We start from the raw sequence: 70,478 nt of genomic DNA, 5'->3' as shown, positions 1-70,478 counted from the left end.
CTCTGCTGATGTAAAGCAGGACAGAAATTGCATGGGAATAATATTTTCTCCGTTAACAATAGAAATCGCTATACAATTTCACGGACTTCTCTTTTTTCAGCTGGAGCTTAAAAAGACTCTTCTGGACAGAATGGTTCACTTATTGAGCCGTGGCTACGTCCTGCCAGTGGTGAGCTATATCCGGAAATGCCTGGAGAAGTTGGACACAGATATATCTCTGATCAGATATTTTGTGACTGAGGTCAGTCGATATTTGGATAGTTAGAGTTTTAAAATGCTGTTTAGATGGATTGATTTGCACTGGTGTGGTGAAATGTAATCCAGATTCCCAGGAGGGAGGGGCTGCATCCCAGAGGACCAAGAGACAGTTGCGAAGTTTAGATATGTTTGGTTGGATATGTTTGTATATCTTTAATGATGCAAGCAATTGCTTTTGTTTGGCAAGATTTCTGTTTATAAGTGAGGAAAACTACCTAAGAACAGGGGTGTCCAACCTTGGGAACTTTAAGACTTGTGGACTTCAACTCCTGGAATTTCCCAATCAACCATGCTTGCTGGGGAATTCTGGGAGTTGAAGTTACAGGTCTTAAAAGTTGCCAAGGTTGGATATCACTGTCTTAAAAGAACTTCAGACTGTCTTTCTTGGGTTTTGGTATTGCAATAACACTGCCACAAACTGCTTGTGATGTAATTCCTGTACCCTTTGGGCTTGTTGCCATTCTTAAATTTTTCCTCCCCCTTGGGGAATGGGGAGTGAGGGGGGGGTTTTATTGTGCGTTTTGACTTTATTGTGGGAATGTGTGGGCAGCCATATAAGTTCTCCAAATAAGTAAATCAAATGAATTCGGCAAGATGGATGACAGAATCCAAAAACCAAGAAACACACTTATAAAACTAAGAAACACAATGTTATGACCATTGTAAATTTTATTTACTAGTTTGTTCTCCATTCACTGTTCCTTTTTGAAATATCTTCTTGCTTTCTTTTGTGTAGCAATTTATTTTCAAAATGTTTAAAATAAAATTACTTAGACCCACTCCCAAAAAACAATGGGAGCTCACAATGAAGCTCACAATCTTTTGTGCTACCTGATTTCGTAGGTACTGGATGTGATTGCTCCTCCCTACACCTCTGACTTCGTGCAGCTTTTTCTTCCAATTTTGGAAAATGACAGCATTGCAGGAACCATTAAGACAGAAGGTGAACATGACCCAGTGACAGAGTTCATAGGTAAATTTTTCTGGCACTGTATTTTTATTTCAAGTTTGCAACATGTTTACATCCTTAAACACACACATATCTGAAAGAATTTACCTCAAGAACATCTGAGCAGAATCCCTTCTCAGATGCTTTTTCAGCACTAAAAAGGCCAGGTGTTTCTATGACTCTCATGTTTTCAGGGTGTTTGGACTGCACAGAACACGTTTCCACAGTAAAAAGAAAAGTCCAAGATGGGAGCCATGATGCTACAATTAAACTCTGCACATTAAAAAGGGAAGGAGCTTCCATCAAACCTTTGTGGCTTCCATCTTGACTTTTGATTGTGGATATTCCTGAAGATATGTAAGCATCTTGAATTAAGGCTGAGCTGGTAGGAAGAGAAGTGTGTTAGTTTATAGCAATAGCACTTAGACTTATATACCACTTTATAGTGCTTTACAGCCCCCTCTAAGTGGTTTACAGAGTCAGCATATTGCCCCCAACAATCTGGGTCTTCATTTTACCCACCTTGGAAGGATGGAAGGCTGAGTTAACCTGAGCCTGGTGGGATTTGAACTACCAAATTGTAGGCAGCTGGCTGCAGAAGTAGCTTGCAGTACTGTACTCTAACCACTGTGCCACAGAGGCTCCCTATGGTCTTGAGATACCATTTTTAATAGTGTGGTCCTACCACCCCTGGGAATCACCCAAGACTGTCAGGAATCCTGGAAATCAGAATCATTTGCCAGCCTACAATACTTAAATCTCATCAAGAGACACAATAGCAACCGTGAATGCATCCATTTTAATTTTGCAGTATATTTATTATAGCTGCCCACTCTAGCAGACATTGGGATATATTATACTGTATGTGACTGTGGACAACTGTGGAATATTTTACAGGAATAGATTAAAGTGTTGAAGAATGCATGCAATCAGACCCTGCTTTCTGCTTGAATCAAAAGATTTCGGCACATAAAATTTTGTTCCAAGTCAACTTGTCTTGTTTGTCTTCTTTAAAGCTCACTGCAAATCGAATTTCATCATGGTCAGCTGAAGAAAGGGGGAAACTCCACATCCAGAAGTCATGGTGACCAGGCCCATTTTGTGTCACATAAAGAAATTTCAAATGGTTTGCTGATAGTTTTCAGGTTAAGTAGGAACTCAACGCTGAACAATTTTACTTGCGTAGAAAGCAATTACTGGCACAGATTGCATCAATACTTCAAACCTTGGTCCTCTTGAAGAACTCAAAAGTCGGTGTAGTTTACGTGCTCCATGTATATGACCCAGTGAAGTATGATAGCCATGATATTCTTAAGAAATTCATTGTTTAGTATATGACTGGTTACTTCTAGAAAGTAGAGCTGACATCTTTCTGTGTTCCAGTCAGTTTTGTAGACTGAAAAAACAGTGTAATAATCTCTCAGACTTGGTCTCATTCTTGACAATCCTATAAACATGTGGTGAAAATATTTATCAGATATGGCCCATCGGAAAACACCCTTTCGCAAACCTTCAACCTGGCCATCCTTACATATGTTGGGTCTACAGAGCCCATCCTTTGGTGGATCCCCAGCCTGGATAAATCTCCTTACGTCTTTATAAAATTGTAGCTCGTAAATCAACCATCACGGATGATTGTTGAGAAACAGACCTCTGTTTAGCATCTGTTACATTCGAGTTCTGAATTAATTTTTAAAAAAAGAAAATAATTTGTGCATCACAAATATTTATGTTTGTGAACCTTAGCAAAGAAATATAGGTAGTGTGTCAGGATGTTCTTTTAGGAGAAAATATTACAATATTAACCATTATCAGTAAGTTTCATTACTTTGACAGAAATACATATATTTGTTGTTACATTTCTCTAAATGCATAGCATATACAGTAATGTATAACTTTTTCAGATCTGTCTTCTTGTTACATATCAGATGAGTGAAAAGTATGACAGCTTGTAATTTTTAATAAATTTTCTTTTGGGTAAAAAATGTTGCGCCTGTGGAATGTAGTCTTCACTGTTTCAATTTGCAAAGCAAACAATGACACTGGGAAAAATAACTGAAAAGATTCCGTACGGTTTTTAATAAGTTGATTAGAGAAATAGACATCAGTTTTCTTCTTACTTATTGGCTGACAAAATGTTGAACTATCATGTTACTGAATTTACTGGGTCTTGTGAACCTAACCAAATGGAAATTATCAGTCATCCAGGTCATAACTGTCTCAGAGGTGTTTTTTTCCAAAACCAACTGGACTGGACTTTTTCTTTTCCTTGAGGAAGAAGACGACGCTTCACTTTTCATCCAAGAAGTTTCATCTTTTGGGCTGGATGGTGGGGGCAGGGGATGGAAGGATTCATTCTGACCATTAGTCCTATTTTAGGTATCAAAGGTGGCTGGATAACTGTGCCTGTCCCTCTCAGCTCCAGGAAGAAGATGAAATGCATGTGAGAAATCTCCAGAATAGAGTAGAACAGGAATAGAAGCAGAATAGAGCTGGAAGGGACCTTGGAGGTCTTCTAGTCTCAACACCTTGCTCAGGCAGGAAGACCTATACCATTTCACACAAATGGTTGTCCAATCTCTTCTTAAAAACTTCCAGTGTTGGAGCATTTACAACTTCCAGTGTTGGAGCATTTACAACTTCTGGAGGCAAGCCATTCCATTGATTGTTCTCCCCGTTCTTCTTAGTTCTAGGTTGCTTCTCTCCTTGATTAGTTTCCATCCATTGCTTCTTGTCTTGCCCTCTACCCTTTGAGTAGAGTAGCCAGCTTTTAGGGAGGTATCTAGCGTACCTTGGTGAGAGAAGCAAGTGCTCCATGCTCCTTGGGTGTTATAATTGTGCATGGAAATATTCGGCCAAAATTTGATTGCACTGAAGGATATAGGTAGTCCTCAAGTTACAACAATAATGGAGCCTGCCTACTACAGTTCTAAATTGTAACAATTGTGAAATGGGTTAGTCATGTGACTGATCCAATTTTACAAAAAAAATTTGCAGTAGTCATTAAGCAAACCAATCATTCATCATTGGTGTGCTTTTGCTGAAAACTGGAAGAAACTCCTTGTTTGTTTGTTTTTTTTACAAAATTATTGTAAAACACAAGACATATGAACATGGGACATTGCAAATGGCCATAAATGTTCTGGAATTTTGAATCTGGGTCATAAGTGCACTTTTTCAGGTTGGTGGTAAGCCAAGCTCTATATAATATCTGGCCATTATCACTTGGCCTCTAGATGCTGCTATATTTGATATATAGGCCATGAGGTATTGTTAGAATCTTGAAATATCAGCACTTTTGTGTTATATAGATTTATTAAGGCTGCTCAGTAGCTTATAAAAAGGTGACTGGAAGTCTTTGTTTAGATTAGAATAAAATCAATATGATTAATCATTTTTTATTTTATAGAACAACTTTATTGCAAGGATCTCAGGAAGGTTTGTCTATCAAGGACAATGTGCAAGCAACCTAGCCTACACTTCCTTACCTGTCAGCCTAGGGTTTAGTCTATCCATTCACCACAAAGAGTAGGAAATTTGACATCCATATTATTTTCAGATAATAATTTACGAACTCTGCTCCCCAATTGTTACATTTTTCAAAAGAATTAAACATGATTATTTGTATTTATATATTTACTTATTTGATTTTATTTCTATAGCTGTCCATCTCAAGTGAGTCTGGGTAGCGTACATAATAAAACATTAAAATAATTTAAAAGTACAAAATATATATTGCATCAAGTAAAACTGCTACTATGGATGTTAGCATAGCCAGGAATGGAGTCATTAACACATTTGGTCTCCAAGACTGGACACACAATTTCACAGTTGTGTGAAGGCCCAACAGTAATGAAAGACCAACAGGGTTGGGGTCATCCTGATACCTGAAGGGAGAATCTTCCGGATGGCCCTAGAAGGCTCTTCTCATGGTTTCTGCTAGGTGACATTCCTTGGCTAACGGGACCTGCAACATGTCCAACCTGTCTGACTGAGTTGGATGGGTAAAAATGATTGTGAGAAAATGGTCCCGAAGGTAACCCTGCCTCAAACCGTGTCGGGCAGGGATGTCACCCTGGAAATAGCGAAGGACCGGCCCGCGGTCCTTCTGCCAGCATAAATGGAGTTCGCGAGGGCCACATCTGCCCCCTGAGCTCCATTTTCGCTGGCAGAGCTTTGAGGAGGCCATCACAACCAAAAACGGAGCTCACAAGCCTGTTTTCACAGGCAAAGCACTCAGGCCACCACAGGTACTCCCTGACACTGTTGTCATGCTGGCCACACCCCCTCCTCCTGAAGTCAAATATAACTCTGATGCGGCCCTCAATGAAATCGAGTTTGGTTTGAGACCCCTGATGTAGGGCTTCAAAGTGCTTGAATTGCACTTGGGAATATACTGGTAAACAATGCTACTCACAAAGCAGTGGTGCTATATGTGTTGAATATCTTGACACCCTTTACTCCCCATGGAGCTGCATTCTCTACCAGTTGGGAGTTTCAGAATGCTCTTCGAGGGAAGCCCCATTTAGAGCTCATTGCCATAGTCCAGAAGAGAAGTCATGAGGGCATGAGTGACTGTGAGCAAAGCCTCCCAATCCAGACACAGGCACAACAGGGACATCACCCTAAGGTGTGCAAAGGCCCTCCTGGCCATGGCTGCCACCTGCTTTTCTAGCAGAAGCCGTGAATCCGAATGCCACCAAATTAAGGACTCCTGGTGAAAAACCTTATCAGAGGAAGAAAGGCCCAAAGACCCAAAGCCACTCTGTCGTGTTTGGCCCATTGTGCCCCATAGGGACTCTTACATTCTCCCAGCACTGAGACATGAAATCCATGGCATCTTTCAGGCATTCCAGAAGGGAGATAGAAAGTTTGTATTCTGATACCTTACCACAAACTGTTGGATTACCTCATCCTGCAAGGCCTCATTCATGTGTCAACTGGGAGAGGAAAGAGAACTGAGCCCTGGGGCACCCACAGAGTAAGGGCTGTGGGCTACATCTTCCCCCTCCCCACAAAATCAACTGGAACTGACCCCAGAGGAATGAAGAGACCAAGACAGTGTCATTCACCAGTCCGGAAGGATGCCATAACCGATGGTATTGAAGGGTGGTGAGATGTGATTTTGCTTCCATGCCCTGGGAGTAGGAAGCCCATCCTGCTCCCAGCAGAGATAATCTAAGGAGCACATAGATGCAGTTTCACTCCCATATCCCGGCCCGAACCCCGACTAAAAAGGATAAAAGCTTAAACCGCAGCTCACTTCCATTTGAAAAACAGTGCCAGGTTTCCTCAGCAGAATCAGTGCATTCATCTTGATAATTTATGAAAAATCTTTAATAGAAAAAAGAGGTTGAAAACTCAGTTTAATTACATGTCCATAGGTTGCCAGCCAACCCTGCAGAAAGTAATTTTCCCTTTCAAAAGCTTAAAAAAAAAAGCCTAGTTGAAAAAGTTCTTGCGCAAGAATTCAAGGTATAATGGGGTCTCCGTATGTGCACTGCTCTTCAACCGCCAGGTTGTAGTCTGCTCCTTTCCCACCTTTATACGTACTTGTCACAATGCGCAGCCAGCCCTTTTCACCCTGGAATTACAAACACGGGCACATCACAAAAGAATTCTGGCCCAACCCTCATTCTCATCTTACAGCTTTGTTCAAAAATGCCGCTTAAACCTTGATTATGCCTAGACTTGCGAAAAAGGTGCCAACAATGCAAGCAGCCACTTTTGATGGTGAGCTGGAATAATCAGATGCACTGGGTATCAAGACCTCACCTCCTCCTTGTACCTTCCCTGCTTTTGTGATGGAATGCAGAAAGGAAGGGGGTCCCCAGAAGGGAGGGGTTGCGTTCCAGAGGAGTAAGAGGCAACACAGTCCAGATCTTATGGTGTGAGAGAAAGAGAATGTAGACAGTCCCTCCCTAATAGTTCATAAAGAAGATTCTGGTAGATTCTTCAGTCTGGCAGGAATTTGTCTCTAGGTGTGAAACAATAAAGAACTCAGCTTGGAATAATCCCCACGTGCAATTCTGAGTATTGGGCCCGACAGCATTGCTGAATCTGAATTGCACAGCTCTCCCTGGCCACGACTCCACCAGCATATTTGTGAGAAAGTCTGGTGTCCATGAGGATGGGGACATCATTCTGAAGATCCTCTTTAAGCAACACAGAGGATAAAGTAGTTCCTGCTATCTCTCATGGTGGCTTCTTTTGGTTTCAGGGCTTAACATACAGTAATAATAAAGAGCCCTGAGACTTGGTTGCCATTCAAGAGCAGTGGTGGTATTCTACCAGTTCAATGCCGAGCCAATAGCAGCGATGAGCAGTGGAGACAGAACCGTTCTCTCTGCTGGCTCTGCTGTTGGGCCCACCCATCCGCCCGGGCTCCCATACTCACCTTTATCCTCTGAATTTGAAGCGCAGCTGCTTTGCACGGCACAGAATAGCGCTGATTGTGCAGGCTTGCAGGTGAGTTAGAACGCCACTGCGCCTGGGCAAAGTGTGCAATTGGCGCATGCACGCAAAGTGTGTGCACGTGCGCAAAGTGCGCCCACCAAGCCACGCCCACCAAACTGGCCGCTATACTGGCTGGAGAATTCTGGGAGTTGAAGTTCACAAGTCTTAAAGTTGCCAAGTTTGGAGACCTTTGGCCTAAACACACCTATCCTCTGGCTCCACAAAAGTTCCTATATTCCAGCACAGCCCAGTAATCGCCAGTTCCTCATCTTATATTTTCCATCCTCTTTTCCAGGGGTGGGATTCAATTTTTTTAACAACTGGTTCTGTGGGCATGGCTTAAGTGGTAGGCGTGGCTTGGTGGTGATGTGATTTGGGTGGACATGGCTTGGTGGTCATGTGACTGGCTGGGTGTGGCCAACTCAATATCACTCACATCGAGGCACGCATCTCCTTGCCTGGCCTCTCATGACTATGGAGATGCTGCAATAGTCATAAGTGTGAAAAATGGTCATAAGTCACTTTTTTCAGTGCCATTGTAACTTTGAATGGTCCCTCCACACAAGCAAAGTACCAGCAAAGGAGGGGAAAAAAACTCCAGAGAAGTTCCTGAGACAGGAAGTCTGCCAAGAATGTAATAAGGGTTAATGGAGAGGCAGTTTCTGTAAGCAACACCAGAATGTTTCCTTCCTGCCTTCCTTACAGGATTAGGCCAGTCATTTCTTCTAACAGTTGGTTCTCCGAACTGCTTAGAATGTTAACAACCGGTTCTAGCGAATAGGTGCGAATCTGTAGAATCCCACCTCTGCTCTTTTCATCAAAAGGCCCTTGTGAGATTCCGAAGAACATCTTTGTTACTTAAGGAATCATTTAATGCAACTAACATGAAGAGTCCTGGAGGATTTATCTCTTTGGTTTCATGGGCAGCCCTGGGAATTAATTAAAGCAGATCTGACGTAATGATTTTGTGGTCACAACTGCCATCTTCAGTTTTTGCACACTCATAATGCAAACACATACACACACACTCCCATGCTTGTGGACACCCTGCTCCTCACCTATCTATAGTGCCACTGCTGGTTTCTATGCCATTTCTTATTCAGGAGGCAAAAGCTGGAATTTTAGTGATCTAATCAAGATCACATACCAACATGCCCTGATAGAGACCAGATCAAATACTACAACTGATTTAATTTCATTTAAATTTGCTGTATCTGGACTTTCTTGGCATGTATTTAAGCATTTCCTTCTTTTGTCACACTCAGAATTACTACTTGCTGAAAATTTTTGCAGATTTCCATAGGTGGCAACCAAGAGCTTGGTATAGTTCAGGGGTAGGGAAACTTGGCTCTTTCATCACTTATGGACTTCAACTCCCAGAATTCCTGAGTGAGCCATAAAAGGTTCTCTATCCCTGGCCTACTGGTTTTTCAGTTGTGGGGGAAATCCATTTTTGACTTGAATGGGACTGTTTAATATACAAATGTCCTACATTTTGACTTGAATGGGACTACAAACGTCCTACATTTTGACTTGAATGGGACTGTTTAATATACAAATGTCCTACATTTTGACTTGAATGGGACTACAAACGTCCTACATTTTGACTTGAATGGAACTGTTTAATATACAAATGTCCTACATTTGTATATTAAATAGTCCCATTCAAGTCAAAAATGGATTTCCCCCACAACTGAAAAACCAGTAGGCCAGGGATGGGGAACCTTTTATGTCTCACTCAGGAATTCTGGGAGTTGAAGTCGATAAGTGATAAAAGAGCCAAGTTTCCCTACCCCTGGTATAGTTTATGAAGAGTAAAAATAATCTCTGCCCTGAAGTGAAACATACCACTCTAACCATCCTCAAAGCTTTTTTTCCTTAAAAGAAAGATCTGCTTACCCATGGCTCGCCCCATGAGTTGCGGACAATCCAATATTCAGTTCCATCTTCCACACCCCAACCAGCAACAGAGATAATGTGGTTGATGAAAGATGAAGAGTGATATTCAGTATAAATTCCTCCGGTATAGTTTTCCAGGCCTGAGGTAGCCATGATCCCACAACTGTTTAAATTACATGAAATTAGAAGGTTAGCAAAGTAAACAAGGCTGAAATGTGTGCAGTTATCACAGAAGTGAAGGGTTCCCAACTAGTTTCCAAATTAGCTAGGTGGCCTCAAGTAATATATCATGCACAATGATACTTGCTGTGAGCCAATCATGGATTTGAATAGACCTAGGAGAGAAATCGAACTTGTACATTTCTAGTGAGATACATATAAGTTATAACCTTAACCTGTTACCAAAGGACTACCTAGTCCTTCACATATATTCTCCAAGAACTCCCTCAAAGTACTAATGCTGGAGGGAGGGGAGACAAAATAGGTCAAATTCCCCCTCTCCAAGCCCCCACTAAACTTTAATTTCAGACTCCACCTTTAGGGAGTTAAATAAATAAAATAATGGGGGAGGATTTTTCCAGCTGGTGGCAGAGGAATTCTGGGAGTTGAAATCCACACATCTTAAAGTTGCCCTGGGTGGGAAACTTGGCTTTAAACAATTTTTTCTCCTCCAGTGAACCAACATTGCTATCCACACCTACTTCAATCACATCACTTCAACTTGCCACATGAATCTTTCTGAGCCATTAAAACTTATGTTCACTCCGGTACCTGATGGGTCCATTTGCATAGATTTCCACCATCATTTTCTCTCGACCGCTCACAGATCCATAATCTCCCACTTTCCAGAGGGTGTAATTTTTTATCACGTGGCATTCCCCAAAGGTGGTACACGTTCCGCATTGGTTAAATTTCTTGCAGTCTTCAAAAATAATTGCACAAGATAAATGGAAACAGCAGTTTATTTTCTCAGGCTAGCCTACTACAGGCCCTCGAATTATGACCCCCCCAATAGAGCCCAAAATTTCAGTGGCTAAGGAAGACAGCTGTTAAGTGAATTTTGCCCCATTTTACAACCTTTCTTGCTACCGTTGTTAAGTGAATCACTGCAGTTGTTAAGTTTGTAATACGACTGTTCAGTGAATGTGGCTTCCTCCTTGACTTTGCTTGTCAAAGGATCACAAAATGTGATCAAATATCTTTGGGACACTGCAACTGTCATTAGGACATGCCAGTTGCTAAGCATCTGAATTATGATCACATGACCATGAGATACAACAGTCCTAAGTGTAAAAACCAATCGTAAGCAACTTCTTTCAGTGCCGCTGTAACTTTGAATAATCACTAAACAAATGGTTGTAAGTCAAAGACTGCATTTATCTGCCATCTCAAATTATGAAATGAAGATTCCTTGCAGGGCACCTCATTATTCTTATTCCACTTCCCATATATTTCCACTGAATAATGAAATGTGGGAATTATAAAACAAAATACAAAACTGGCAAGCGTAAAATGATATTATAAACAAATCAATTCCCCCCAATTTTTTTTAAAAAAGCCAGGAGGTTTGTGTCATATGATTTTGTGTCATAATAATTTTCAAAGTAAATCCATCATCAAATTTCTTTCCAAAAGAGGAGACATAGAATCAGGCTTCACACTATGTGGGAAGAGAACTGCACAACTGGGAAGTGGTGGGAGGGATCAGAGGTGGCATTCAGCAGATTCTGACCAGTTCTGGAGAACCGGTAGCGGAAATTTTGAATAGTTCAGAGATCCGGCAAATCCCACCTCTGACTGGCCCCGCCCCCATCTATTCTCTGCCTCCTGAGTCCCAGCTGATTGGCTGGGTCTTCTTTTGTTGCCCTGCAAAGGAGAACGGAGCTGGAAAGCAGGTTAGTGGGATGGGGAGGGAATGGAGATTTTGCAGTATCCTTCCCCCAGGAGTGAGGAGGGAATGGAAATTTTACAGTATCCTTCCCCTGCCACGCCCACCAAGCCACACCACGCCCACCAAGCCCCGCCCACGGAACTGTGAGGGAAGGTCCTATGATCCACTGATTGGACTTTAGGTAAAGGTGGAAAAGAGAGCTGGGTCTTCAATGCGAATCTGAAGTCCTAGGCCAGGGCTGTCAAACTCCCGGCCCATGGGCCATATGCATCATGCGCTGGCCACACCCTCGCCCGGTTTAGCGAAAGGGGAAAATGTCCCAATATGTCACATGATGCTGCAGTGACAACGTAAGTTTGGCACCCCTGGCCTAGGCACATTCTGCTAAACAAGGCTAATGTGGATTAGAGTCCATTTTTTAGTGCAAACTATGTGAATTGAAAAATGATGAATACATCTTGTCTCAGCAATAAAAGAATTGCTGGTTTAAAGCTGGCTACTCTCCTTTTAGCCATAGTCAAATTTGGAAGTAACATATTTATAAAGGCAATTATAATTTGGAATTTGGAAGTAACATATTTATAAAGGCAATTATAAGCTTTTAATGAAACAATTATCAAAACTTTTGGATGTCACTAGACAATCCATGACCCACTGAGTCATCATTTCAGAGATACTTCCTTACCTAAAGAGAGAAACACAGTGACCAGAGAAAGTCAAAACAGCGGTGGAAGCAAAAGCAACAGAATCCATTCTAAATTCTTTACTAAGCAGTTCAATGTACATTCAATGTTTTATGTGCTTGAAGGTCAATTTTGTAATCAGCCTGGCTACCTTTGATGGATGCAAATTAGTTCCAACTAATCTGAAAGGGGTTTAGATAAATAACATGGGCATTGGGGAGCTAACAGCCAAACTATCTCACCCTTTGTGGATACATTACCACAGCTGCTCAATTTCATTTTCCAACATCAATAGTATAGGTTTTTTTTCCAATGCCTTTAAACACCGCTGCCTTAATACGTTGGGTGAGCAGGAAGGACAGGAGTTGTACTCCAAGACTTTGGCAGAATATCTCATTGGAGAAGACATCGTGAAATTTACAACTTTTGCCAAATTGGGGTGATTGTTATTACCATTCTTTAGAAGTAACAATCATAGTCTCATGTCATTAAATGAGGCATGTAGGCTAGTAAGCGTTGGCGTCCATTGCAAGGCCAATACAAATGATGGTGGGTTGAAATTCCCTTCCCTTTTTCGGAGCCCAACTCATACACATGGTTGCTCTGATCATACATACCTTGGTCTTTAGCTTGATAATTGTTGCAGGTTTCATCCGGGATGCCGTGTTCATGAGCATATTGCCATACGCCACTGTCGTCCCCACCTTCACAAGATCCAGCATTGGCACAGTCAATCACATTTTGAACAGAGAGATACGCTGAGGGCCAGGCCCCTTTCTTCTTGATATTTATGCGGTCTAAGAGAGAGAGAGAGAAACAAGCTTTGAAAAGAACAAAAACTGCAACCCTTCTAAGCCACAGACTGAGTTCCCACGACATGCTAAGCCAAGGCAAAATATTTTTCTTTGAGGTCCTTGGTGGTCTCTGAACTCAGCTGTTTTCTTGCAAATGTTTTATTACCCAACTAGGTAACGGTGCATGTTTTACTTTGATTTGACTGTGGCTTGGTGTGTGTTCTGAATTCAGCCGCATTTTGTCAGGCCAAGCCAGATCACTTTTATTGTAATTTATTTGCAATCTGCAACACAGCAAGCCATGACTTAATTCAAACCTAGTCATGAAGTAGAGATTGTCCAGGTCTGATTTATGTAATACAGGAAAAAAAAAATGATTCTCCATGCCATTTTCCCTTCCTGCCACTCACTTTTTGTACCAGACCTTAAATTCCAATAAATAAAAAAAAGGATCCTAGAAACCTGCTTTTAGCTCCATAAAGTGACCACATGAATTCCTTCCCTTTTAAATCTCAAATGTTCTTTCATTTTTCTCTTCAATAAGATCATCCTGGCCAATTCAGTCCTTTACCACAACCATTTCTCATTGTACATTGTCTTTTAATATGGCAAAACTTTGGCCAAGAACCTGAGCAACGTTGAACCTGCTTAGTACATAGGTAAGAGTCAGAAAAAGACTGTAGGCTAAAGCAGTGTTGAAAAGAAATGCTCAGTGGACGACTGTGACAAATGGCTTCCATGCCACTACCAAGAAAGCAATAGCAATAGCATTCATATATAGCTTCACAGTGCTTTACAGCCCTCTCCAAGCTGTTTACAGAGTCAGCCTATGGCCCCCAACAATCAGGGTCCTCATTTTACCCACCCTGAAAAGGATGGAAGGCTGAGTCAACCTTGAGCTGGTCAGGATTGAACTACCGGCAGTCAGCAGAATTAGCCTGCAATACTGCATTCTAACCACTGAGCCACCAGGGCTCTCTAAGAAATCAATGTGGATGTGAAATTACCAGGAGTTGAACTCAGCTTGAAGGAGACTTTGCCTCCAATCAAGAGGCAGAAAACAGCACAACTGACTCAAAGGTAACACCAATGAGAGAAGTCCTCCAGCTCTCATTCAGTATTGCCCAACCTCAAAAGGCACAACCACATTTTCAAAAGGAAACACTTAATTTGATTTGAAAGGCAGATTGTGGTGTGAGGTGTAGTGACTAAGATTTCTTTTTTTTAAAAAAAGACATCTATGCATTTCCCCCCTTGAGATTTGTGATTCCCAGTGCTCAGAGGGAGGCCTCCCCACTAGATATTCCGTACCTGCTAGAGCACTGGTGCTGCCGTGAGCCCAGCAGGAGCCACAGTATTGGGGAATGTGCTGGTTTCGGGTGGTGCTTGCGTAATTGACGCCATCTCTGTTTCTCCAATCCCAGCTCTTGGGCAGCTCAGAGATATCCAAGTATTCATGCGGACGAGGATAGGTTCTTTCAGGGGGAGGAAAGAATAAGGAAAGTTAACTTTCTGCGAGCAAAGGTAAGAGGGTGATTTCTCAGTGCTTGCTCTGATTTATAACCAAGCCTATCCAGGGGTGGGCTGCTGGAGCTTCGCAGGGGTTCGAGAGAGCCCCAAGCTAAAATTCTGTGCAATTCAGAGAACCCCCAAATCCCGCTCCTGGCTGGCCCCGCCCACCCTGCCCCACCCCACCAAGGAGTCCCCACGCGGCTCATTTTGGATGCAGGTAAGTGCAGGGCGCGCGTGAAGGCTCAGAGAGGATGAAAAATAGGCCTCCTGGAAGTTCGGGAAGGCCGGAAATGGGCCCGTTTCCAGCTCCCAGAGGGCCTCTAGAGCCCAAGGAGGCTGTTATCGCGGAAAGCCTCTGGAGCCTGGGGAGGGCAAAAATGCCCCCCCACACACACACTGTGGTGCAGAAGGCCGGCTAGGCCATGCCCACCATGGCCACACCTACGCCCCGGGCAGAGAACCCCTTGCTAAAATTTTTAAAGACCACCCTTGAGCCTATCCTAGTCTGAACAGCGTATATAATTCTCACTTTATTTGATCCTCTGGCTGTTTGTGAAATAACTTCGGCAGACAGGAAGTGACTTTATCACGAGGTGCCTTTTTCCCTCGGAATTCTGATGACCTCAACTACTTTCTAAAGTGATGAGATGAACTTTGTTTTCCTGCCTGTTTTGCAAAACTCCAGAAGGGGGAGGGGGGAACATCTCGGGACAGCAAAATTTTAACGCAGCAACATTTGCAAAGGGATAGAAAGGAGAGAGGCCAACTGGCCCACTCCGTGTTTTGAATAATATGATCCATAATACCCAGCAGCCATGCTGGCTGAGAAAGATAGGTAATGTAGCTTAATTATCCCAAGGAGGAGAAAGCTGTAAAAACAAGCTGCAAATGCATTGTGTGTTATCAACAGTGTGCAACTCAGAAGGATCAACGATGGGCAAATATATGTTTCATGGAAAAAGCAGAACCCCAAGAAGGCCCAGCCTGCTTGGTAGATAGACCCGGGGCACTTGACAACAAAGAATGTTCTTTCTGCGCCAACTCAGAAAGCTCAAACTGGCTAAGAAGCTGCTAATACAGTTCTACAGAGGAATCATTGGGTCTGTCATCTGCACCTCTATAACTGTCTAGTTTGGCTCTGCAACCCAACAGGACAGACACAGACTTCAGAGGATAATTAGGACTGCAGAAAAAACAATTGCTGTCAACCTGCCTTCAATTGAGGACCTGTATACTGCACGAGTCAAAAAGAGGGCTGTGAAAATATCTACAGACCCCCTCACATCTTGGACATAAACTGTTTCAACACTTACCCTCAAAACGATGCTATAGAGCACTGCGCACCAGAACAATTAGACACAAAAACAGTTTTTCCCCCGAGAGCCATCACTCTGCTAAACAAATAATTCCCTCAACACTGTCCAACTATTTACAAATTCTGCACTAGTATTACTATTAATCTTCTCATCCTGATCGCCCATCCCCTCCCACTTGTGACTGTATGACTGTAACTTTGTCGCTTGTATCCTTGTGACTTTTTATTGACTGTTTCCTAGTATGATTTGATTGCTTATTGTACCCTGCGACTATCATTAAGTGTTGTACCTTATGATTCTCGACTCTTTTATGTATACTGAGAGTATTTACACCAAGACAAATTCCTTGTGGGTCTAATCACACTTGGCCAATAAAAGAATTCTATTCTATTCTAAAAAGAAAGCTAATGTAGGAAATACTAGGGTGTGGCTAGTTTGCATTCTGATGATTCCCATGAATTAGCACTTCCTTCCGAATCCTTCTTCCCTATTTCTGTTCTCATGAATTATTAGATAATCCTCGACTTACTCATTTAGTACAACAGTATTTAAAAACATGACTGATGACTGTTTTTCATACTTATGACCATGGCAGCATTCCCATGGTCACATGATCAAAATTTGGATGCTTGGCAACTGGTTCATATTTATGACGGTTGCAGCATCCCAGCGTCACTGATCACCTGTTGTGACCTTCTGACAAGCAAAATCAATGGGGAAGCCGGATTCACTTAACAACTGGGCCCTCACTTAGCAACTGCGTTGATTTACCTAGCAATTGTGTCAAGAAAGGTCGTAAAACGAGGCAAAACTCATTTAACAACTGTCTCGTTTTCCAGCAGAAATTTGGGGTTCTATTCTGGTCATAAGTTGAGGACGATCTGTACTGTAAAGAGAGTTAAATGCTGAACACCATCGTCAACAAATATCAAAATGATGTAACCAGGTATTACTCCATGCCTGAGGAGCAGATGCTAGTCTAAACTCTAAGAGTCTTTTCCATGACTGACTGTCCCCCTGTCCTTACCCAAGAGACAGACGGACCCAATGCTAACCCCCTTTTTTTCTGGGGTATCTCCATTAGGTTGACTTCAGCAGTCCCCAGACCAGAGGTGGTATTCAGCAGGTTCTGACCAGTTCTGGAGAACCGGTAGCGGAAATTTTGGGTAGTTCGGAGAACCGGCAAATACCGCCTCTGTCTGGAGGCTTTACAGTATCTTTCCTCTACCATGCCCAACAAGCCACACGCACAGAACCGGTAGTTAAAAAAATTGAACCCACCATTGCCCCAGATCATGAATGAGAGTCAGACTTGGCTGCACAGCTACTGAAGTAGCCTTTCCTTCCATATTTAGCCATCAAGGGCTCAGCCTCAAGATATATACAGTTGTTCCCTCTTACCAACTGTGCATGGCTAGTCTAGTGAAGAGAAGGACCAGGGGAGAAAAGATAGCAGTCTTCCAATATTTCAGGGGCTGCCACAGAGAGAAAGGGATCAAGCTACTTTCTAAAGCACCTGAAGGCCAAACAAAGAATAATGGATGGAAACTGAACAAGGAGAGATTTAACCTGGAAATAAGGAGAAACTTTCTGACAGTGAGAACAATGGAAGTTATGGGAGCACCATCACTTGAGACTTTCAAGAAGAGATTGGACTGCCATTTGTCAGAAATGGTGTAGAGTCTCCTGCCTGGGAAGAGGGTTGGACTAGATGACCTACAAGGTCCCTTCCAACTCTGATTATCTGTTATCTGTTACCAGGAGGGAAATAAGGTGAGGACAGTGATCTGGAATAAGGGGCAAGTGAACCAATTTCAGGCTGGATAGGAGATTTTTTTTTTTTTTCTGACAGCAAGGATTGGTTGAGAGAACTATAAACTGGAGCTGGAGAGACGCCCTTAGGAAACTTCACAGTTGTAAAGTTTTTAATCTGCTATTTTATACTTCAACCAGGGATGGGCTTCAAAAACTTTAGCAAGAGGTTCTCTGTCCGATTGCTGGGTGGGTGTGGCCATGGTGGGCATGGCCTAGTGTGCACCACAGCCGGGGTGGGTCACTGTTGCCCTCCCTGTGCTCAGGAGGCTTTCCTTGAGCCTCCAAGAGGGTGAAAAAGGGCTCCCCGGGCTCTGGAGGCTCTCTGGGAGCCGGAAACAGGCCCATTTCCGGCCTTCCCGAACTTCCAGGAGGCCCATTTTTCACCCTGCCTGAACCTCCACACACGCCCTACACTTACCTGCATTCAAAATGGCCGTGTGGGGACTCCTGGGAGGGGTGAGGTGGGCGGGGCCAGTCAGGAGTGGGATTTGGGGGTTCTCCGAACTGTGCAGAACCTTAGCCAGGGGCTCTCCCAAACCTCTGCAAACCCCCAGCAGCCCACTCCTGACTTCAACTTATAAGAAGCTGCCTTCTGTGATGGATTCATCCAGCTCTGACCAGGGGTGAGATTCTACCGGTTCGCAGCTATTCGCTAGAATCGGTTGTTAACATTCTAAGCAGTTCGGAGAACCGGTTGTTAGAAGAAATTACTGGCCTAATCCTGTAAGGAAGGCAGGAAGGAAACATTCTGGTGTTGCTTACAGAAACTGCCTCTCCATTAACCCTTATTACATTCTTGGCAGGACTAGACTTCCTGTCTCAGGAACGTCTCTGGAGTTTTTTCCCCCTCCTTTGCTGGTACTTTGCTTGTGTAGAGTGACCATTCAAAGTTACAATGGCACTGAAAAAATTGACTTATGACCATTTTTCACACTTACGACTGTTGCAGCATCCCCACAGTCATGAGAGGACAGGCGAGGAGATGCGTGCCTAGATGTGAATGATATTGAGTTGGCCACGCCCAGCCAGTCACATTACCATCAAGCCATGTCCATCCAGTCACATGATCACCAAGCCACTCCCACAGAACCGGCTGTTAAAAAATTTGAATCCCACCCCTGGCTCTGACCCATCTTCACCCCCCCCCAATTTTTTTTTCACTCTGGGCAACTTCAAGTTGTGTGGACAACAAACCGACAGAATTCCTCAGCTGCCTGATGAATTTCCCCACACTGGCTGTGAAATTCTGGGAATTTTTGTCCACACATCTTGAAGCTGCCCAGGGAGGGGAACCAATGGGAGATATGTCTCAGAGTTGAGAAATTGATCTACAGTGATCAGCCCAGGGAGTCCAGCTTTTCAAGAAGAACATTTCCCCACTTCTGAGATGTCGCAGAAATAATTTGAGATTCAATCTCTTTACAAATTTTCAGTTTTTAAAATATGCAACTTGTACTGCAACTGGACCTGCTGAGCTCCAGTTTTACCCAGAGGCAAAATGCCCGTTTCTGCTAATAATCTATGCCTGCTTCTTTCCCACGTGAATAAATAATTAATTGATCAAAAATTAATAAAAAATAAATAATTCATTTCAAATCACCTTTGTTTGCCAAGAGACTCAGAAAATTGTAGACGAGATTACATTCTTTTAAGGTAAAGCTGGAGACTCAATGGTTGCATAAGCCCGTTAGGCAATTTCAGGGATCAAGCAAGGAGGCGCCGTGAACCCGGGTTCAACCCGGGCCACTTTTTGGCTCCGCGAAAACAGACTTGAACCGGCGGGTCGTGCAATGCGGGCAAGCAGCGGCTCCCCCACCCCACCTCCCATCCGCGTCCAGGTTACATCCAGAGCCCGAAAAGCGAGGGAGGGTCCCCAGTCGACTGGATTAAAAATGCTTACGGGTTTTCCCCAAGCCCGTTGCGCGGAGATCTCCGGCTCTCCACCCTCCCTCCAGCCGCTGCTCCGGGATCGCCCGCGGCCCCCTCTTCCTCCAAAGCTGTGGGACCGGCAAGAAGTTGGCCCGACGGGCCGGTCTAACTTGCTCAATCCACCCTCCAACATTGGAAGTGTTTAAGCAGAGATTGGACAAAACGGTGTCTGAAACGGTCAAGGCTTGCCTGCCTGCCTGCCTGAGAAGGGGGTTGGACTAGAAGGCCTCTAAGGTCCCCTTTTCCAACTCTTGTTATTCTGTTATTCTGCCTCCCCTTGCCTAAAATCTCCAGCCGTGCCAGATCACCGTCCCAAATGCCACGCCGGCTGGGAATCCCGAGTTTTGTAGTTCTAATCTAACGCGCTTCATTGGTTCCGATGGAGGAAAGGCTACTTGCCCAGCCCTCGCATCCCTCGAGCTTCCTTCCCCCCACCCCCCTTTCCTTGGACCGGGACAATTCCAGAAAAGCCCTTCCGGCCGGTTCAGCCGAGCCTTGCCCCCCGATCTCTGCCCGCTTATCCCCCGCCGACGCATCCTCCAGAACCGGAGCGATTGATCGGGCGCCGCCTCTTTTACCGGACGCCGGGAACGTTGCGCGGCAGCGGCTTGTAGCAGCTCCGCCCTGCTTGGAAATAGAGGCTGGTGGCGTCCACGGAGGCCACGAGCAGCCCCGGCAGGAGCCAGAGGGCGAGCGAGGAGAGGTCGCGCCCAGCCATGACGATCGCCGGCTCAGCTGGCCGCCGCCGCCGCCTCTTGAGACAGTCGCCGGGAAAGGAGCGCGCAGAGCCGGGCGGGACTACTTGGGTCCTTTGTCCGGAGGAACTGAGGGGAGCGAGTTAGCCAAAGGCCCGTGCAGGCGGCGACGTCATTGGGGGAGGTGGGGGGGGGACGAAGAAAGCAGCCGCCCCGCCTTGGTTCGCTTCAGGTAGGCCGACGGGTTTGCCCGGGATTGCGAGAGCGGGAAGGCGTTGCGAAAGAGGAAACGATCAGGCGGCTCCTCGTGACTCCGGAGGCTGAGACGTGCCGGCGGCCACTGGGCAGTAGTGGACCTCAGCCAAGAGGGAAGGGCCAAGTTTGAATGCCAGGAGAGGAGCAGAATAGCAGATTAACAGAGTTGGAAGGGACCTTGTAGGTCATCTAGTCCAACCCCCCCCCACTCCCCAAGCCAGGCAAGGAATAATGGAGGGAAACTGAACAAGGAGAGATCCAACCTGGAAATAAGGAGAAACTTTCTGACGGGGAGAACAATCAACCCATGGAACATAAGTTGCCCTCGGAAGCTGTGGGAGCTTCATCACTTGAAACTTTCAAGAAGAGATTGGACTGCCATTTGTCAGAAATGGTGTAGGGTCTCCCGCTGGGCGGGGGGTTGGACTAGATGACCTACAAGGTCCTTTCCAACTCTGATTATCTGTTATCTGTTATAAAGCAGTCCCATTCCCAGTCCCAGCTGTCCGGATGGGGGGGGGGGGGCTGCCGGCATCCTTTTTGGGTCAGCTGTACCAGCAGTCCTCGACTTACAGCGGTTCATTTAGTGGCCATTCGAGGTTACAACAGCACTGAAAAAAGTGACTTGGGGCCCTTTCCCACACTTTATGACCGATGCAGCATCCCCACAGTGACGTGATGTACATTTGAGTGCTTGGTCATCTGATCAAAAGTTTGGACACTTGGCCACTGGTTCATATTTATGACCATCGCAGTATCCCAGCGGGTCATCTGACCATCTTTTGAGACATTCAGAGGAGCGAAGTCCATGAATCACTAATTTTCAACCAGGTTGCTAATTTAACAACTGCGGGGATCCACTTGACAGAGGCCGGGAGAAAAGTCGTAAAATGGGGCAAAAGCTCACATAACAGATTTCTCACTTAGCGACATCAATTCTGGGCTCAGTTGTGGTCATAAGATGAGGACTACCTATATTTCAGAGTGCTGCTGGCGTTTACCTGAACGCCCCTCCTGGCTCAGGGAAGGCAACCAGAAGCAGATCAGTTTGATAGCATGGAGCAACATAGCATCCTGTACCCATAATTTTTAGAGTGCATAGCTGGGCACACGTGTTACTTGAGAAAGAGATTTAGGGCTGTTTTCAGATATGATTCATGAGTGCCAAGGCAGCTGTTTTTTTCTGTATCGCCTCCCTCAGGCTCCAGCTGGTTGAAAGAATTATTTCTAGGAAGTATATAATTCATGACCAGGGGGGCATGATTTATGATCTGTAGCAGCAGCTGTGTTACTTTCATAAGAATGTGTTCCTCATAATATTACAGTTTGGATTTTACTTTTAAATGAGGAAGTTAACAAATCACCAGTTTTGGCTGATTTCCTGTTTTTATCATACTCTTTGCAGATACCAACTGTGATTTGATGGGGATTTCCAATGCCCACAACAGCTGAGATTCAAAAAGAAGTGGCCTTATGACTACTTTGGAAATTATGTTTCAAGAAATAGACAATAAAAGTGAATTGAAAGTGAATGAAAAATGAATCACCTGGCAAAAAAAAAATACACAGGAGGTGGTAGAAATTCAAAGCAGCAGAAACTTTGAAAGACTGTTGATCCAGGCACTGTAGGGAAGGATTTTTTTTTTAAAAAAATCTTTATTAGAGATAGTAAGATATAGGATCCTTGGATCGTACTATTTACCACCTACTGTGCTACTTTTGCACTCAAAAGAAAGCCAAATAGATCCTTTCTTACTCCTTGGGTAACAGTTTTCTTAACTTGGCGAAATATTTGCATTAAATGAATTTACATTCTCAGATACTGGCAGAAAAAAACCCCAAGGAACTGGAAACAATCCTGGCTTTTGGAGATAATCAGTTCTTCTTTCTGTTGAAGAAGCAGTATTCTCGTGACTTTGCTAAAGCAGCCAGTAATATAGTTATAGCCCTTAATTTAGAAACACCCAATGTGCCACGTGTTGAATGAAATATCTCTGCAGATCCTTGAAGGTGCTGAATGAAGTGACTCTAAAAGAACTCTCCTGCCTCCGTGGCCCAAAGCCCATCCCTGTCAGATTCATCAGAGTTGATGAGAACAGTAATTGATGACCCCCCTGAGGTTTATATAAACAAATGTTAGTTGTAGAATGAATAATTCAAGTAGGAATCTTATAGAAACCAATCTGCATAAAAATAAGTTTCCATGAAGGAAAATACCTTGTAAAAGTTTTTATAGTTCATATGTTTGATTAAAGAACTGCCATTTGCTTTTGAAGAAAGAACTTCTGTTTCATGAAGATAAACATGCATATGTCAATGTTGCATAATATGCTGCTAATTACCTAACATAGCCTAGCATAGCTGGCTGGAGAATTCTGGGAATTGAAGTCCACAAGTCTTAAAGTTGCCAAGGTTGGAAAGCCCTGGTCTGGAGAAATCACAGAATGTGGCCCACATTGATACTAGACTGTGCTGGAATATAGGAACTTGCGTGCAGCCAGAGGATGGGTTTGTTTAAGGCAAAGGTCTCCAAATTTGGCAACTTTAAGACTTGTGGACTTCAACTCCCAGAATTCTCCACCTGGCTGGAGTTTTGGAGACCTCTGCTCTAATGAGTAGATTTTATTCGGCCACCCCATCTTATATGTGAAGTTGTGAACTGTGGATGGCTAACAACAAATATTTTTTTTTAAAAAAATAGAATAATTAGGCAGGCAATCCTTAACTTCCATCTGGTCACTCAGCAATTATTTGAAGTTACCACAGAGTTCCCCAGGGATATGGTTGTGATGGCTGCTGCCTCCATAGTTATGTGGCTGTATTTTGGGCACTCAGCAACTAGCACCCAACAAATGTGACTACATTTTATGACATTTTTGCCAATACTTTTGCATATACTTTTAGATTTGGGCTAAACTGGTCCATAATGAACAATGCCTGCTGCAAAAAAAGAAACGGTTCTAAAATGGGATCAGTCATGTGGGTGACTTGCTTTATCATGACTTGCAACCTTGGAATGTAGGACCCAAACCATTCCTGGACCTTACTGGGTTCATCTAACTCCTGCCAAGGACCTGTAGGGGAAAGCCATATATGCACAGCTTCCAATCTAAAGAGGATTGGCTTCCAATCTAAAGAGGATTGGCTTCCAATCCAAGAGGATTGGAACCCACCGGATTTTAGAAACTGTTCCATAGTTTGCTTTGATATTCTACTGCTCTTTGTACTATACTGGGTTAGATATAGATACAGATTAACAGAATTGGAAGGTGCCTTGTAGGTCATCTAGTCCAACCTCCTGCCCAAGCAGGAGACCCTACACCATTTCTGACAGATGGGAGTCCAGTCTTCTTGAAAACTTCCAGTGATGAAGTTCCCACAGCTTCTGAAGGCAACTTTTGTTCCATCAGTTGATTGTTCTCACTGCCAGAAAAGTTCTCCTTATTTCTAGGTTGAATCTCTCCTTGATCAGTTTCCATCCATTATTCCTTGACTGGCCTTCAGGTGCTTTGGAAAATAGCTTGACTCCTTCCTCTCTGTGGCAGCCCCTCAAATATTGGAATGCTGCTTATGGGTTGCATAACATCCTAAGCTTTAACTTGGTATAAAAGGAGTAATAGCTGGAGACCTTCAGGGAGGAAGAACAGACAAATTCCTGGGCTTACCTGTTTCATTGTCAGTTCTCAATGTAAAAAATGTTCCTCATGAGAACAGAATTGGAAGGGACCTTGGAGGTCTTCTAGTCCAACCCTCACTCAGGCAGGAAATTCTTTACCAGGGGTGTCAAACTCACATCGTCACGACATCATCACACAATGTATTAGGACTTTTTTCCCCTTCGCTAAACCAGGTGTGGGCATGGCCAGTGCGTGACTCATCTAGCCCATGGGCTGGGATTTTGACAGCCCTGCCTGATACTATTCTGGACTATCCAATTGAACATGAATGGATTCACCTGCATTTTCAACACACCTGCTGTGGTATTCCTGCACAAGTATTGGAGAACAAGTCCCCTTGTTCTCTTGTATGCCAACCCTTCAGATATCTGAAAAGTGCCATCATATGTCATACCCCTGGTGGAGACTGACTCTGAGGAAGAGGAGGAACAGCCAACAGGGAGTGGGAGTGTGGCTCCAGAGGTTGTGGAGGAGGCTGGGGAAGGGCAGAGGCCAGCTGAGCAATCAGAGGAGGATCCAGGCCCATCCCCTATCCATCCTAGGTCACGCAAGGAGGAGAGGATCGGGGAAAAGCATGGTCTACTCGGGAGGAGAGGGCCATGATCTTCCTCATAGCTTGCAGCTGGGAGCTATGTATATACATTTGTAACTGCGTAGTCAGAATTTGCTGGAGACAAAGTTTAGTGTTTTCTTTGAAAGAGGTTTATCTTTGCTGGCATTCTTCCCATGGACTCTCCTCGGTTATCTTCCTGGAATGTATGATTAATTATCTCGGCTTGCTTCGGAACTCTCGTCAATGCGGTTTGTTTTAGTTTTCTTTTTGCCTCATTATTTACTTTTGTGACTTTAAACTGCCTAATAAAACAGTGAAGTTAAGTTGAAGGCATTACCGGACTTTAATGTATGTTTTGGGTTTGGGGTTATTTTGAGAGACTGCACACATATTTTGCATTAGTCTTTTCTTCTGCACACCTAGTTCACTTAGTGTCCCTCATAAGATTCAATGCTCAGTCTCGTCTCCAGCATGATAGTCCTTCTCTGAATTTGGCTCCAGTTTTTCATGACTTCATTTTGCAGGGCCCAGAATTTGGTTGCAGTATTTCAAGTGGGGCCCAGTCAGAATGCAGAGGTACTCTGTTCAACTCCAAACTCATACTTATATTAGAGTATTACACAAATCCAACTCCTGAAAAGTTTTCAGAATATAGGATTAAATCTTAGTTTGGAAATCTAGTGATGAAGGAGATATCTGTTAGGAATAACAAGGTTACCTAACGTAGTTTGGGTAAAATAATATATATAAACTATGATAGTAAGTTTAAGTGTGTGTCACTTTAAACTGCAAAGCATGTAATTTTGGGTGCGGTTGTGAACCGTCATAAGAGGGAGCAAGAGAACCTGACGATTGCTGATTGCTAACTGTGTTCCCTACTACTGAGTTGCTGAACGTCGAAGGAAGAAAGGAGGTTTGACTTCTTCATATCTCTACTGCGAGGAGATATATTACTGGACTGATATTTGTAAGTTTACTGACCTCTTTTTCGACACTGGACTTTGCAACTGAATAATCCCTGGACGGACTGAACTAGCGAATGATATATGGACTGTTTGACTATGCTATAACTCTTACTGGAATAAACTATTTAACTAGCACAGTGTATCTGTTACGTTTATCTCACATATTTTGCCTGCCTGCCTGACTGCCGTGCAGATTCTGCTAGGGTGTATCCCTAACAATATCTCTGTTTTCATGTAACCCATTCTTCTTTCCATTGTATAGCACTGTTTCTCAATCTTGATGTGCTGGCTGTGGAATTCTAGGAGTTGAAGTCCACACATCTTAAGTTGCCCAGGTTGAAAAACACTGCTCTAATGTTAACCTCCTTTTACAGCAGCTCTTTTAAATACAGTCCTATTTCTCAATGCTGTTAGAAAACTACGGTCATATAAAGGAAGACACTGGAAAGGTGTGGACATCATAATTATGTGCATGCAACATAAAAGAGGGAGAAAGCTTTCATTAAGTCAATATAAATGCCACCCTTTCGGCTCCGCCCTTTAACTTGCCCCTAGAATAAGAGGCATCAATTTAAAGGTGATTCAGCTGTTTTGAGTTTTTTTAAAACACTCAATCCAGCATCAAATGTAATCTCATTTTGCCAAAGCATAGGTGACAACTCATGAATACTTTTCAAGAAGAAAGCAAACTTTCTGGCTTTATTTCCTGTGTACCCAATGAACAGATGCCCATTTGGGAGTGGATAGTGGTGGCCTAGCAGTTAAGTTGCTGGGCTTGTCAATCAAAAGGTTGGCATGATGGGATGAGCTTCTGTCTTTAGTACCCCAGCTCCTGCCCACCTCGCAGTTTGAAAGCATGCAAATGCGAGTAGATAAATAGGTACTACTTCAGTGGGAAGTTAATAGCACTCCGTGAGCCTTGGTATACAGCCATTCTGGCCCCACGACCGCAGAAAATGTCTCTGGACAACGCTGGTTCTCATAGCGGGAACAGAGACAAGCACCTCTCCTTACAGTCCAACACAATCGGTCAGGAAAAACCTTTATTCATCGATAAAAAGAAAGACTGAATTATGATGATATTCCATCAGCAAATGCTACTGAATAGCGCTGCCCCTTTCTTAAGAAGAGCACATTTTGCAGGATATTTTCTTTCCTATCAACATCTCCAACAGCACCAGTCAAGGAAAGTGGCCGAGGCACATTCAGAGGAGTACAGGGTCTCCATAAGCACACTCCTCTTCCAAAGCCAAGTTGTAGTACCTTCCTTTTCCATCTTTATATGCGCTGGTCACGATCCGAAGCCAGCCACGCTCTCCCTGCAAGGCATTAAGTCGCACCCATTCATGTAAGTCTTGGGTTAAGGTAGCCCTCCCGCAAAATATTTCAAATCATAATCGAGCAGTTGGGTATAAGATACAAAACTACATCGAATCAAGAAGTCAATTTTCCTAAACCACAACAATGGAATAACATGACTGATAACCACAATAGGGAGCAGAATTTCTGTCGTTAAGTGAGTCACGCTGATTTTACAACCTCTTCACTACAAATCAATTAAGCCAATCACTGCAGTTGTTAAGTGAATCATGCAGTCACTAAGGGAATCCAGTTTCCCCTATGGACCCTCCTTGTCAGAAGTCATCTGGGAAGGGTCCCATGATCACATGAACTGCAACCATTGTAAATAGATGCTGGTTGCCAAGCACCAAATGTTTATCACATGACCAAGGGGGATGCTGTGATGACCATAAGTATGAAAATTGGTTGTAATTTTAGTGCCGTTGTAACTTTGAATGGTCACCAAATGTATAGTTGTAACTCGAGGACTATCTATTAAGGTTTAACTAAACCCTACCCCTATGTAACTTGTAGAATAGGAATAGGAATAGGAATAGGAATAGAATAGAATAGAATAGAATAGAATAGAATAGAATAGAATAGAATAGAATAGAATAGGAATAAAAATAGAATAGGAATAAAAATAGAATAGGAATAAGAATAGAATAGAATAGAATAGAAAAGGATAGGATAGGAAAGAAATAGAAAAGGAGTAAGAATAAAATAGAATAAGAAGGGAATAGAAAAGGATAGGATAGGATAGAAATAGGATAGGATAGGACAGAATAGAAATAGGAATAGAATAGAATTCTTTATTAGCCAAGTGTGATAGGACACACAAGGAATTTGTCTTGGTGCATATCAGGGATGACATGCAGCAGGTTTTGACCAGTTCTGGAAAATCAGTAGTGGGAATTTTGAGTAGTTCAGCGAACCGGCAAATACTACCTCTGACTGGAGATTTTACAGTATCCTTCCCCTGTCACGCCCACTAAGCCATGCCCACAGAACCAGTAGTAAAAAAACATAGAAATCCCACCACTGGTGCATATGCTCTCAGTGTACAAAAAAGAAAAGATACTGTTGGTACATTTCAAAGCTGGAAAGCTCATAGCCTGCCATACCAAGCAGGGAACTTTACCCACCCAGCTAAATCCTTAAAAAGTAATAATATAGATCGATGTATCATGTCTTCCTTACCCAGGGATCTCCCCAAGAGTTCCGGACAATCCAATACTCTGTTCCATTTTCTACCCCCCAACCAGCAACAGAGACGATATGGTTTATTATAGGCAAGAAACTGAATTCTTCATACAGGCCTCCAGTGTATGCATCCAGTTTGGAAGTGGCCATGATCCCACAACTACATAAAAACAAAAAGCAAGAATAAAACCTTCGGGATGAAAACGACTGAAACGAGCAGCTTTAGACACCATTGTGAAGACAAAGGACCACTATCGAACTACAAAGCCTGATTTCGGTCAGATTTAGTGAGAGTCGGTGTTGTGCAGCAACTAAGGTATCAGGCTGACTTTAAGTCCATCCTTAACCCTGGGAACTCAGATGCTGGATCTTTGCAAGAAGGGCGGGGTGGGGGGATAGACTCAAAGAAGTTGGATTTGTCACTCGAGAACAACCCGGACCTCTCCCTGCAGTTTTCTTGATAAGAAGATAGAAAAGGTTTCTTCTACAATGGTTTTATTCTTTCCAACCTGTTGGGATATTTGAAAGAAAATACATAAAAAGATTCCCTGTATTAGCAGGATAACTCTTGAAAAACTAACCAAAACAAGACCATGTTCAGTGTGACTCACCTTAGGCAGGAAGCCTTGGGCCAGTCCCTGTTTCTCAGCCCCGGAGAGCAGGCAATGGCAAACAACTTCTGAAATCTTGCCGAGAAAACTGCAGGGACTAATCCAGGCGGTCTCCAGCAAGCAACACTTAACCCAGGAGTCTCCAAACTTGGCAACTTTAAGACTTGTGGACTTCAACTCCCAGAATTCTCCAGCCAGCTGGCTGGAGAATTCTGGGAGTTGAAGTCCACAAGTCTTAAAGTTGCCAAGTTTGGAGACCTCTGACTTAACCAAAGGCATTCCACACAAAAAGTTATAACAGACCAACCTGAAATAATTACGTGAAGGCTTCTGCATATTACCTAGACCAGGGGTCTTCAAACTTGACAGCTTTAAGACTTGTGGACTTCAACTCCCAGAATTCGTCCTCCAGGCATGTTAGCTCAGGAATTCTGGGAGTTGAAGTCCACAAGTCTTAAACTTGCCAAGTTTGAAGACCCTTGACCTAGACCAGTGTTTTTCAACCTTGAAGTTTAAGATGTGTGGACTTCAACTCCCAGAATTCCCCAGCCATCCCATCTGAAACTTGTCAAGGTGTGAGAAACACTGACCTTGAGGCGTAGCAGTTTGCATTGTTTTACCTGATGGGCCCATTTGCATAGATTTCCGCCATCATCTTCTCTCGACCACTGAGAGTTCCATAATCTCCCACTTTCCAGAGGGTGTAATTTTTTATCACATGGCATTCCCCAAAGGTGGTACACGTTCCACATTGGTTAAATTTCTTGCACTCTATGAAAACCAGAAAGAATTTTGGCACCAGAAAAATCGCCTTTCTCCCCCAAAGATGGGGACAATGAAATGCTGTCCTGCTTGTTGTATCTGAGGTAGTGATTTTTTTATCCAGGAATCGCCTCCTGTTTGGCTTCTAAAGCCCACCCCGCATTTAAAGTGGCAAATATAGTAAATAAATAGTTTCAAAGCTAAAAGTGGATGAGGGTCAGTTTGTACAGTTGTATATGTTCATCTATGTGCAGTCACACTTATCCTTGTGTGCTTGTATACATACATTTTGTTGTGTTTTCCACTGACATATTCATAGATGCCTTGCATATTTGCATACATATATTTATATTTTACTGTTGTTTTGCACTTCTGGTTGGATGCTAACTGCATTTCGTTGCCTGTATTCTTGGCAATGACAATAAAGTTGAATCTAATCTAATCTAGACTAAAAACTGGGAAATCTTAAATTCTAGTCCTGCTTTGGGCACAAAGTCAGCTGGGTGTCACCTCTCTCTCAGCCCTAGGAAGAAGGCTGCAATGGCAAACCACTTCCAATGTTCTAGAAAACAGCAGGGACTTATTCAAGTAGTTCTCAGGACATATATTTAAATCAATCCACCCATTATCTCTCCTCCTCTCTCTATCTATCTATCTATCTATCTATCTATCATCTCTGAATAAAAGGAATTAAAGAGTCATATATATATATATACCCCTGCTTCGCTACGAAACTATGTGATCGGGTTTAGTTTTGGGGGAGAAAAATAAGGGGAAAAATTGTGCCTCTGCCTACCAGCATCAACTGGTATTCATCAGTGTGTGAGAGAGTTGAGGGCTGTTTGGAAACTGAAGCAGTATTTGCTGTGTGAACAAGGAGACAGCAAAGAGCCTGGGGCATGGCTTAGCTCAACTGTTCTGTACTAAAGCTGGTTGCTGCTGTGAAACTAAAACTGAAACTCCTCTCCTCTGCTTGTGTTTTGCATTTGGAACAGGTTTCTTTTCAGGTGGGGAGGGGGAGTAGAACTCCTTAGCATCAGAGTGTATTAATAATCATATACAAAATACTAATGCTCTGATGGTCATTTCGAAAAATCTTTTCTTAGTGAGCACCTAGAAGCCAAGAGGAACATACATGCCAAATTTCAAGTTTGTAGGCTTTACAGTTCTGGAGATTTTGTGATGATGTGTGAGTGGTATTTGACTTTGATATAGATAGATAGATAGATAGATAGATAGATAGATAGATAGATAGATAGATAGATAGATAGATAGATAGATATAGATATAGATATAGATATAGATATAGATATAGATATAGATATAGATATAGATATAGATATATATATATATATATATCTTTTTATGACCCTTAATCCCTTTTATTTGGGGTGGTGTCGGGGTGATCAAATTGAGCTGAACGTTTCCTGCCCAGATACCCTTCCTGATACCTATGTGGCGTTCCCAGCAGATACTTTTTTATATAAATATATATATATAGCTATGAGAGCCCTATCTGATTAAAACAAGAAAAAAATATAATCTTCTTAAATACTCTACTATGGAAATGGTCTCTATATACTTGCACCAGATGTTTTTGACTTCCACTCCCAAGATGTCCTAGGCTGGAAATTTGTCTAAAATTTGTAAGTGTATATCCTATTTTGTACATCCCAAGGCACCAGGCATATCCAGTCCTCCTCCTCCTATATTCCCAACAACTACCCTATTAGATGGGTTGGGCTGAGAGTGACTGACCTAAAGTCACTCAGGCCAACTGCTTCCAGGCTTAAGGGAAGACTAGCACTCAGGGTGTCCTGGTTTCTAATCTAGCACTTTAATCTCTACATCAAACTGGTGGGAGAAAGCTATTCCACAGATACTTCCAAGAGCATCATGACTCAGAAAGCTTGGTAGCTGTGATACATCTAAAACACCTGGAGACCTTTGGTATTATATAAGCCTCCCCTATTCTTTCTAACCCCCTTGCAATGGAGGGCTACATCACAGCTTCTATGGGTGGGATGGAGACCCCTTGGAGCTGATTCCTATCTGCAGGACTTCACATCAATACAAGGAGATGCAAAGATGGAGATGCAGAGGTGAGCATATTTTCAAGTTGTAACAGGAAAGCGTTAGGGTCAGGGCTGCCCCTGTCCACTCGTAAATCATTCCTATGCCTGTTTCTGAGTTGCCATATGGAGGAGGGAGGGGAAAGGCCTGAGGGAGCAGTGCAGCAGATGAAGGCCAGAAGCACATTCCACACTTATCTTGTGGAGATTGTAGCCTAGGCTACTGGATCTTCTGCTGGAGAAAATCCTTCATTGGAGAGTGTGATTGATGACACCCAGCCCGTGAACGGGTTTCATCGGAGAATATGAATTATGACACACCCAGGGGAGTGGGGAGAAACAGGGTTATGGGTGATAGTAAATTATGTATCTCAGAGTTGGCTTCATAGGGTTAGCGCCGGACATGTTGCTCCTGATAAGTCTTTTGGATTCCTTTGAAGCTTGGCTCGAGGCTCATGATTTAATTAGGGCAATAGTTGGAACCCTGACAGCCCCATTCTCTCACTTTGATCTTTTGCCTGGTAGTTGTTGCAGGTCTCATCAGGGATGCCATGCTGGTGAGCATAAGCCCATACGCCTATGTGGTCTCCACCATGACAGGTCCCTGCCTCAGCACAGTCAATGACGTTCTGAACCGAGAGGTAAGCAGAAGGCCAGGTGCCTTTCTTCTTGATGTTGATGCGATCTGAGAGAAAAAGAGCAGAAGATGGTTGGTGTATGGCTTGAGTTGGGGCCTTCAGCATTCTGGACTTTGAGGGGTGCTTTCTTCTGGGGAGAAAGGGAGCAGACAGCCTTTGGGGGATAAGGGGCCCATGTTGACTTTGAAACTATGTCCGTTATGTTCAGGTGGGGACTTACAAGATAATGATCCCAGTGACATCCTCCCCTGGGGTACTTTTAGTTTCTAAGAACAATGTTGTGGCCTTTGTGGGACCATTCCCAGGATGGCAAGTCTAGGAAGGCAACTTGCCTGATCAAAGCCCCCACCCTTTTTTTTAACAGGAGGTAGGGCTTCAATCACACACTTACAACCATCATTTTGACTTTTTCAAACTTCTCCCCATGGCTACTTCTTATTTTAAAAAATTGCAGGTAGTCCTCAAGTTATGACTGCATGCTAAGTAATAATGGACCCCCAAAATCATACTGATTCCCTGGATGAAGTTCCAGCGGTCACCCCACCCCACCCTGTGGGCCATTTCCACCCTGGGGCTTGTGGATTCCCCTTCTCCCGCCAGCTATGCTGGCGGAGATTCAAATTGAAGCCCAAGCTTAAAGTTGCCAGCTTGGACCCTGCTCCATAGAATTCTCCAGCCAGCCATATGCTGGCTGGAGAATTCTGGGAATTGAAGTCCACAAGTCTTAAAGTTGCCAAGCTTGGAGACCTCTGCTCTAATGTGTAGATTTTATTCAGCCACTCCATCTTACATGTGAAGGCTGAGGAACTCTGGGAGTTGAAGTCCACAAGTCTTAAGGTTGCCAAGCTTGGAGACCTCTGCTCTAATGTGTAGATTTTATTCAGCCACTCCAACTTACATGTGAAGGCTGAGGAACTCTGGGAGTTGAAGTCCACAAGTCTTAAGGTTGCCAAGCTTGGAGACCTCTGCTCTAATGTGTAGATTTTATTCAGCCACTCCAACTTACATGTGAAGGCTGAGGAACTCTGGGAGTTGAAGTCCACAAGTCTTAAGGTTGCCAAGCTTGGAGACCTCTGCTCTAATGTGTAGATTTTATTCAGCCACTCCAACTTACATGTGAAGGCTGAGGAACTCTGGGAGTTGAAGTCCACAAGTCTTAAAGTTGCCAAAGTTGGAGACCCCTGCCCTAAAGAACCTGAGAACTTCTAATTGGACATTGGCTGACAGCAGGGGTTGGCCAGGAGAAAAAAGTGGAACTTTATTGAATCATTTTCATGCCAAGCCAACCAATTCTGCATGCAAATATCTGAAATCACTTTGTTCTCAGTAAAGTATATTCTTGGGGAAAAAAAATAATGTGCCAGGAGTCTTTCTTTGCTAATTAATTTAAGTGGGATGGATGACACAATGAATTTTTTTTGGCTGGAAACCAGCATTTATGTCCAGGTTTGGGGGAAAAAAAAGAAAGAAAAAGCAAATTGTGGACAATGGGTTTACTTAATAACCATCACAAACCATGTCATAAAATTGAGTCAGTCACATGGTGAACCTAATTCCGGTCTCTATTACGACTTACAGTCGTAAATTGAGGACTACTGCACCTTGAGCACCTTGCCCATTCTGGGCTGGGGGACTCTAGAAATACAGAGTTTGCTTTGCACAATTTCACAGCAACGGACATTGCTCTGAATTCTTGAAGCCCACTCACTGGGAGGGCATCTTAGTGGAGGAAAATTGCTTTGCAATAGGTCAACTTTTCTTTATCATGGAATTAAAAACACCTTGGAAAACAAGTGGAATCCTGTTTGTGGTTATCGTGGGAGCTGGCCACAGACCCAATGCTGCATATCCCTGTTGCTACTCCATAATAGACACCGATAAACCCCATATCAGTTTGACCTTTGAATCCAACAGAATTCATCTCTTCAGACTAGACTTGGGGAAAAGTTATAAGAAGTGAGAGAGCTTGTGGAAATACGGGGCAGGCTTAAAGGAACAGAAAGAGGAAGGAGAAGGAATGGTGGAAAAGGGAGTGGAATCAAAACAGGAATCAGTTTAGAATCTCTACGTAGTCATAAACAGACTAAGTCCATCCCCTCTTCAACTCCGTTGACCTTTCTCTTACACCAACATAGTGCTATTAGTTGAGTAGATTCTTTTGCATAGGCATGTTGAGTAATAAATTAGTTTAACTGGAACTTCACGAACGATCTTGATCTTTCAATTTGGGAGCCAACCCACAGAGAAAAGCACTATCGACTAAGGTTAAATTATACAGGAAGGGAGCCTCCATAGTCATGCATAGTGTATCTTTATAAAGGAGGAAACAAGCACAGCAATAGAACCACCACCTACCTGCTAGAGCACTGGTGCTGCCGTGAGCCCAGCAAGAGCCACAGTATTGGGGAATGTGCTGATTTCGAGTGGCACTCGCGTAATTGACTCCATCTCTATTTCTCCAGTCCCAACTCTTGGGCAGATTTGAGATATCCAAATATTCATGAGGACGAGGATAGGTTCTGTTAAGAGGAAAGATGAGAATGTCAGAAGGGAGAACCAACTGATACTCTTTCCCCATTTGGCGGGTGGAGGGGGGAAGGGGCAAAGGGGAATAACACACTCTACCCTTGCTGGAAGATTTTACTCATTTTTCCACTTAGCTGGCAATCGTGTTTAAGCTCCTCGTGATTCTATTGTCTTCCAGACATGCAAACCAATAACCAAAGTTACAAAATGTATACAGGAAAGTTACTCAAAAGAGAAAAGTATCGAAGACCAAGAGGTGGCATCCCAAAAAAGTATGTGGTTTGTGAAAAAGCAAAAAGCAAACTATGTGAGTCAAACAGAGCCAGCAGGCACAGACAGGAAACTCTGGTCACCCCGTTTACTATCAATAATGAAATTACACCTTTATCATCATCATCATTTTATGATTGCACCTATGTCAGCGCACCTCAACCTTCAGGCACAGAATGAACAATACTTTTTTAGACCTTTCCAAAGCCAGAATTTTCTGACATCAACAAGGATCTTTACGAGGACCAGGCATGATAAGTGACCTAAATGATAATGTTAGTAGCCAGTTTTGAGCCAGGTTCTTCTGAGAACTTCAGAATGAGGTCTAGGATCTCCCCAATGTTTATGCTCTAAGAAAATGCTTCTGGTTCTTTCCTGTGACCCAACAACTGGAAGCACCCCATGGATATACTGGGTGTTATCTGTAGGGCACTTCAGTGTAATAAGATCAAGCAGGCTATTCAATCCTGGTGGAAGATAAGATACCCTGGTTGTCCAAGAAAGCAAACAAATGGTTCATAAAATCAACCAATTTAGGGTTCCCAATTGGGTAAGAAACGACAGGCTCCAGCTATCAAATCTTGAAGACATTACGAACATCTGGCTGTTTTCAGAAGTCCACAACACTGGGAAAGATGGAGGGGAAGAGATAGAAGATGACAACCAGCGGCAAAACCGACAGTGATCGCAAACAAGATGCATTGTTGGAAGATCTGAAAGGCCAAGTTGGACAAAGATCATCCTGAAGAAGGTTCATCTATGATACGGTCACCAATTGTTGACCCTGGTTTGATCGCACATTATCTTATCAAGGAGCGGATTGAGAAGAATGCCTGACCTTGTTTACTGTGAGTCACAATCTTAAGCCCTAAACAGAAGACGAACGGAGGTCAAAGAGGTGATTAGATAATGAAAAGGGGAAAATGAATTCTATCTCGGAAGAGGAGGGAGGGGGCTATTCCTGGATCCCTTGATATTTGACACATATCCTATAGTATGACTGTTTCTGATGTGCTGAGACACACAGAATCACTTTATGAATGCAAGCATTAACACCCACACTGTTCTCTGAATGTATTTAATGATGCTGATCATTAGATGTGGACATCATATCTAAGGAACTGAATAACTAGTCTGTTCATTTGTTCCTTCCCTTCAGGGAAACAGGCAACAGAAGTAGCTGCATGGGAGAAATTTCCATGAGGAAATTCCAGGACTCAAGGCTATAATGACCACAGTTGGGGCCAACAACTAGGTTGTTCAGGGAAGTGGTTGCTAAGTGAAACCACAACTGTGCTTATGGTCTGACTTCTGCTTTCCTTTGGTTCACAGACCTTTGAAAGTGGCAAATGTGAAGATTGGTTGCAAAATGACTTTTTCATAACTGCAAATAGTCACTAAATGGAGTGGTGCAATGGCCTAGAGGTGGAGCTCTCACCTCATAATCAGAAAGCTGTGAGTTCAATCCTACGTAGAGGCAGATATTTCTCTCTCTGGGCACAATGAGAATACATCTGCTGAACAAAACTCCATATTGGCAACAGGAAGGGCATCCAGCCATTAAACACTCTGCTAGCTCCATTTATTTGCCCAGACTCCACCCCACAAAGGGATTATGGGGTCATAAGAAGAAGAAGGAATAGTAGTAGTCACTAAATGAGTAAAAAAAGTAGGAAGCTTTTTTAAAAGACATCTTGCAAGAACAGAATGGCAAAGTACTTCTAAGGTGCCACAAAAATAGCCCAATATTTTTAATCTTTTTATTTTGCTTTATTTTTAACCAGCATCATCTACAAATCTCCTCTTGGTGTATTTTCCCCTTCCCCATCCCCACAAGCCTTTAATGTTTTCTGGGCTCATGTAGCACCTCCTTGGCTTCTCCTGGGTAAAAATTAAGCGGCCTTCCAAGATCGCAGCTGGGGATTGAGATCCTAAATGCTGCTGGATTGCACCCTGAAGGAGGAGACCAAATTCCACACCGTCTCTTGCTTTGCTCTGACCTCCATTTAACCAGCCCAGCCAAACAGTTTTCCAATGCTTCCCACAGCTGCTATCAAATGGTTTTCCCTTCTGCGGGTTTCTTAATGCACCGCTACTTACAAATGAGCACAGTTGGGCGCAAAAGCTGAATTCACACCCACGAAGATGCTCGAGTCAGGTTGCTGCGCTTGCACAAAACGAAGCACCAGGGTGCAACCAATGGTGGAGTTCACCCAGCATGTTAAACTCCTCCCCATCCCCATTCAACCGAGCTTGGCGTGATGTGCGAATGCCTCACTTAACCTGGTTAAAAGGGATCACGAGGGACCTCGCTGGGAGATCTCAATCTCATCTCCATCATTTGCAGCCGAAAGTTGGGGAAACAGTGAGTGGCTGCCCATATGGTCAACCCGGGAGCGGCAGCAGCTCTGCACCATTCTGGACACAGGGGTGGTTCCTCTGGTTTCGGAGAGGCAGAAGCCTGACTTGGACCAGAGATGCTACCTTGTGGAACAGAGGTCTCCAAACCTAGCAACTTTAAGACTTGTGGACTTCAACTCTGGAGTTGAAGTCTTAAAGTTGCCAAGTTTGGGGACCGCTGTTGTAGAATATAGAATAACAGAGTGAGAAGGGACCTTGGAGTTCTTCTAGTCCAACCCCCTGCCTAGGCAGGAAACCCTACACCACTTCAGACAAATGGTTATCCAACCCTTCAGACCTGTAGTTGCCAATCAGTGAGCTGGGGACCACTGGTCATCCGTGAGAAAGTTTTGGTGGTCTGCAGAGAAATGTCACCCCCCCCCCAAAGCGATTATTCCAGGCTGCACGGGAACACAAGGCTTGCAAGGCTTGCATTCGCTTGCATTGAGAACAACACGAGGTAGTGAGGGTAGGGGGGAAAGGGCAGAAGGGGGGAACTTGCCCCATTCACCCTATGCACCTCGCCTGGCCGCCTGGCCACTGGGCTGCTTCTTTCTGCTTCTGCTTTTGGCTGCACACAAGGAAAGCAGCAAAAGTCTTTTTCTCCCCTAAATTGCCCCAGAAATGAGTCTTTGGGATGGCAAGACAAGTTTGACAAAGATTCATTTCTGGCAGAATTTTGGGGAGAGAAAGAAAGACTGCTTCTGCTGCTTTCTTTGCATGAAGCCAAAAGTCTCTCTCCCTCTCTCCCCTTAGAAGGGAGCTGAAGACGGTATCCTGCGATCCCAAATAAAGAATGAGGGCTAGGTAGGAAAACAGCGTAGGGAATTTTCCTGCAGACTTTTTTGGGGATTTTTCCCAGGGTCTCTGGTTGGCGGGATTTAAAAAATTATGAGTTTAGTGTCGCTGAGGTCCGAAAGGTTGGCGACCCCTGCTTCAGAGCAACGTAATCCAGCCCTCCAACCTCCTCCCTGTAGGAGAGGGTTACTCCTTCTCTCCGCCGCCCCCCTTTCCCCTCATCCCTTTGCGCCCTTTTGCCAAGATCCCGAGTGGCCGGACATCGCCGCGCTCCCAGCACCGGCTGCGTCTCGGGGATGGCCGCAGCTGCAGCGCCGATCCCCCACCCCCCACCCCGCTATTGCAACCGGGAGCCGAGCTGGAGCGACGGACGGGATCGCGCCTTGGTTGCCTGCCTTACCGGAGACCGGAGACCTTGCGCGGCAAGGGCTTATGGCAGCTCTGCCCTTCCTGGAAGTGGAGAGCGGCGGCGGCGGCGGGAAGGGAGGCGCAGGCGCCCAGCAGCAGCAGCAGCAGCCGCCTCAGGACGGGGACCGGCGGCAGGCGAGGCGCCGGCATGGTGGCCTCTGGCGACGCTTCTTCAACCCCCGGCCGGTTTCTCACAGCCGGCCGCTGCTTTATGAGGGAAGACCGAGGATCGGGCGTGGATGACAGCAGCGGCGCGCGCACCCACCCCCCATCCACGTGGACGCGCGCCGAAGCTCACCCACGCGCGGCTTCTCGCTGGATTTCCTCCCCCCACAACACTCGCACCGCGGAAAAGCGGAGCCTCGGAAAGGGATCCCGCCCAGCGTCCCCCGGCTTGCAGTAGCGTGACCGGCCTTGGGCCCGGGTGTGTGTGTGTGTGTGTGTGGAAATCACCGGCGGGGCTTGTTGGGGTGGGGGGGGCAATTGGAGTCTGTGTCGTTCCAGAAAAGGCCTTTGGGGAGGCTCAGCTGGGCGCCTTCCGATCTAGAAGATCAGTGAAATGGTTGTGGGATCTTTGGGAGAGAACAGAAAGTGCCCCACAACAGGGTCAGGACAGAGCTCCTCTCATCAAGCTGGCTGTGGGTCGAGGTCCCCCAACCGTTGTTTTGTAGGTGTTCTCCAAATCCGGACAAGAAGGATTCCCCTTCCCTTCCCTTCCGCTCCCCTCCCCTCCCTTCCCTTCCCCCCCTCCCTTCTATTTATTCCTATTCCATTCCATTCCATTCAATTCTAGTTGCCTCCCCCCCACTCCATTCTGCCCAGCAGTTGATCTTTCAAGAGATATTTACTGCCTGAATCTTTGGAGGACCATGAGAACCTTCAAAATCCTTAGCAGGTAGTCCTCGACTTACAGCAGTTCATTTAGTGACCGTTCACAGTTAAAACGGCAGTGAAAAAAAGTGACATGACCATTTTTCACACCTGTGACCCTTACAGTTCATGTGATGAAAAAAGGGACTCACATTATTGATGGTTGCAACGTCCCGGGGGTCATATGCACCTTTTGTGACCTCCTGACCAGCAAAGTCAATGGGGAAGCCGAATTCCCTTAACAACCTTAAAGTACTGCAGCGATTCACTTTTAACAAACGTAGCAAGAAAAATGGTAAAATGGAGCAAATTTTCCTTAACCCTGTCGTGCTTAGCCACAGAAATTTGGGGCTCAATTGTGGTTGTAAGTCAAGGATCCACCTGCACTGATGTCTTCCTTTCCTATAAATTTGACTCAGAACTTTAAACAGAAACTACATGGGTGATCATTGCCATATATCTAAGGGCTAATAAACTGATATGCTTCTTTGGATTGTTTGGTGGAACTTGGGTGCAGAGCATGCTCGTCTGGTCAGTCTCTCCCATATAGTCCTTGATGCTTCCTGGTGGTTGTTTGCCTGCAGAGTTTCATTACCCAGCTAGATAACATCACCAGTATCTAGCTGGGTAATGAGATGTTTTCAAGTAAACAACCAAGTTCAGGGAGCCGTTCTACCCTGAGCTGCGCAGAAGCTCTTCTGCATAATCTCCTTTGTAAGTTCCTCTGTGGTGTAAAAAAAAAAGAGTTTAGCAACATGGGTTTTGTGGCAGAGATGGGTCTTGGCTGCAAAGGGAGGGAGGGGGGGAGCTAGAAAGCCACAAAGGGCAGGTTGCTGATGGGATGGGATATGCCTCTTCAGCCCCTAATCAGAATAACAAGGGATCTTGGAGGCTCAGCTGAAAGTGGAAGACTAGACAGATACGGGGCTGGTCCAGGCATTTGCCATCTGAGAGAAAGGATAAGAAGGACCTCCTCCCATTTTGTGTGCAAAATGATGGGCAGGGGAATCTTCCACATTGCTCATAGGACACGGGCACACTCTTTTCTAGCATGGACACTGAGAGCTGGAAACCCACGCAGGGCAAGTTGCAAAGCCATAGGCTGCTTTACTCTTTCCTCCTAGCATTCCCGCATCAAGTTTCTGAATAACTTTTTGGAACCCAATATTCTCTTCGTTCTACTTTTTCTGAAACTCCTTAACCTCCAGCAGGATGATCAAAGTGGAATGCAATTAATCCTACCTGAAAAGAAAAAAAAACCACTGGAGAAAAATGCAATTTATTTTAAAACGATGGGCTTGCTGGAGTGAGAATTCTCTTCCAGCACTGATACTAACCTGTTACTTAATGCTGCCACATTCTGAGTTTTATATTTTCTACATAGTTTTTCCCCTCTTTTAATTTTCTCAACTTTATTTTAATTATCTCATCTCAATTCAAATCATTATATTTGTACTTTTGTCTGTCCTGTTTCAATTTCATATTATCCTTTCTCATTAAACAAATTTTTCTCTGTAATTACCAATTGGAGTATGACACCTTTATATCTTTTAATTTTATCCATTCAAACTCTTATTTAAGCTTCAATGTATACCTTTAAGATTATAGCATTCAATATAATACATAACTTCTAATCGAATTCTGCTTGGTACATTCTTAAAATACACACTATATTCTTAAAAAGAAAAAAATTATATATATGTAAATAAAACACACATTCCATTCCAATTCAATTCTATCATTAATATTCATTAAAATCTTAACATCTTTAACATTTCTTTTCAATTAAATATACTTCCTTGGGAACACTTATAAACTTTTCATAGTTAATTCTTTTTTTCCCATGTTTCTCACTTATATTTTTATAAATCATTACTAATAATTAAAATGTTTCCATTTAGTTCTCTCAATCACTTTAATTCATTTATTTATTAACAAACATTCCACTACATTACAGTAAATATTTTATCCATCATTTTAGTCATATTTTCTAAAATTATTTCTGTTTGTAATATAACAATGCTGCCTTATGTACCTTTGCAGAATTACAATTAAATTTTCACCCATTATCTCTAAACAAGCTTATGGTTACAATCCTTATATTTTTTCCCCTGTTTCTCTATTTCTTGTTTCTGTCTTTTACCATTTTTTTTCCCTTGCCTTCTTCCCCCTCTTCTTCCCCCTCCCCTTTTTACCCCCTCGTCTCTCTACTTCTAACTCTCTCATCTGTAATCCCCTCTTCTGTTGCTTTCTAATATTATACTTATCTTTCAAATTGTTCTTCTTTTTGGTTGTTTTTTCTAGTCTTAAACCTTTCACTCTCTTTCCCCCCTTTCCTTTTCCCCCCACTTAAAATTATTTGATCATTCGGTTTGCAGGGCTTCGGTGGCAGGCAGGAATCCGCGATCGTGCGCGGTTTCTGCCTGGGCTTGCTGCTGGAGTGCCCCGAGCCAGCTGGTTTTGGGGCTAAGCCACCCCGTAGAGGTGGTGAAGAGGGGGGAGATCACCAGCGAGCCGCATCTCTCCTCCTCAGCTGGTCAAACTCCCTTTCCCGAAAGCGGTAGGAGCGGTGGTCAGAAATGGCCACCTCAAAGAAGCACTCAACTGGAAAAGAAAGTGCAGGAGGAAGATAAGAAGTGAAAGTTTTGGCTGATCAGGATAAAAAGCAACAACTAAGGTACCCTGGAATTTAAATTTTATAAAAGATAACATCGCTCCCAAAGAAGAGTCAGAAGCAGCGGAAGAAAGTTCTTCTCTCCTTCCTCACATTGACAATGAAGAGAGCTGAATAAGAAATCGGAAAAATCCACTTTGGCATCAATAATTAAGCTGAAAATCTGGACATTAAAAAATGCTTTTGGTCTATAAGTAGGAAGGGAGAGGAAAAGAATAAGGGCAGGATCTGGAAGGAGGAGACTGCCTGGATTTCAAAAGAATTTAATGTAAAATCTCAATAAGACTTCTAAAAGATACATTTTAACTGGAACGTTGTAACTAAATAGTAACCACAGGAAGAGAAAATGAAAAAAGAAGAAAGTGTAAAAAGAAACAGCTTGTGTGTATTTGGATTGCTTGGTGACTTTGGGATTCTTGGATATTATATTTGAATGACTAAAAATTGGGTGGTTGTTTAAATTTTTTTACAATGGCACTATCTCTGGATGAACTGAAAATGGAATTTAAAAAATATAAAGAAGAGACACAAGAAGGGAAGGGCTCCTTTGACTCCGTTTTTCAATTCTTAGAAATGGCGATTCGTAATTACGAGAAACAACAAGAAAAGACTGCACAACAAGAAGATTGGGACAAAGAAGAAGCCATCTTTAATGAAGAAGTAACTCCATCTAGGGAAGAAAGGGGAAAGGGGGGGAAAGAGAATGGAGAATTTAAGACTTAAAAAAACAACCAAAAAAGGGAAAAATAATTTGAAAAGTGGATAGTGTTAGGGATACACCCTAGCAGAATCTGCACGGCAGTCAGGCAGGCAGGCAAAATATGTGAGATAAACGTTTTTGTAGCTTACACTCAATAAAACATACACTGTGCTAGTTAAATAGTTTATTCCAGTAAGAGTTTTAGCATAGTCAAACAGTCCATATATCATTCACTAGTTCAGTCCGTCCGGGGATTATTCAGTTGCAAAGTCCAGTGTCAAAAAAGAGGTCAGTAAACTTACAAATATCAGTCCAGTAATATATCTCCTCGCAGTAGAGATATGAAGAAGTCAAACCTCCTTTCTTCCTTCAACGTCAGGGAACACGCAGTTAGCAAACCATCAATCCAGTATATCCAGCAATTGTCAGCAATCCAGCAGGTTCTCTTGCTCCCTCTTATGGCAGTTTCACAACCGCACCCAAAATTACATGCTTTGCAGTTTAAAGTGACACACACTTAAACTACTATCATAGTTTATATATATTATTTTACTCAAACTACGTTAGGTAACCTTGTTATTCCTAACAGATACAATGTGGGAAAGTAACAGAAAAGGGGAATAAAGTAGAGGGAAATAGAGGTGGAGAGACAGTGGGGTAAAAAGAGGAGAGAGAAGAAGAAAGGGAAGAAGGAAAGGAAGAGAAGTTACAAAGGTTTGGAGCAAGATGTAAAGAAACAGGATTTATCCAGAAATAATGGGTGAAAATCTAACTGAAAAAGGGACTCTGTGAAGGCACATAAGATGGTATTGTGATATTTGTAATAGAAGTAATGTTAGAAAATTGGAAACAACATATGATTAAAAAGAGGGATAAAATAATCAGCGTAATTTAGTGAAACTTTTGTGAACAAAATAAATGAAATAAAATAAATGAGAGAATTGAATTAGGAAGGAAAGGGAACATTTTAATTAGTTAATGTTTTATAAAATATAAGTGAAGTGGGGGGGGGAATTAACTATGGAAAGTTTATAAGTGTTCCCATAGAAGTATGATATTTATCTGAAAAGTAATGTGTAAAATGTTAAGATTTAAATGAATATTAATATTAATGATAGAATTGAATTGATATGGATTGTTGTTCTAATTATATTATACATTTATAATTTTTTCTTTTTTTAAAATACAGTATGTAATTTTAGAAAGTGCCAAGCAGAATTTGAATGGAAGTTATGTATTATATTAAGTGTTATAATTTTAGGGGAAAGATATAAAGGCGTCATACTCCAATCAGTGATTACAGGAGAAATTTTGTTTAATGAGAAAAGACAGTAGACAATTGAAACAGGACAGACAAAGAATATAAGTACAATGATTTGAATTGAGATGAAATAAATAAAATTAAGAAAGTTAAAAGAGGGGAGAAGCTATATTGAAAATGTAGAATAGTAATAAGATATGGAATGGAATATAAAAATGAGCATGAACTGGAATTTGTGTCTGTACGAAGAGATGTAACACGGGACTATGCTGCTTTCAAAAAAGATGTTTTATGTCTTTATGTTTTATGTTTTGTTTGTTTATGTTTGTTTCCAAAAATCAATAAAAAAAATTTTTTTAAATTATTTGATCATTAAAGATGGCTTCTTCCTTGTCCCAATCTTCTTGTTCTGCAAGCGTTTCTTGTTGTTTTTCATAGTTCCAGATCTCCATTTCTAGGAATTGAAATCAAAGCCAAAAGAACATCTCCCTTTTTGTGCATCTTCTTTCCATTTTTAAGTTCCATTTTCAGTTCTTCTAAGAGTGATACCATTTTAAAGACTTTTAAACAACCACCCGGTTAATTTTAGTCATCTAGATGCAAAAACCAAAAATCACCAAATAATCCAAATAATCCAAGGCTGTTTCTTCTTGCTTCTTTTTTCCACTTTCTCTTCCTGGGGTTCTATTATTTTGTTACCAAGCTTCAGTTAAAATGTATCTTTGAGGAATCTTGTTAAAATTTAACTGTAAGTTCCTTTTGGTTACAGTTCCGTTCCTTAGTTCCAGGCAGTCTCCTCCATGTTTCCAGATCCTGTCCTTTTATTCTTTTTTTTCTCCTTTCCTGTTTTTAAAAACTTTTAAATATCCAGAAATCTTTATTATTCCTTTGACTTTTATTTTCAGCTTAGATGCCTATTAATGTCAAAGTGGATTTTTTTCAATTTCTTGCTTAAGTCTCTTAGCTGTCAGTATAAGGAAGGGAAGAAAAAAAAACCCAATCCTTTCCCTTCTCTCTCCTTCGCAGCTTCAAAATCTTCTTTGGGAATAATGTTATTTAATTTAAATTCCAGGGTACCTTACGTTGTTGCTTTTTTGGTTTAACCCGGTCAACCAAAACTTTCTCTTCTTATCTTCCTCCTGCACATTCTTTTCCAGTTCAGTTCTTCTTTGAGGTGGCCATTTCTGACCAGCCCTGCAACCGGAAGCTCGAAATGTCTTGAAAGAATTTTTGATATAACTGCCAAGAAAACTATGTGAATATGTTCATGTCAGGAGTTGACCATGATTTGTACATCATCATTTTAGCCATTGTCTATCCATTGCTAGATGAAGGCCTCTTCCGTAGATTTCCAACCAATATGGTCCTGAGCTTTCCTTCGTGAATTGGGCCCACAATACTTGCTGATGTCTTCGATCCATCTTGTTTTAGATCTCTTTCATGGATGTTTTTTTTAATCAAGTGGGATCCATTCTATGCCTTGGTCCACCTGCCATCAACTCTTCTTGCTTATGTGATCAGCCCATTTCCATTTCAATTCTTTTACTCACTTGGCATATTCAGTAGTAAATAGGGCTCCTTGGAGGTATGTGTATGAGAACATAACCTGAATATCTACTCTGTTATGAACTGAGAAATTTGGACAGGAAACAGCAACACCCACAAGGTCACACTGCTTTTGTCACAAAGACTCACTGCTTTTGTCAGCCCTTCTTCACTCTCCTACCATCGGGTAGGAGATATTGAAGCATAGGCAGCCACACCAACAGGCTGAAGAACAGTTTCTACCCGTGGGCTGTCAGACTTCTGAACGGAAAATAACTTCATGTTAGCATAGTATGATAGACTTGCGGGGCCGGTGCGTTGTGCAACAAGGTCAGATAGGGTAATAAGATTGGGTCTGGGTTAGGGACTTCTGTCCTCACTATGAGTTATGTTGGGGGATGGGTGCACGAAGGGAGTCTCAGCCAATCTCATTGTACACATGTTGTACTCCGACAATAAAGGTAATAATAATAAGATGAAAGCTGTTTCAAGGCATCATATTATATTTTCTGTGCCTTCTGGGTTGTGTGTATGGTATTGCAATGCATGTGGGAAAGGAGAGGGGCTTGCATCACCATTTCCCATCTTTGCTTTCCTCAGTCCAGCCTGCCCACACCTGTGGACATCATCAATAGGAAAAGACAAAGTTTCCTAATATTTGTAATCCTTGGTTTGTAGGAGATGTTACCAAATGACTCTGTTTTTCTTCCCAGACCAGATAGATTTTAAAAGCAGAATTTAGCTTCGTGTTCTGGGAAGTGCCAGAAATTCTGAAAAAGAACAGTCCTAAATCTTAGAACAAAAATGCTAACACTTTCGGAAAACTGGGGGCCACCAGAGCTGTTCTTTTGAACTGAAGTTCATCTTTGGCCATGTGGTGCCAGTTGATAAGGCCAAGGGCAGTTCACTCGAGTTCCAGCTGTAGTGTGTTTCTGGATACAGCTAAAGAGCTGATTTTATTAAATTAGCCTTTTCTTTTAAAGGGACGTGTCATGTATTCTGTGACTCCCTAAGAAACAAGTTTAGAAAAAGTAGGGTGGGAGGAAAGACTGGGTTGGTTGTAGTTTTTGCTTTTTCTGTTTGTAGAGTAGAAAAATATATATTAAATGAGCTAGTGGCAGTTTTGGTGCTAACCAATATAGCAAACTTTTTAATACTGCCGTAACTGCTTGCCAGGCACAAGATCGACAGTGTTGGGAGCTATGCAAAAAAAATAGACCAACCAACTGAATAATGAATGTGTAAGATAGGTGCTCCTCTCCCTCTCTCCCCCTCTCCCTCTCCTCCCTCCCCTCTCCCACTCTTCCTCCCTCCCCCTCCCTCCCTCTCCTCCTCTCTCTCCCTCTCCCTCCCCCTCTCTTTTTCCTCTCCTAGAAGTAGGAATGGTGGTCTCTGTTTTGGGGAAAAGAGGGTTAAAAGTCTCCCCAAATTTAAGGGAGAGAGGGCAGAATTTTGGTTGTACAAGTAGTCCTCGGCTTACAACAGTTCATTTGGTGATCATTCAAAGTTACAACTTTTCACGCCATTGCGGCATCCCTATAGCCATGTGATCAGAATTCAGAGGCCTGGCAACTGACTCATATTTATGAGGGTTCCAGTATCCCAGGGTCATGTGATCAGCTTTTGGGACCTTCTGACAAGTGAAATCGATGGGGAAGCCAGATTCCCTTAACAGCTTCATCACTAACTGAACATCTGCAGTGATTCACTTAACCGCTGCGTCACAAAAGGTTGTAAAATGGGGCAAAATTCACTTAACAAATGCTCTTAGCAACACAAATTTTGGGCTCAATTATGGTCGGAAGTTGAGGACTATCTAAGTAATTTCATTTTTTTTATTGTTCTCTTCCACATTTCAAGTGTGTGAAATTGCCTTGATAGAGGTATAGATCACCAATGAAATATTCTGAACCAGATTGTCCTCAAATGATATCCCGGAAGAGATTTTACTGATTTTTCCTTAGCTCATCCCATTGTCCTACTCTGACAACTTCTTTGAAGTTTTGCATCCACTTTATCATGCAATTTTTAATTTGTTCCATCTCCATCATTTTTTTTTCAAACTAAAACATGCTACCTGCAGCGTTTATTTGTTAAATTCCTTTCAGTGCCATCTTGAGTTCTGACATTTGCATCCCCCATGGAGAGCTGAGATGATTTTATCCAGTTCCAATAAAATAGCCAATAGATGAAATCAGGCTGGAAAATAGTAAGGGCAGATAGAGACTTAAATATGTGTCTTCCCTTTGGTTCTCCAAAATGCCCGCTTTGATGTCTTAGAGTTGGTTGTAAAAAAAGAGAGTTTTTTTTTTACTTTTTAACAATCCTCTAAAAAGGAAAAAAAAAAAGTGGAATGGTGTGCATCTCACTTCCCCCATGCTCTGCTTTTCAACAGCTTTTATATATAATTATCTTTCGGACTTAACCATGCTATCTGGATCTTAGTCATTGCAAGAGCACTGGGCACATAATTTCTAGAGTTGTTTTATCAGAATTTGTCCGGAGTTCCGGTGCACAATTAAAAATAAATTGGGCAGTCCTTCCTCTAATTAAGCTGTAGCCTAAACAAATAAGGTCCCATTCTGCAGCTGAGGAAGGATAACACACTTACAGCATCATTGCAGCCTTTGGGCAACACTGCTGGGAAGCCTGGTGCTTACAGATAAATAGATCTCTCCCTATCACAGTGGAACATGCTTTGCTATGGCTTCTCCTGGAACAGAATGCTTTTGTTTTCAGAATGGTGTCTCAGCAAAGACACAGAGTGTTATGAAGGCCATGAAAAAGAAGACTAAAAGAGATAAGCTATGGGGGAATATGTGGCAAAGATCAATTTTCTTCCTGGGAAAGGATTGCTTCAGGATTAGCCACTATCAATCATTAGCCCCTTGGGGAATGGCAGATATTTTGTGAGAACCTCCAAGACAGATATCCAAAATTTCAAAGATGTTCACTGTTCCTCCAGTAAAGTTTGCCTCTATTTGATGCATATCCAAGAACAGAAGAAGAGAAAACTACAAGGATTCTCCAAAATCTATAAATCCATGCCCAAATGGGAAGGATTACCTTTGCATTCTCCTAGTGGCAATTAACTTAGAAAAGACAGAAGATATAATTATGGGTTAAATAATCAATCTGTAGAAAATAATAAATCCAGGCTAGAGATCATCCAGGAGTTAGCCAAGCCATAAGCTCCAGAATTTCACAAAAAGAGAAATATCAAAATACTATATATATGATTGAGAGATCAAGAAGAAAATGCAGAATGGGATTCAAGATACTTGACAAAAAAGCATGCAAAGTACAGAGCTGGTTTCCAACACTGGGCCATATCTGGATGGATAGTTTTATAAAGCCTGTATTCCCTATGCACGAAATTGGATTGAAGGGCAGCTTAATGACTGATCCCTAATACTACTGCAAGGAGGTTTTTCTTCCACTTTCTGCACCCCGTATTTGTTTGACTTTCTATCCAGCCATAATTATCAGTGTTTTGGAGGTTGTTCCAAAGAATCCAGCAGAACTTCACAATCCAGATTATTGACTCATCCTTGCTTGTTCTGCTGATCCTGATCAATACACCTGTGACTTCCAAGGCCCCTTTAGCTTCTTCTTACCTTCTCAAGAAGAATTTTAATGGTGGCTATAACAATCTCTGTATCTGATATGGCTGGCATCTGCCTGCGCTATTTGAACACAAAATGTTGGATTTGATGGTCTTGTGCTTCGATAATTATCAATAAAAGGTGGGGGACCAGACACCAGGCAGCATATATGGTCACGCATTATTATTTCATCACAGTTGCACATTTGGAAATGTGAGTAGCTGTTTCACGTCGCAGTGGGATTCCACAGCTTGGGCTGGATGGGCTGAGTCCCTGTGCATAAAATTATCTGGATGGGAGGGGCATTCATTAAAGGGACTCTGAATTATTGGAATGCTGTCCTTCTTTGGGACTTTCTTATGAATGTCATATCAGAAGAGCTGTTGCAGTCAGCAGTGGGAGGTGCCAGATATTCCCATGTTGATGCTGTTGTTTGCATTTGCTCTAGAAGTTGCACTTGGCAGATGATAAGAGTAGTTATAGCTGACACTACAGGGGCTGAGTGAGCCTTTGAAAGAGAGAACATCTGGAAAAGAGGAACCCACCATCATTGCTAGATCTAGGCAAGATGCGTGAAATTGTGCATGTCCAGATTGGCCAGTGCGGGAATCAGATCGGTGCTAAGGTAGGACATTGCTTTCATTTTCTGCTAAAAGATAATGAGATATAAGTTTATACCACATAAAGTGTGATGGAAGTTTGAACAATGTTGGGTGAAAATGCACCCATTGTTGGGTGAAAATTACATTTGGCCAACTGGCAAAATCTATTAAAGTGTAACTTTTCAACCTGTCAGAAGAGATGATAATGTGAGGTCAAATAATGATTCATTAAGACCAACATTCTGTTTCATACCAGATGCCTCAAGGAAACCTGCATAACTTAAAAGAGATGTTCACTTCTTCCAGTAACGTACTTCCTCTGGAAAACAGGAGTAGCACATAAATATGACAATTAGATTTATTTTTATCCCATTTGTTTGTTGAATCCTTCTTTAAAGACATATTGTGGTGCGAGTAGAGAAGAAAATGGATGCTGGTATGAAAGAATCATCTTAAAATACAAACAGGGCGAGAATATAGTATATTTAGTAAAAATGGCGAAGGCTAAATAAGTTTAATGATCACAGTTCCATTATGCTGGTATATTCCCTCACCTTCTAAAAGGTTTGTCCATTCTTTGGACAAAATGCTCTGGTGGTGCTTGAGTTTTTCAAAGGAATCATTACCAAGCTGTTCTCATAAAGATGTGGCCGAATAAATCCAGATTAGAAAAATAGCATTACAGCATTAGATCCTGTCAATTCCTGCCAAGAAATTATTATAGACATTTGGAGTCCCCAGGCTGGGAAAATCTGTGAATATTTATTCAGCAGTAAATATCTCTTTTTAAATGGTAATTATGCCTGTCCTAGTAAATTATATTTTAAAGTTAACAGTATGGAATTCTTTTCTTATTGTAAAGAAAGAAAGTTTGAAACAAGTTCTGTATTTCTTTCACTTGCAAATATGTTTGGTTGCTGTAAGTAAGGCAACCTAAGGCATATGAAGAACAGTTGGAGGAACTGGGCTTGGCTAGTCTAGTGAAGAGAAGGACCAGGTAGCAATGTTCCAATATTTGAGGGGCTGCCACAGACAGGAAGGGTTCAAGCTATATTCTAAAGCGCGTGTAGGCCAGACAAGGAATAACGGATGGAAACTGAACAAGGAGAGATTTAACCTGGAAATAAGGAGAAACTTTCTGACAGTGAGAACAATCAACCAATGGAACAGCTTGCCCTCGGAGGTTGTGGGAGCACCATCATTTGAGACCTTCAAGAAGAGATTGGACTGCCATTTGTCAGAAATGGTATAGGGTCTCCCGCTTGGGTGGGGGGGTTGGACTAGATGACCTATAAGGTCTCTTCCAACTCTGATCTGTTATTTGTTAACCTGGAAACAAAGAAGCTGGCAAAATAATTGGCCAAAATCTAGGCCTGATATAGATCATATGCTGAAAATTTTTGTTCTAACCATAACTGATAGACATAGCAACTATTTCTTGATGCAAGTCAGTTATAAATACAGCTAGTCCTCGACTTATAACCACAATTGAGCACAATTTTCTGTTGTGAAGTGAGATATTTAAGTGAGCTTTGCCCCATTTTACGATCTTTCTTGCCACCATTATTAAGTGACTCACTGCGGTTGATAAGTTAGTAACCTGGTTGTTAAGTGAATCGGGCTTCCCCATTGACTTTGTTTGTCAAAAGGTTGCAAAAGGTAACCAAATGACCTTGGGATGCAGCAATGGTCATAAGTACGAACCAATTGCCAAGCATATGAATTTTGATCACATGATCCTGGCGGCTGCTACAAAGGTTGTAAGACTGTGAAAAATGGTCATAAGTCACTTTTGTTCAATGTTGTTGTACCTTTGAACTAAATGAACTGTTGTGTAAATCAAGAACTACCGGTATTTTCTTAGTGATGATGGAAACAGCTCCCTATAAGAATGGAACAAAACTTCTGGAAATAAATGTCCGTTGAATTGCATATTCCAGGCACTCAGAAGGAGAGTGAATTATCTTCTTGCTTTCCTCTGCATTTCCTAATGACTGTGGAAGAATATAGTCTGATTCAGCATGACACTTTTGCACACATCCCAGTTTTGAATTGGAGATTATTTGTAATTATCAAAGTATTCTTTTGATTGCAAACTAAAGGCAAGAGCTGTTTAGAAACCTTGTCGTTCCAAAACAAGGGCGTTCTTGCATTTACACCCTCATAGTCCTAGATAAAGGCTCAGTGGGACTGAATGTCAAAGTGGACATAAAGATAGACATTGTGGGGGTAAGAATACAATGCCACACTTAGCTTTCTGTTCCAGGTCAATGTTGGATTAGTAAATAGTCTGCCTCATTGTTGTCACTGTGCTTTTGATTCTTACTACAAGCCTTGTTGAAATGAATGGGTGAACAATTAATACGGTAATCAGTAATAATTAATGAATAGCATACAATGCAATTCAAACATCGTGAAGGATGGTCTAAAAACTGAGTTCAGCTATAGGGAGGAAAGTTAAACAAAGCTGATAAAATGTGTATAGCACAGCTTGGGGAATACTTTCCAACCCTGAGTCACGAATGGACAAAACCTCTCCTTTTATAATAAAGACAGATATTTTATACCTGTGGGTTTGGGTGAATTTCTGCTCTTCTGTCACGTTGCAGTTGTGTTTGTCTGCATGGGTGCACAGGGTGAGCTGCACATGCTCTGTTGTAGGTCACATGACAAAAAAAAGTGGGGGGAGGATTTTTCTGGAGTTTGCAGTCTTCCACCAAATCTGACCCATTTTAAAACTGGACCTGTCTTTTGCAAATTTGATCTTATTCTGTCCTGCATTGGCAGTTCTGGATGCCATGAAATCTACTTTCTCCCCTTTTCTCCCCACCCGGTTTTGCTAACAGGGGAAAGACTTCTCAAGATTGCAGGGAGAGGAATTAACTGATTAAGTGCAAGGAAGGTGGTGTTGACTCTTATTTACCAGACTGAGGGAATGGGTAAGGGGGAAAGAGAGAAGGAAGACTGAGAAGACAGCTATGGAGATTCTTGGTCATTGAAGTCATGGATGTCCCAAAAGTGCTTTTTCAAGAGGTAATTGGACTTCCTTGTTTTTCCTTGAAGATGCTTCGCTTGTCATCAGAGAAGCTTCTACAGATCTGACTGAATGGTGAAGGATGGAAAGATTTATATTCCTTGCAGTCATCTGGTCGTCAGCTCTCCTTCTGAGAGGTGTTGAGGCCACTTGGAAGTTTATCTGTGCCCTCAGAGTCATCTGAATAATACAAATGGGTGTGGAATCTTCTTGGAACCGCTGAAAGGACTGTGTTGTAAACAAGAGACAGGTGGACTTCAAGGAATATAAATCATTCCATTCTCCACCATTCAGTCAGAACTGAAGAAGCTTCTTGGATGAGAAGCAAAATGGCTTCAAGGAAAAACAAAATCCAGTTGCCTTTTGAAAAAACAATCTTTGGGAAGATTAGAGAGAGAAACCAGGATAAATGAGAACCTAGAAGTACATGGAGAACTGCCAGAAGATATCTTAAATGTTCACAACTACCCAAAGCAATCCAAATCCATCAAGGGCAAGGGAATCACTCTACTAACTTGTGGCAAATAACCAATTTTCAGTTTCAGGGTTACAGACAGAGGGAACTGTTATTTCCTGATCTGAGTCACATTACTATTTTTATCTGATTTGTTTATCACCTTGATTGATGTATTTATTGTTTAATTTATTGATTGTTTATCACCTTGATTGATTGACTAGAGAGGTGGGTGGAGGAAAATTCATGCATGTGTGTAAGAAGTCAAAGGAAAAAAAAAAGAGAGCGTATTCAAATTCCATACATGCTGCCCCATACAAGAATGCCAGTGATCCAAACCTCTCACAACTTCACCAGGCCAATAAATACAGAAATAACCAGGTGAAATGCTTGTATTGTTTGAGTCTGTTTGTCCTCTTTTCAGTTCTGGGAAGTCATCAGTGATGAACACGGGATCGACACCACGGGAAACTATCACGGTGATTCACCATTGCAGCAGGAAAGAATTAATGTGTATTTCAATGAAGCTTACTGTAAGTAACCGGGCAAACAAAATTTGCTTGCACAGACAATTACAGAGGTTAAAAATAAAACTTGTTTATCAATTATTACTATCATTTTTACGCAAGAGAGTCAAGAGTATCTTAACGGTATTATTATTATAACACAATAATAAAATGCTTTGTCATCTTTCACTGCCATGAAATCTACTTCCATTAAGAACTGTTAAATGAGACTTTCCCTGTGGAGAAACGGTTTTGTGTATTAGAAGTTCAGTGCCAAAAATTTCTTAGTTTGTGCTAAACTGGGGCTGGCAAATGATAGACCATATGCTGAATCTGGTCCATTGGCCAGAGAATTCTGGGAGTTGAAGTCTACACATTTTAAAGTGGCCAAGTTTAAGATAATTTGCAACCCAGGCAAGAATGACCATCTTATTATTATGTATTAATTGCTTCCAATATTTGAGGTGGAGGAGAAGGGGTCAGCCTATTCCCCCAACTACCAGAAGGCAAGTCAAGAAGCAAGGGGTAGGAGCTTATTAAAGAGAGATCCAACCTAGAATCAAGGAGAAATTTCCTATCAGGGAGAACAGTTAATCAATGGGATGGCCCCAGAGGTTGTGGGGGTTTTGAAGAAGAGACTGGACAGTCATTTGCCTAGAATGATATAGGGACTCCTGCTTGAGCAAAAGGTTGTGTAGAAGACTTCCAAAGGTCTCTTCCAACTTTACTCTTCTGTTACCTTTGAGTGAAGCCATGAAATGCAAAGTGTTTCTCAACCTTGGCAAATTTAAGAAGTGTGAACTTCAAGTCAGTTCAACTTTGCTTGCTGGAGAAATCTGGGAGTCAAAGTCCACATTAAGAGAAACAGTACTCTAGGATTAGGGTACATTTGTATTATCCCAAGAGAAAGTTGGATGAATAATTCTGGAGTTCAAATGCTTTTCTTTACTGTACAGTGGAGAAGATACGGTTGCAAAGTCTGCAGCATTTTAAAACCATCAGTCTGATTGAAGATAGTTAATATTGTCTTCCACAATAGATTTCTATGGTCAAATTGTGTAGATGTGATGATTTCCTTAATGTAATGTGTATTTCACCAATACATAGCTTTCATTACATTGCCATCTAGTGGACATACCGGAAATTGCACAAACGTTTGATACTACAGGTAGTCCTTGACTTATGACCAAAATTTCTGTTGCTAAGCGAGACATTTGTTAAGTGAATTTTGCCCCATTTTACTACCTTCCTTGCCGTACTTCTTAAACGAATGATTGCAGTTGTTAAGGTAGCGACACGGTTAAGTGAAGCTGGTGCCAGAAGGTCCCAAAATGTGATGACATGACCCTGGGACAGCACAGCTGTCATAAATATGGATCAGTTGCTAAGCATCTGAAATTTGATCACATGACGATAGGGATGTTGCAATGGTTGTAAATGTGAAAAACGGTCATACGACACTTTTTTCAGTGTCACAACTTTGGTCACGAAATGAACTGTTGTAAGTTGAGGATTACCTGTCCTATTGCCCTGCCAGGCCTTTACACACATCCTTTAGCTTTCTTTTTATCTTCCCCTTTCTATTTATTTACTGGTAATAACAGATAATGAAGATTGAGGACAGTGTTTTAACAGTTTTCCTAAGCCTATTTCTAATGAGTAGTCTATTTCTAATTCCCTGCCCATTCTTGGGCCTCTTAGTGGATTATAGAAGGAACAGATCAGACATCCAGCCCTTGCTTATCAATGGAGCAAGTGGCCACTTGTAAGTTTCTGGGTGTTACCATGAAGCAGGACCTGACCTGGGGTGCTCACTTTGCAGCCCTGGTCAAAAGGGCCCAGCAGAGATTATACTACCTTAGACTTCTCAGAAAACAACAGCTGAATGAAAATCTGCTGCACCACAGAGAGTATTTTAACATACTGCACCTCTGTATGGTTTGCCAGTTGCACAGTGGCAGATAGGACTGCACTCCAGAGGGTTAATGTCATTGGCCAGAGGATCATTGGTTGCCCTCTCCCCTCTTTGGAAGAGCTTTATAGCTCCCGCTGCCTTAAGAAAGTTCAAAACATTCTCAAAGATCCATCTCATCCTGGGCGCCCTTTTTTTGAACTATTACCATCTGGCAGACAGTACAGAATAATAAAAACAAGCACAAATAGGCTGAAAAACAGCTTCTATCCCAGGGCAGCAGCTCTTTTGAATTCTGCTGTATAGTGCAGTACTTGTGCGGTGTTGCAGGTTTTCGATTCAATGTGTGGAGGGTGAAGGATGTGTGTTTGTGTTTATTTTCATGGTCATGATGTGCACTGAAGATGGTGTTTGATTTCATTGTATGAGGTGCCATGACAATAAAGTAAACTAAACTTTAGAAAGGTCATCAGATGAGTAACCCTAAAGTGGATCTGGTGTGTTGGGGGGGGTCAACTGGCTAGCCCCCATTTTGGACTGATTGTGTCTGGCTGACAATCATCTTGGAGTCCCCACAGATTCTGAGAAGCCTCCAAAACGAATCAACCCATTGCTCTAGGCCCATGATGGCGAACCTATGGCACGCAGAGTCATCTCTGCCAGCACACGAGCTATTGCCCCAGATCAGGTCCACTGCACTGCACAATCAGCCAGCTGATTGTCGGGTATCTGCCATGCATGAGCGGGGCGGGGGCGCAGGGCAAGTGGGAGACTCGTGTGCATGCGCAGAGGCATGCAGCATGCATGGGGGTCACACATGCATGCGCAGGGGTGGGGGCACACACGCACATTGCGTTATGGGTACAGGCATGCGTGTGTGTGTGTGTGTGTGTATGCGCACTTTAAGCACGCGATGACGAAAAGGTTTAGCCATCAGTGTTCTAGGCAATGTCAATATCATATTGACATCTAAGCCCAAACTGCTTACATTCTAGTTTAAAGACAATACCAATCCTATTACAATAGTTTGCTTAGTGACCGTTCAAAGTTACAACAGCACTGAAAAAGTGACTTATGACCATTTTTCACACTTCCGAGCATTGCAGCATCCCCATGGTCCTCTGATTTACATTTGAGGGCTTGGCAACTGACGCATATTTATGATGGTTGCAGTATCCTTGGGCCGTATCCTTTTGCGACCTTCTGACAAGCAAAGTCAGTGGGGAAACCATCGTGTAACTCAGGGATCTCCAACCTTGGCGACTTTAAGCCTGGTGGACTTCAATTCCCAGAATTCCCTAGCCAGCAAAGCTGGCTGGGGAATTCTGGGAATTGAAGTCCTCTAGGCTTAAAGTCGCCAAGGTTGGAGACCCCTGGTGTAACTCATTTAACAATTGCAGTTATTCACTTAACAAATGTGGCAAGGAAAGTTGTAACGTGGGGCAAAACTCACTTAACAAATTTCTCACTTAACAACATAAATTTTGGGCTCAATTGTGGTCATAAGTTCAGGACTACCTGTCTGTCAAGCATGGTTTAGGTGACTGAAGGGTTTAAAACACTTCTGGAGTCTTTTAAATGAGTTCTGTAGGTTTAAGAAACGTTCAGGTGAGGCCTACAGGTGATTACTTAATCATATCTCTGATCTATTGTGCTGCAGCTCATAAGTATGTTCCTCGTGCTATCCTGGTAGACTTGGAGCCTGGAACAATGGACAGTGTGCGGTCCAGCAAAATAGGTCCACTCTTTCGGCCCGATAATTTCATTCATGGTATGTATATGACATTACTTATCAAACTAATTTAACAAATTGATATTCTCAGAAACAACGTAGCTGACATTAATCCCTTTGATTCACGAAGGTATCAGTATCTTTAATCACAGCTTCAGAACACCTAACAGTCTAATTTTTATGAGGGGAAACTTAATTCTGTTTTTTATGCTTTACAGAGTGAAAGCTTAAACAGATCACAGGAGACTTCCCTAAAATGTTCAAAGAAAGATGAAGCCAGATCATTAATCTTAAGAATAATGTTTCCTCAAGTGTCTTTCCCTGCCTCTGTAACATTTGTTACAAGATAACTTTTATTGTCATTTTTTTTTCTGTGAAAAAAATGACACACATTAAAAAACAAAATTCTGATACCCGCTCTCAAAAGAAAATAAAAGTCCACCCAAGCTAATAGCACTATCTGGGACAAAACGCTTTAATGAAGTTTCTGCTGCAATGACGACACATCAGTTTCTCACCTGCCGGTTTGTTATTAAATCTGGCTTCATGTAATCCATTTTAGGTTCTAAGAGGCACATTAGCAAACAAAATAGATGGTAGCAACACTCCATATGGAGACTTTAGCCTGGTTGTTAGTCCTCCACATTTGCCTTGTTTCCTCTTTCGATCACACTGTTTCCTTGACACTCAGCAACGGAGTGCTGCAAAAAGCTGCTGCTCCCTGCTGTCTCGGCCACCCAAAATGCCAAGCACTTTTAGAGATTGCAGCTGATCTCACACCCTCTGCTCAACTCACCAACATTTCTGCTGCTGACACCCTTCAACTGAAGCAGTCCGAAGCAATGCAGACTTTCCAGAAAAAGCTTTATCAGCAGTTCCTCTCTTGCTATATATCACTAAAACCAATTAGACTGACGGTTATATAACAGTTTGGTAGTACAATTCCACTTTTTGTCACAATTCCCAAAGAATGATTCAAATCAGATGTCACTTTCAACTCCAAACCCCCAACACTCTCGAGAGCCAAAGCAGCTGCAGCCAAGCAAGGCGCCGCCATTTTAGAATTAACTCATCCTACATGGAGATAGCGGCTAGCCGCCTTAGTCATTCTATAATTAATTATAATTTTATGTTAGCTGCAGGATCTGGATATGGAGGTTGAAAATGTTTTTGTAAGCAAATAATTAAAGATGACAGTTTTTTTTAAAAAAAAAATCCCTAGAGATGAAAGTGGAAATTCTACAAAAAAAACAAACCCTCATACAAGTAACAGTTCCATAATTGTTATCAATCTGCTTAAAATGTTTAAGTCAAACTGACGTCGGCTATTTTTCTCAAATACGTATATCAGTTTTGATATAAAATGTTCTTCCCTAAATATGAGCTGTGGTGGTGCAGTGGTTAGACAGCAGTACTGCAAGCTACTTCTGCTGACTGCTGGCTGACTGCAATTTGGCAGTTCAAATCTCACCAGGCTCAAGGTTGACTCAGCCTTCCATCCTTTCAAGGTCGGTAAAATGAGGACCCAGATTGTTGGGGGCAATATGCTGACTCTGTAAACCGTTTGGAAAGGGCTGTAAAGCATTGTGAAGTGGTATATAAGTCTAAGTGCTATTGCTATTGCTAAATGTCAACAGGTATTTTCATCCATTCAGCATTTAGGAAGACTGGCTGAGGTCCTGCCTTGTTTTAGAGATAAACTTTTTGCATTTGGGTAGAATTAACTTTTCAAACAAACTGCTAATTATTCAATTGACATTTAGCCAGCTTTCTTTATAATGATGTATATTTACAGGAAATTCAGGTGCTGGTAACAATTGGGCAAAGGGTCATTATACCGAAGGGGCCGAATTGATTGAAAATGTGATGGACATCGTGAGGAATGAATCTGAAGGATGCGACTGCCTCCAGGGCTTCCAGCTCGTCCATTCTCTCGGAGGTGGCACAGGATCTGGAATGGGCACACTTCTGATTAACAAGATCAAAGAAGAATATCCTGATAGGATCATGAACACTTTCAGCATAGTGCCTTCACCCAAAGTTTCGGACACTGTGGTTGAACCGTACAATGCCATCTTATCGATCCACCAGCTGATAGAAAACACAGATGAAACCTTCTGCATTGACAACGAAGCTCTGTATGACATCTGCTTTAGGACTCTGAAGCTCCCCACACCAACCTATGGAGATCTAAACCACTTGGTGTCCCTCACCATGAGTGGCGTCACGACCTCACTTCGCTTCCCTGGCCAACTCAATGCAGATTTGAGAAAGTTGGCAGTCAACATGGTGCCTTTCCCCAGACTTCACTTCTTTATGCCAGGATTTGCTCCACTGACAGCTCGGGGCAGTCAACAATACCGCGCTTTGTCAGTCCCAGAACTTACACAACAGATGTTCGATGCTCGGAATATGATGGCAGCTTGTGATCCACGCTACGGGCGGTATCTGACGGTGGCCTGCATCTTTAGAGGCCACATGTCTACGAGGGAAGTGGATGAGCAGATGTTGGCTGTGCAGACTAAAAATAGCAGTCACTTTGTGGAATGGATCCCCAACAACGTTAAAGTGGCTGTTTGTGATATTCCTCCTCGTGGACTAAAAATGTCTGCCACTTTCATAGGCAATAACACGGCCATTCAGCAGCTCTTCAGTCGCATCTCTGATCAATTCTCAGCAATGTTCAGAAGAAAAGCATTTCTCCACTGGTATACTGGTGAAGGGATGGATGAAATGGAATTTTCTGAGGCGGAAGGCAACACAAATGACTTGGTTTCCGAATACCAGCAGTATCAGGATGCGAAAGCTGATGTAGAAGAATATGAGGAAGTGGAGGAGGAAGTCAGGGAAGAAGAAAAGGAAACAGCTTAAACAGAAAAGGCAATGACTGACTTTTGGTCTTTAAAAATACAAATATTTTTAAAATAATAAAAATAAAAAATAATATATATTTTAATAATAAAATATATATTAATAAAAACTTTATTAATATAATATGCCAATTGTTACCAAAAAGGATCTGAAATCAAATGCAGGAACAACCATTGCTACGCATTAAGCCAAGTTATATCTAACTTTTTTTAAAAAATTAAATGCATTGCAGAACTAATAATCCAATGCTTAGTGTTTGATTTAAGAGCTTCACTTTAGGCCAGGGGTGTCAAACTCGCGGCCCACTGGCCAGATGCGTCACATACTGGACACGCCCACCCCCAGTTTAGTGAAAGGGAGAAAAGTTGTGATGTGCCATGTGATGTGTCATCACGAGTTTGACATCCCTGTCTTAGGCAATAACAATTTCCTCTGAATCAGGGCCTTAATTTCAAACGAAGAAGCAAAGCTAGGCATATGATATGCTAAATGAAGAAGGCAGAAAATGTAATTGGTCAGCTTATAGATTTTGCTGTATCTCTCTAGAACAGTAATGGATAACCTTTTTGTTGAGTGCCAAAGTGTGCACATGCGCAAATGTGTGCATGTGCCTGCATCCATAATGCAATGCATGTGACCCCCCCACGCTCCCCGCCCCCTGCACATGCGCACGTATCTCCTGCATGCGCCCTGCCCCCACATGTATGCATGGTAGATACCCCAAAAATCGGCTGGCGGGAGGTGCACATGCATGCACTAGTGGAACTGAGCTGGGGCGACAGCTCATGTGCCCACAGAGATGGCTCTGCCTGCCACTTCCAGCACGCGTACCATAGGTTTGCCATCACAGCTCTAGGACAACATTTCTAAACTTGGCGACTTTAAAATATGTGGATTTCAATTCCCAGAATTCCCCAGCCAGTGTACACAACTTAAAAGTTGCCAAGGTAGAGAGATACACTGACTTAGAACCTTGTACTTGAATGTGCCAGCCAGCTTATTTAGGGGAAGGACCACTACGATTCCCATTTGTGTTTCACTCTTCTAGTATATTTAAGCTTCTGCAGATTTAAGATGAGCAGCCTAATAAATATAAGCTCTAACATAAGCCGTTAACAAGAGATTAAAAATTATTATCCCTTAAATCATTTAGCTGACCTGCATTTTATGTAGACTTTTGAACCTATTAATTGGAGAGACATTCCTTTCACTGGATCAGCTCTCCCACATAAGGCAAGAAAATAAGATGGTGCAGGATGAAATTGAATGGTCCAAAGTTCCATCAGCTAAACATTCTGGAAAGGGTTCAACAGCCTTTACCCTTACCTACAAACATGTCAATTGCCTTTCAATACAGAGGTTTTATTTAACCATGATAGTTAAAAGCTGTTGATAGATCTTGTTCTTATTAATTTACCCAATCATTTCAGGAGTGTAAAAATGATGGATTATGTTAATTTTGAATCAGTTAATGGAACACATTGGGTGGCACGGTGGCTCAGTGGTTAAGATTCTGGGCTTGTTGGTTGGAAAGCAGGCAGCCCAGGTTTAAGAGCTGAGTTCCCACGTGACGGGGTGAGCTCCCATCCTCACTCCAGATCCTGCCAACTTAGCAGTTCAAAAGCATGCAAATGCAAGTAGATAAATAGGTACCCCTTCAGTTGGAAGGTAACAGCACCCCGTAACATCATGCTGGTCACGTGACTGCGGAAATGTCTTTGGACAGCGTGAGCTCAATGGCCTTGAAACGGAGATGAGCTTTGCCCTCTTATGGCAATGACTAGCAGAATAAAATCCGCAGGGACTCCTTTATCTTTTTTAATGTAACACATTATTGGTAATCCTCAATTTATGGCTATTCATTTAGGGACTAAAGTTATGGCAGCATTGAAAAAAGTGACTTATGATTGATTCTTGCACTTAATGATTGTCAAAGTTCCCTGCAGTCATGTGATCAATGGTGGATTCTCTTATCAACCATGGTGATTTGCTTAATGGCAGCAAAAAGGTTGTAAAATTGGATGCATCTCACTTACCAATTAACTCAATGGAAATTTCAATGCCAACTGTGGTTGTAAATGCAGACTTATCTGTATGTATTATGGGAATACTTTTTGTGTTTTGAATGTACTGTAAATTATAGTTCATTGTAACTAACTCCCAAATATCAACACGGAATTAAGATGACTACCTAACATTACCAAAGTCATTGCTAAGAACTTCAGTATGGAGAGAAGGGCCAGAGTTGATCCTTTAAATTACCTATTTTACACCGATTCGCTTGCAAAATTCACTAAACCAAATTTGCTTTGAGAATTTAATTGTAATTAAAAGGTTAAATACAGCCATTTAGAAGAATAAATACATTCTGGGAAAGAGGAAGTACTACTTAATGTATCAGAACATGTTTTATGTAAAGTATGCAGGTGTATATATGGAATTATGCTTCATATTAGTATATATATGTATATACACACACATATATATATACATGTGTTGGTGTGTACTAGGTATGTATAAAAATGTGAGTTTTCAGTGATTTGAGCAAAAGCCCCGAATTGTATATATTTTCTTATGAAAATGTGATAGCATTATTTACAAGATTATTAGCTATAGGATTTGTATATATATTTTGTACCAGGCTACAAAATATTAACTCTAGTCCCACTTTAGCCATAAAAGCTGGCTGGGTGACTTTGAGCTAGTCACTCTATCTTAGCCCAATCCACCTCACAGGGTTGTTGTTGTGGGGAAAATAGGAGGAAGGAGTGTCTGGTATGTTCACCGCCTTGAATTACTTATAAAAATAACAAAAGAAGATAAAAAATCAAAACAAAATTTCATTTATAGGACAGAAAATGTATTATATAATAAATCTATTGGCCTTTAAGTTGCTATAGGACTAGTAGTTTTTCTACTAAAGACTTTTCAAGGGAACTTTGTTGTAATTGCTTGTAGAAATAAGTTTGCATTTATCAACTTGATGTTAAGATGTTCTAAATGACATGCTGGTAGCAGAGGTTGGGAATTAACACACCTCAAAAGGTACCAACTATGGTAAGCTAGAGGCTCAAACAAAAAACTGGAGAGTGGATCAGAGAGGTCATCTGGTTTAGTTTTTTTCCCCTGTGTAGTATTCAATACTTTAAACCAGGGGTCTTCAAACTTGACAGCTCTAAGACTTGTGGACTTCAACTCCCAGAATTCCTCCTCCAGTCGTTAGCTTAGGCATTCTGGGAGTTGAAGTCCACAAGTCTTAAACTTGCCCAAGTTTGAAGACCCTTGCTTTAAACAGTAGCATTATGTAAAACTTTGCGCTAAACCAGCCCCCCCAACAGACAAGTCAGAGGCTGCCAGCTACAGTATTAATATACATTTCTTTTTATCTTGTACTTTTGTTTGTAGCATGTTGTGCAGATTTATCTTGAATGTTTACACAAAATATGCGAATATGAGAATCTCCATAGACATACACAATATTTATTTTCCTATAGTAGAAAACTAATTTTGCTAGCAGAAAAATTGAGAAATACTTTTCTTATGCTGCCATTTATTTTACTCGCATCATTCTAATTTTATTTAAGCTACTGTTGTAATGCAAGTATTATACAAAATCCAATAAAATGAGATTAAACAGAATTTGAATCCATTTCTATGAATTAAAACACGTCTTGGGGTTTACAATGTTAGTTTGTACGAATTAAATTTTTTTCACCATTCCTCAAAGGTTTCAGAAAAGGTTATCACTATAGAAGTGAAAACATTCCCATTTTCCCTTCTTTTTAAGTCCTCAACCAATCTGTAAAAGATAATGAATCATCACCTTAATGACTGGCACTGTATTACTTTCTTCGAATGCTCCATTGTGGTTGAAATGTTCAATTTTTGTTTCATCAAACCAAGCCATTTTTCCCCAAAACATTTCAGATTTATCAACATTTTCTTTTGCATAATTTAGTTGCAGAATTTGGGAGGAAACAAGACAAAAATTCTCTATCAATTCTCCCATGCAGATCACTGTTGGTGATCCATGGTGCAACTAATCTACTGAATTTATAAACTGCATGCAAATAAGAACCGACCATTCAAATTCAGAAGGAAAAGTCATTTAACTCGGTGCCATGTAGCAGTTGGTGGCAACTTCTCTTCTCTTGGAAATTCACTGAAACATACTATTTGACCACAGTAGAATGATTAGGGTAGCTAATTTTTACAGGAAATCCTATGTAGCAAAACTTCAATAGTAAAAGATTTAAAACTAGTTTCCATAATATTTTTCATGTATTAGATTTTTATGCCACTCATCTCATTGATACTGTGATTCTTTGAAGGATTATGAACTCACTGAACACAGCTTTGGAAGCTAACTGTTAACTACTTGTTGTCATAGGTTAAAAATGATTTTTATCCTGAATGCAGTTTTCTTGGCAACATCCACATTATTGCAAAGTTCAGCAGCATAGAGAATATGGAAAAAAAACAATGTGAGAAATACTAATAACACCAAGCTAATGTTAAGCCATTTTAAATCTAATTTCTTACACCACGATCAATTTTAAGAGTAACTGTTCTACTAAAAGTAAATGGAATTTGGAAGCACTTACAGTAGTTAGGATTGCAATGTGTTAATATCCATTCATAAAAAAACGCATCAGTGTAAGTTTAAAATATTCAAAATATCATATTAGTACACTTTCTTTGATAAAGATCTCATTGTATTCTTAAATTGCTTTGTTTTAAAGTATCACTATTACTTCCAGGATAAAGTATAGCTTTTTCAAATTTTAAAGGTACCTAAATAAGTGTGATTGTACATCTTTGTCTACATATCTAGTAATAAATTAATCAATAGAATTTAATTCCAAGCAAGCATGATCATTTAAGTTACCGTTAAATTCTCCTTTCACTGAATATTTCCTGTTGATTTTCAATATTTCTCTACCCCAAAGGATTCAAACATCTTCTGTAACCAGTGACCTTTTTATTCAAAGCAGGCATTAAACTGAAAAAAAACTTTTTAATAAGTTACTGTCCAATAGAACTTAGGCTGCTTAATTCCTTGAAGAGTTATTTTATTATTGCTTGATAAAACATAATCACTAAAATCATTTGCATTAAGTTTCATTTATTGGCATGGTTCATATATATATATACATGGTGGTTTCACAAAATGGGAAGTGGCTGTCCATAAGTATACCAACGAGTTGTCATTTTTCCTTTTAGAGAATGGGTTCTGTAAAGAGAGATAAATATACAGTAAGAATTTAAAGCAGCATAGAATGTGAATTAAAATTGATAGCTTGAGAACTAATATCAATGTACCAGTCCCTATATTCTTTAAGTATTATCCAATTAAATCATTCCATTGCTTCAATGAGCTGATATGCAAAAGGTTAGAACTTGGAAACACTGAAATTGTTTCCACATCTTTGAAACACACACATGAACCTCCATCTTCCTTTGATGTATTTGCTTTAGCAATTGTTTTCAGCACTGGGAGTCTCCTATACTGAAGCTGAATAAGGCGACAGATGTAGGATGAGGCATTGTGCAAAACTTGGATAAGACAGAACTGCACGAAGCTTCTCTCTACCTTAGCATGCTAGCTATTTCCAGTGCTGGAAGTTCCACTTCAATTGGTTTTTGTATTATAAAACAAGAAAATCTTGGCCATTGTCTGAGAAGGCAAAATTCATTGGAATAGCCTAACAGGAGGATAAATAAAATGGTTTCTGCCCATCCAGTTCTGTTCCTTGCAACCATATCCATTCAGTACTCTCATATCCATCTATTTAGAAACCATCCATCTCCCACACAGAGAGAAACTGAGTGGCATAAAAATGTTAAAAACATAGAAAATTTAAAAGCGAGGCAAGAATAGTTTAAAGTTCACCATTAAAAGTTAAGTAAAAGGTGAGGGGATCAGCCTTCAGAACACTAGCCAGCCTCGCAGTTATAGCACACTGAAGTTGTTATTTAATTTCACTGTATGATGTGCAATGACAATAAACTAAACTAGTCTGCAAGCACCAAGCAAGATAGCAGAGACAGGACTTTAAATATTTTCAAAAGGCTGGGAAAGTGGGAATCAGTCTCACCTCCAGCAGAAATGTGGGGGGGTGGGGGGGGCAAGTTCCAAAGGACAGGAGCCACAGCAGAGAAGGCTCCCTTCCCTTCCTAGGCCCCGCCAGTCGGAATTCTTTGCCTGCCTGAGTGGGATGGGCTGATGTAATGGGGTAAAGAAAGCTCACTAGGTAATTATAGGTAATCATAATACATTTCTTGCTGGAACTTTGAACGAAATATTCATCAAAAACCAATTCATAATAACCAATTAAATCACAATTTTTATGGCTGCATAATCTGCATAAACTGAATAAGACAAGATACAGTTTAATGCTGTAAAACTGTATACAGATCTGAGGGAAACAGAAATCTCTAGAACTTCTTTACTTACTTGTGTCATTCCTTTTTGGGTTTTATAATTTTTACATGGCTTCCAGCTGCTTTCTCTGCCTCTGTTTTAAACTGAGTTTTCAGGGCTGCTCTTACTGCTTCTGCACAGATCTGAGAGTAGCGGATGTAGCTGAAAGAAAAAAACAATATGGATCAAAAGAATATCCATTCCCTGAAGTTAACAGCTATGGAAAATTAGAAAAGCACCCTGGAAAACTGATTATAAACCGGGACTTCTGATAAAATGGGACGTAGTGCCTTGGACATTTATTCAGAAGCACATTCTGAAGGTGATACTGAAGTCAACTGAAAAATGGCCATTGACAACTCTACTCTAAATGTTAATTCCGTTAAAGCCCTCTAAATTGACGGCCTTTACATCTTCAGGTGTTACTGGTTACCCTCACAACTGTCTATAAGCGATAGTGGGTTATTTTCCATCTTTCACACCCTTGATGCATCACCACCTAGCTTTTTCTCAGCCTGTCTTGAAGAAGTATTTTGCAACCTCCCCCCATGCCCATAGATAAAAGTTTTCGATCAGTGTGTGCTATCTACTCATACCTACACCTAAAAAGGTAAAGGTTCCCCTCGCACATACTTGCTAGTTGTTTTCGGCTCTGGGGGCGGTGCTCATCTCTGTTACAAAGCCAAAGAGCCAGCGCTGTCCGAAGATGTCTCCGTGGATATGTGGCCGGCATGACTAAACACCGAAGGTGCACGGAACACTGTTACCTTCCCACCAAAGTGGTCCCTATTTTTCTACTTGCACTTTTACATGCTTTCGAACTGCTAGGTTGGCAGTAGCTGGGACAAGTTATAGGAGCTCACTCCATTACGTGGCGCTAGGGATTTGAACCGCCAAACTGCCAACCTTTCTGATCGACAAGCTCAGCATCTTAGCCACTGTCCCTTATTACCTACACTAAGTGGACACTAATTTCACAACTGATACAAAAGCTATGAATGGCGCAAAGAACCATGGAAAGATACATGCTAGGTATAACAAGACAAGATAGAAAGACCAGCAACACATGGATTAGGGAACAAATTAAAGTATAGATCATCAAGAGAGTAAAAGAACGGGAATGGAAATGGGCTAGTTATATAGCAAGAACAATAGATGGCTGGATCCATGAAAGAGTCCTAAAACAAGATGGAGCAATGAGATCAGCAAGTTTTGCGGGCCCAATTGGCAAAAGAAAGCTCAGGATCATATGGGTTGGAAACACGCGGAAGAGGCCTTCATCCTGCAGTGCAAGGGTCTCCAAACCTTGGCCACTTTAAGACTTGTGGACTTCAACTCCCAGAATTTATTTGTTTGTCAAACATGTACAAGATAACAAGTATAAGTATGAACATAAACGTGAACAATACAGATAAATGGGGACAGTAAGACAGGGACAGTAGGCACGCTGGTGCGCTTATGCACTCCCCCTTTAAGGACCTCTTAAGAATGGGGTGAAATCCACAAGAGACAGTTTGAGGTTGAAGCTGTGAGGGTTTGAGGCTGTAACATTGGAGTCGGGTAGGTTGTTCCAGGCGTTGACCACTCTGTTGCTGAAGTCATATTTTCTGCAATTGAGTTTGGAGCAGTTTACCTTGAGTTTGTATTGGTTGTTTGCCTGTGTATTATTGTGACTGAAGCTGAAGAAGTCATTGACAGGCAAGATGTTATAGCAGGCAATAGATCGGACCGCAGGGGCGCAGTTCTAGATTGTTCAGGCCCAAAATTTCGAGCCCCTAGGCATAGGGAATTCTATTATGGGTGGAGGTTCTATTGTTAATTAATAATAATTAATTGTTAATTAGTTAATTTCCCATTAATTCCATTGTAGGTGAATTCTGGGAGTTGAAGTCCACAAGTCTTAAAGTTGCCAAGGTTGGAGACCCCTGTTGTAGTGGATAAACAACGGCTAAAATGACAATAGTGATAGCACTTAGACTTAGGTATATAAGTCTTTACAGTACTTTACATCCCTTTCTAAGCTGCTTAGAGTCAGCATATTGCCCCCAACGATCTGGGTCCTCATCCTTGATAGATGACAGGTATCTCAGTCTGGGAATGAGATTTTATTGGGGTTCCCCCCTTTCCTTTTCTAGAATCATAGAATTACAGAGTTGGAAGGGACACCTTGGAGGTCATCTAGTCCAACCCCCTGCTCGAGCAGTAGAGAGTGTTTATTCCAACTATTAGCCACTACCTAGGGTCGAACTTACAGCCTCCTGATGGTGAGAGGCGAGAGCTCCGCCTCTAGGCCACCGGAACTGAGGATTAAAAGGATTTAAAAAATTAAAATTAAAAAAACAAGGATTCTGCATTAAAAGGATTTAATTTGCAAGATGGAGAGGAACTACGGAAGCTTTACGCGAGCTTTCCATCTAAGGCGCCCGAACACCAGGGGATCGGCGGCTTCACAAGACGAGCCTGGGGCGGGGGGAGGGGAGGAGCGAGGGTATTCTGAGGGCGCGGAGGTCGGGACTGCCCCCTCCAGCCGCCCACCTACCTGAGCCCCGCTTGCCTCCAGTAAGACACCATGACGGCTGCTTTGCTTAGTCGAGGAAATCGCCCGCCCAAGGGCCGCAAGGTCGCCCAGTCAAACAGCGGGAGGCTGCTTCGCCGGAGTCTAACCCGGAAGTGCTGAAAGACCCGGAAATGAAAACCAAACCGACCAATCAAAACTCACGTCGGATCCATACCCCGTTCGACTGACGGGCTATTTACGGTTCAGCTATTTTCATTGGTTGCGTGAGCTTAAACCTTCGATGAGCGTAAAACCTATCCTCTGGAGCAAAGTTGGCTGAGGAATTCTGGGAGTTGAAGTCCACAGGTCTTAAAGGGGCCCTGGTCTGGAGGAATCGAAGAATTTCGCCCACGTGGTCTAACACCCTCTGGGGATCGCAGCGCCGCAGAATTTGGAAATTCCGAGTTGTTGGTGGCGGTGGCTTCGTTTCGTATTGTTGCAATGATTTATTTTTCTTAGCGTGCTTTACATCTTTTATTAATCAAAGTTATCAAATTTCTACACCACCCATCTTTATCTGAGCGACGCTGGGCGGTTTTAGAAATAAAAAGTGTAACGCGATGTGGAAAACAGAATTAAAAAGCAATTAAAAGCGAAATTAAAATCGCAGGTTAAAAGTTAAGAGGCGGAGGGAGCGCCCTCAAGCATGACCATATTAAGAGCAACTGCATTCTCTTCGCTGATGATGTAAAGCTGTTCAACACCACAGACAATACTACTACCCTTCAAAAAGACCTTGACTATGTATCAGAATGGTCAAACAAATGGCAACTTCAAATCTCAACAAATAAATGCTCTGTCTTTCATATTGGCAAAAAAAATCAGAAAATAAAATATAGGCTAAATAGTCAAGACCTTGTTGATGATCCAAACTCTGTCAAGGATCTTGGAGTACTCATCTCTAATGACCTAAGTGCTAGAGCCCACTGTAACTACATAGCCCAAAAGCATTGAGTTGTTTAACCTATTCCTACGAAGCTTTTTCTCTGGTAATATCACACTACTAATTAGAGCATACAAAACATTTGCTAGACCAATACTCGAATACAGCTCAT

General features: G+C 42.0%; 5 protein-coding genes and 1 long non-coding RNA gene across 8 annotated transcripts in view; 3 read left to right on the top strand and 3 right to left on the bottom strand.

The window, feature by feature from the left end:
- Window positions 1-3,192, top strand: part of NELFCD (negative elongation factor complex member C/D) — a 21,637-nt gene extending 18,445 nt beyond the window's left edge. For both annotated transcript variants that reach the window (XM_026697432.2, XM_026697431.2), the window contains exons 13-15: window positions 101-241; window positions 1,102-1,231; window positions 2,224-3,192. In XM_026697432.2, the coding sequence (XP_026553217.1) occupies window positions 101-241; window positions 1,102-1,231; window positions 2,224-2,258 (306 nt within the window). In that variant the 3' untranslated portion in view covers window positions 2,259-3,192. The remainder of the gene's footprint in view (window positions 1-100; window positions 242-1,101; window positions 1,232-2,223) is intronic.
- A 3,334-nt stretch (window positions 3,193-6,526) lies between these two features.
- LOC113434323 (cathepsin Z) lies at window positions 6,527-20,506 on the bottom strand. The gene is made up of 6 exons (XM_026697428.2): window positions 20,081-20,506; window positions 14,242-14,405; window positions 12,754-12,933; window positions 10,334-10,484; window positions 9,563-9,725; window positions 6,527-6,791 (listed from the first exon to the last, which is right to left on the bottom strand). The coding sequence occupies exons 1-6, from the start codon at window positions 20,218-20,220 to the stop codon at window positions 6,678-6,680; spliced, it is 912 nt and encodes a 303-aa protein (XP_026553213.1). The 5' UTR covers window positions 20,221-20,506; the 3' UTR covers window positions 6,527-6,677.
- On the top strand, window positions 20,327-22,095 carry LOC148126009 (uncharacterized). The gene is made up of 2 exons (XR_015742678.1): window positions 20,327-20,429; window positions 21,858-22,095. It is a non-coding gene; the product is annotated as an uncharacterized LOC148126009 (long non-coding RNA).
- A 4,577-nt stretch (window positions 22,096-26,672) lies between these two features.
- On the bottom strand, window positions 26,673-39,142 carry LOC148126008 (cathepsin Z-like). Its single transcript, XM_087928955.1, has 6 exons — window positions 38,669-39,142; window positions 34,630-34,793; window positions 32,142-32,321; window positions 29,423-29,573; window positions 28,189-28,351; window positions 26,673-26,966 (listed from the first exon to the last, which is right to left on the bottom strand). Exons 1-6 carry the CDS (start codon window positions 38,824-38,826, stop codon window positions 26,853-26,855), a joined length of 930 nt encoding a protein of 309 aa, XP_087785081.1. The 5' UTR covers window positions 38,827-39,142; the 3' UTR covers window positions 26,673-26,852.
- A 10,534-nt stretch (window positions 39,143-49,676) lies between these two features.
- TUBB1 (tubulin beta 1 class VI) lies at window positions 49,677-64,081 on the top strand. 2 transcript variants are annotated; one of them, XM_087928950.1, is made up of 4 exons: window positions 49,677-49,956; window positions 53,846-53,954; window positions 57,500-57,610; window positions 59,367-64,081. In XM_087928950.1, the coding sequence occupies exons 1-4, from the start codon at window positions 49,900-49,902 to the stop codon at window positions 60,440-60,442; spliced, it is 1,353 nt and encodes a 450-aa protein (XP_087785076.1). In that variant the 5' UTR covers window positions 49,677-49,899; the 3' UTR covers window positions 60,443-64,081. The 2 variants fall into 2 exon arrangements, with proteins under 2 accessions (XP_087785076.1, XP_087785077.1); XM_087928951.1 differs by having other exon boundaries at window positions 49,687-49,956; window positions 53,846-53,900.
- ATP5F1E (ATP synthase F1 subunit epsilon) lies at window positions 63,903-69,527 on the bottom strand. The gene is made up of 3 exons (XM_026697430.2): window positions 69,406-69,527; window positions 66,900-67,028; window positions 63,903-65,675 (listed from the first exon to the last, which is right to left on the bottom strand). The coding sequence occupies exons 1-2, from the start codon at window positions 69,435-69,437 to the stop codon at window positions 66,905-66,907; spliced, it is 156 nt and encodes a 51-aa protein (XP_026553215.1). The 5' UTR covers window positions 69,438-69,527; the 3' UTR covers window positions 63,903-65,675; window positions 66,900-66,904.
- Between the last annotated feature and the right edge of the window lie 951 nt (window positions 69,528-70,478).

This window comes from Pseudonaja textilis, chromosome 3, assembly GCF_049901715.1.
Source record: "Pseudonaja textilis isolate UNSWEBS1 chromosome 3, rPseTex1.2, whole genome shotgun sequence".
NCBI lineage: Eukaryota > Metazoa > Chordata > Lepidosauria > Squamata > Elapidae > Pseudonaja > Pseudonaja textilis.
The sequence above is the reverse complement of the archived record's forward strand: the minus strand, read 5'-3'. Positions and strand labels throughout refer to the sequence as shown.

What these genes read in the sequence shown, in the direction of transcription:
- LOC113434323 (XM_026697428.2), bottom strand. Translation starts at nt 20,220, where the DNA reads ATGGCTGGGCGCGACCTCTCCTCGCTCGCCCTCTGGCTCCTGCCGGGG. An exon ending in CGCAACGTTCCCGGCGTCCG is followed by an intron (nt 14,406 to 20,080) that starts GTAAAAGAGGCG and finishes TCCCCCTGAAAG; the next exon opens with AACCTATCCTCGTCCGCATG. An exon ending in CAGCACCAGTGCTCTAGCAG is followed by an intron (nt 12,934 to 14,241) that starts GTACGGAATATC and finishes TCTCTCTCTTAG; the next exon opens with ACCGCATAAATATCAAGAAG.
- LOC148126008 (XM_087928955.1), bottom strand. Translation starts at nt 38,826, where the DNA reads ATGCCGGCGCCTCGCCTGCCGCCGGTCCCCGTCCTGAGGCGGCTGCTG. An exon ending in CTACCAGGCAAAAGATCAAA is followed by an intron (nt 29,574 to 32,141) that starts GTGAGAGAATGG and finishes TGGTTTTCATAG; the next exon opens with AGTGCAAGAAATTTAACCAA. An exon ending in TATGCAAATGGGCCCATCAG is followed by an intron (nt 28,352 to 29,422) that starts GTAAAACAATGC and finishes GTTTTTATGTAG; the next exon opens with TTGTGGGATCATGGCCACTT.
- TUBB1 (XM_087928950.1), top strand. Translation starts at nt 49,900, where the DNA reads ATGCGTGAAATTGTGCATGTCCAGATTGGCCAGTGCGGGAATCAGATC. An exon ending in GTATTTCAATGAAGCTTACT is followed by an intron (nt 53,955 to 57,499) that starts GTAAGTAACCGG and finishes ATTGTGCTGCAG; the next exon opens with CTCATAAGTATGTTCCTCGT. An exon ending in GCCCGATAATTTCATTCATG is followed by an intron (nt 57,611 to 59,366) that starts GTATGTATATGA and finishes GTATATTTACAG; the next exon opens with GAAATTCAGGTGCTGGTAAC.
- ATP5F1E (XM_026697430.2), bottom strand. Translation starts at nt 69,437, where the DNA reads ATGGTGTCTTACTGGAGGCAAGCGGGGCTCAG. An exon ending in TGGAGGCAAGCGGGGCTCAG is followed by an intron (nt 67,029 to 69,405) that starts GTAGGTGGGCGG and finishes TTTTTCTTTCAG; the next exon opens with CTACATCCGCTACTCTCAGA.